General features: G+C 43.4%; 3 protein-coding genes across 4 annotated transcripts in view; 2 read left to right on the top strand and 1 right to left on the bottom strand.

Moving 5' to 3' along the window:
- LOC124671985 overlaps nt 1-59 on the top strand; it is a 1983-nt gene extending 1924 nt beyond the window's left edge. The window contains exon 6 of the mRNA XM_047208294.1: nt 28-59. Coding sequence (XP_047064250.1) covers nt 28-59 — 32 coding nt within the window. The remainder of the gene's footprint in view (nt 1-27) is intronic.
- Nucleotides 60-32937: 32878 nt separating this feature from the next.
- Nucleotides 32938-34999, bottom strand: LOC124676954 (glutathione S-transferase TCHQD-like). The gene is made up of 3 exons (XM_047212963.1): nt 34776-34999; nt 33864-34074; nt 32938-33763 (listed from the first exon to the last, which is right to left on the bottom strand). Exons 2-3 carry the CDS (start codon nt 34070-34072, stop codon nt 33175-33177), a joined length of 798 nt encoding a protein of 265 aa, XP_047068919.1. The 5' UTR covers nt 34073-34074; nt 34776-34999; the 3' UTR covers nt 32938-33174.
- A 5610-nt stretch (nt 35000-40609) lies between these two features.
- On the top strand, nt 40610-42883 carry LOC124675278 (disease resistance protein RGA2-like). Of its 2 annotated transcripts, XM_047211345.1 has the most exons (3): nt 40610-40960; nt 41042-41062; nt 41181-42883. In XM_047211345.1, the coding sequence occupies exons 1-3, from the start codon at nt 40861-40863 to the stop codon at nt 42617-42619; spliced, it is 1560 nt and encodes a 519-aa protein (XP_047067301.1). In that variant the 5' UTR covers nt 40610-40860; the 3' UTR covers nt 42620-42883. The 2 variants fall into 2 exon arrangements, with proteins under 2 accessions (XP_047067301.1, XP_047067299.1); XM_047211343.1 differs by having other exon boundaries at nt 40858-40960; nt 41042-42883.
- Nucleotides 42884-72089: the final 29206 nt, after the last annotated feature.

The following is a 72089-nucleotide window of genomic DNA, read 5'->3' as shown; positions in this document are numbered from 1 at the left end:
TCTGAACATGATTTTCCACCTGATTAGTGTATGATCGAGGTACTGGCAAGGAATTGTAGAATTTATTCTACCACAAATAGGTTAGAAATAGGTGCTCTGATGCTCGTGTATATGGGTTAGGATTTCTTCTACTATTGGTAACCTTGACAAGGCAATAGGGAGGGAATATTCACTCTTATGGTGGAAAATTTTGAATAAAAAATTAATCCATGTCAATTAAATGGGGCCAGAGGGCATCATATATTCAGGTAAGAAACTAGGGTGGTTCTCAGTTTTGGCTCAGTTAAAGTTCATGGCAATTTTCTTATTTTGCAATTTTCCTGAAGAAACTGGTTTAGAAATCGTTTACATTTGGATATTCCAAGAATCGCTTTATATAATCGTTTATCAACAACTTATAGATGGTACTTGGAAGGTGAACTAGGAAGGAATGGTTACTACAACTGTCTCATAGATTACATGCTTTAGCACCAGGGTCTGGCCTCATAATTTAATTAATTTTCTAATGGTGAATTAGGCATCTCTCTATGTGAAAATCTCTATCACCATGACCTCTGATGCATTTCATCAGCAGCACCTAAGCTGCGTTATTTAGGACTAAAGATTTTGTAAAGGCGTTTAGAAATTGTAACCTTTTTAAAAATCATGACAATGATGATATTATTTTAGAAGCACTATACATTAGATGTTGTATTGTATTTAGATGACAATGTTTTTATTTGGTTCATAGCAATGTCATCTGCTCGATTCTAACATAGTAGTGAGAGAGTGGAGATGAGCATGACACACACAAGCGATGTTCTCCCCCTCCGTTCTTTTTGGTAATCCACTTTAATCTCTTCTGTCATTTGGTTCGATGACTTTGTTTGTGGATTCAGTTCATGATGTCAGCAAATATTTTTCTGCCCACCAAGTGCATGTGCAAAGTGACAAGGACAAGGAGAACACAAAAGTTGGTATTGGGTGAGCTAAAATGTTCATATCATATTTGTAGCATTTCATAATACGAGAACTTATCATTCATGATTTTATAAATGTTATTCCAAGCTACCAAATTCTTAGCGAGGGTGCTCATTCATATTATTGTGCGACTGAGCTTTACAAAAGCAATATTCCTCTAACAATACCAATAAAACGACATTTTTTTTAGATATATAGACTTCAGCTGGTGTTGGGTAACTACGAACTACAATAAGAGATTGAAAAAAAACTTGAGAACCCGTAGCAACGCACGGGCATTCAACTAGTTAGTAGTAGCATGCCAATATATGGCACACTACTAATAAGTGATTAGTAGTAGAATCCCAAAATAGGGCACACTATCAATATTTTGGCTCACCCGCGCCCGTCAGCTAAATATATTGGAAGCGTCCAAGCAAATTTACACGTGACCGGTATGTGCATAGCAGTCGCATGCCTCCATTGGAGCTCGCTACTAGTCGCGTGCGCTACTCTCCGGTGCGCTACCAGTACATGCACACCAGTCGCGTGCGCATTTTCGGCTCACGACTACTAATAGCAATCGCGTGCTTTTAGACTGTTGCGCTGCCAATGAGAGTCCTCCTACAGTGTTTCCTACTAGTGCAATTTTTACATGTTTTGTCCTATCATATTGTACTGGATTGTTTGCAATACTTATGGTTGACTGATTGTCACACCACACTCTCAAGGGTTCCTTTTGTAGAAGTTTCAACTTGCTCAGAAGATACTTTACCTAGAGCATTTTACTCACCCCTTGAGATAAAGCTCTATATTCAACTTCATTGATCTAAACACAACTGTTTATTTCTTGTCTCTTCATGACACCAAATTTTCTCCCACAGACACACAATATCCCAAGGTCGATCTTCTATCATCTTGGCAACCAGCTCGATTAGAATCACTCTAGCCATCCATCTCAATGTGTCCACTCTTTGCAAACCACAACCTCTCTCCCAGTGTTCCCTTCAAGTATCTTAGGATTCTATGCACTATATCGAGATGCCCACTCTTCGGTTCATGCATATATCTGCTCCACACTCACGACATATGTAATGTCAGCCTGGTATGAAACAAGTTATTCACTAGCTCACCCGATTGTGATGTCACTTGATGATTTTGTTCAATCGGGGTAGGGGCTGCACGACATCCCATCATGCCCACGTCACTCAGGAGATCAAAGGTGTATTTTCGTTAACATAAAGATATTTCCTTCTTTGTCTGGGCCGCTTCTATGCCAAGTATAAATGCGGTTATTTCGACCTCGCCCCCGTAGTTTAGCGTTGTCTTTTGAAGTTGCTCTAAGTGACCGTCAACTAAAATCCCTTGGAGGAAAATACATGTATGCATGTATACTTGTCATATATTCACTCTTAAATTCATTATACATGTATACATATCAGTTCATCATGGAACAACTAAAGCAAGCCGCTGAACAACCTAGTACTTCGGAGCAAGGTCTCGGAAACACAGTACAACCCCATCCCAAATTCAACCAAACCCAACCGACCTTGTGGCTTCATGTCCAAACCTAAATCTAAAATCCGGTATGTCTATATACTTAGGCATACTGTACTACTCAACCTCTGTTTCACACGAGTAGTACACCTCTGATCCATCTCACGTACGTGCCGAAGGCGGTCGTGGAGCAGTACAACTCCGATCCATCTCACGTACGTGTTGGTGCCAATCACGGCGGCCGCCGGCTAACTGCGCGATGACGGACTATCTCCGCAAGACACGCTGGCGTTGGTACCAAACAGTTCGGCGCCGCAAGGCAGTCCGACACACACACCCCAAGATAGTACGGCTAATCTTGTTCTAAACGTGTCTCCGTCTAGCCTGCATGCCACCCACAAAACTGCTGGCACGCACCTATGAGAAGACACCACAAGATGCTACGGCTAATCTCGTTCCAAACGCGTCGTCGTCTAGCCTGCACGCCACCCACAAAACTGCCGGCACGCACCTACGAGAAATTGACGAGGCTCGTGTCAGCCAACACCGCCCCGAAGTGCCTCATGGTCGACCGGCGCCGCCTTGTAGTCCCTCCCACCTGCCGTCCACAAACCACCACCGCATGGAAGAGTCGCCGCCGATAAGCCGCTTACATACATAATCGTATTCATATGTATGCAACATATTCATACAATTTAGCTGGGCCATTAGGGTTATTATACGATTACGTATACATGTTTTATATTAATAACAAAAGGTATCAAACGATCTTAGTCGTCCTTGTGTTCATATTTATTGCAAGTTTGGGAAAGGTGTACTGGAGCGCCTCGAGAACAAAGGAATACCAAGGTCTTAAAGAAAGTTTAGTACTTCTTCCATGGTCAAAGTACTTCCAGAGTCACAAATTTAGAACCTTTTAGCTTGGCCACCGTGACACGAGATCACACCCACTGAAGTTCAAGAGCGAGGAATACAATCCTGCACGTCTTAAAAATATACTACCTCCGTCTAAAATTAAGTGTCTTAGTTTTATCTAAATACAAATATATCTAAATATGTTTTAGTTATATAGCCTCTTTTCCAGTGTTAGACGAGGACCCGAGAGCTTTAACGTTCCATCATGCTCCCATGCTGAAAGCTATTTTTATCAGGGGAAAAATCCCCACCTCTATTCGGACCTCTTTTCCGCCTCTTCCAGTCTCACAAAGAATGTGTTGTATAATTCAAATATCTGCAATATATGTTTGGTTTTATGATAAAGTGATGTAGCAAACAAGAAGGATGAGGAAGGAGCACTTAAGAACGATAGGAATGAGAGGCATTGGGAAATACCAAACCATGATTCCACCTCAAAACAAGAGGTGAAGGACAAATAGTTAGGATTTCCTCTATGTTCTCATTCCCACTGCTCTTAGGCCCTCTCTTTCTTCCTCTTCCTAGCTCGCTTTTTAGATCTTGCATCGAATAAAACACATACATTTGGTTTCCATGCTAAAGCAACTTCGCAAGTCAAAAAGGAAGAGGAAGGATTGCTTAAAAACAATAGGAATGGGAGGCATCGGGAAACACCTAACAAAGTTCTCACCTCAATTAATAGGTGAAAACTTAGCAAGTTAGGCTACCTCCATGTTCCCACTCCAACTGCTCTTCTGCCCTCTCTTCTTCCTCTTCTGGACTCGCCATCGATGTCACATGTTTATCTGAATATCTGAACATGTGTCTATGGTTTCTCCATGAAAGCTTGCACATAAGCAAAAAAAAAAAGGAATAGGAAGGAATGCGCAAGAACGGTAGGAATGGGAGGCATCGGGAAAGCACCAAAAACTAATGTTTGCACCTCCAATACTAGAGGTAAACAAACAAGTTGGGTGTTCCTCCATGTTCCCATTCCTAGTGCTCTTGAGTATCTATTTTTTTTTTTTTGAAACGGAGGCAAAAGCTTTGCCTCATCCATTCATTTAAGCAGAAGGTGCCCGATTTTTAGGAGAAAATCGGACGAAAACCAATAACAACACAACAGTGCCAAGGCACACCCACAACCACCCACACTCCCGCGAGGGACACACCTAGCCATCCTGGCTACCAACAAAAGCTACACAAGAAGCTCAAGTTAGCCTATGCCAAACAGATAGCCCTTCGAGGAGAGACCGGCAGCTCCGATTCTGAAGACGAGCCCCGGAGAGGAGATGAGCAAGACAAGCGCCGAATAGGACCTTCACCGGACCGCCCCTCGAAGGTCTCATCGTACACCGCCCAAGGGCAGCTTCGACTTCACAGCAAGAGGAGACCAGCACGAAGACATTCGGACACGCCGGGACGGAGCCGACTAACATGACCTTGCCGCAACCAGACCTTGGCCACCACCATCGTCGTTGCCTCACAAGCCTCCACCCGGAACACCCGCATCTCTGATTGACCTCCAGCCAACCCAGATGTTGTGTGTGTCCAGCCCGTCGGGGCACGCGAAGAGGATCACCGGCTTCAAGACGACGCCCTCAAGAGGGGAAACGTTGATGGAACAGCGTCGTCATCCGATCCCGCAAAGCGGGATCTAGGCTTTCACCCGGAGCCGTGAACCCGAGGCGAGCGAATGTCGGAGAGCTCCACAACCGCCCCCAAGGAGGACGGCGACATCCGCGGACGCCGCGGGGCCAGGCTTTCGCCCGGAGCAATCGACCATCCACTTCCCCACGCGGCCGGACAGCAAGACGGAGACCGAAGCGCCGCCAGCCCGCACCCCACGGACACACCTCCTGTGCGGCAACAGCGCCACCGTCGCACAGGAGCCACCGCCAACCTCAAAACCAGACCGAGGAGCTCAGTGCGCTCCACCAATACCGCCCGCACCACGCGGAGGTGAAGAGCTGAGCTGCAACACAGCTGCCGGCCGAGCTCACCGAGGCAGAGCACCGCGGGTGCCGCCAACCGCCACAGAGAGGGGCTTCGACGAACGCCGACACGAGGATCCAAAACGAAGAGTCGGCGGGGCGGATGCGCGAGCTTCCCGGACCAGCCACCATGCTGCCTCGCATCGCAGCCACGGCGGCCACCACCATCACCATGCCTCCCCTCCGAGGCCACCACCACCTCGGAACTGCAGACGCCGGCCGGAATCGCCGCGCTCCGACCAGCCTGCAACGCGCGGCGGCCCCCTACGAAGCGGCCGTCCCCGACGGATCTTGGCTCGATCCGCGGCCTCCGCGCGACCACCGCGCCGAGGAGCCAACAGCCCGCCTCATCTCCACGCCCACCTCGACACCGGGGCCGCCGCCCCGGCTTGCCTGCGCCGGCGAGCCGCCATCGCCTTCCCCAGCCGAGCCCGGCGGCCGCCGTCACCTAGAGCCAGCAGAAACCGCCCCCGGCACCCTTTGGCAGCGGGGGGGCCGCCACCACCGTGGCCCGAAGCCGGCGGCAGCGGCGGCGGGCGAGCGCCGGAGAGGAGGGTCGGGAGGAGGCGGCGGCGGGCGCCCCCGGTGTCGCCTGGGGAGAGCGACACGGGGGGTAGGGTTCCAACGTAGGTGTGGAAGTGATCTTGAGTATCTATTAAGTGGATATGGTCGGGTGCAAAATCTGTAGGCATGAGTTATCCCATTTAGATATTTCTGCAAGCTGCATGCTAATTTGTGCTAAATATAATCTGCAATGCATGTATTGTCACGTGTTATATGTACTAATTACCATCTTTCTCTCCCTGATTTCTGATCCTACAGTGGTCAGTTGTAATGTGTCATTGATCTGGTTTATGCTTTGAGCATGGGTTCAACATAGGTGTACTAGTGAAGAATTTGTACCAATTTGTGTGGCAAAGTTGTGTCTCTTATCTTCTTAAGTTTTAAAATATGCTTGTGTATGTCTGTATGAGTACGTGCCCTTTTCAGATAGTGATGCATACCGGGCAATATCTCCGAACGGATTAGGGTCCTGGGAGCTCGATTTAAAAAAAAACTTCATTTTACCTTTTGAAAAAATCTAGGAAAAAATATATATATAGATGTCTAGTATGTACTTATAAATTTTAATCGTATTATGTTTTCATCTGTGATACACAGAAAATATAAACGGGAAGACCAAAATTGAGTTTTTTAATGCCTATTTACAACCATATTTTTGCAACTATTGTGTAGCCCAAAATAGAACATAATTTTAACAAAATTTGTAGGTTCCAAAGAAATCATCATGTATCTGTACACAAAATTCACAAATTTTAGAAACTTACAAATACAATTTTCTGTTTTTTAAATACTGAGCTCACTAGAGCTCGGATTCCAAAATGCCATACTTGATGTATACGATCCCACGGATGGATGAGAGTGTGTAGCTATACCCGTGGGTAGCTGGCTATTTTCCTTGTGTATGAACTGGAACCAAATCTCCATGCAATCCAAAAGGAAGAAGGAGCACCAAACAACGATGGCATGGAAGGCATCAGGGAAACTAAGACCAAAGCCTCCTTCCATGTCAGACGAGGAACTGCCTGCTTATTCCATCCTATGTTTCCATGCCCACTGCTCTTAGGCCCTCTTTCCTTCCTCTTCCTGTCTCGCAATAGATATCTTGTATCATCTAAACTAGATTTAGATGTGCGCCTTGGCGCACGACCCCGTAAAATGCACGCCAAATTATGTTTTGTATAACAACAATAAAAATAAGGTGAAATTAGGTTTTAGTTTCAATGGTAATTTTTTTTAGGATTTGCAGAAGTGATGATGAAATTAGGATAACACACAAAATCACGAACTGAGTAGCAAATACATCACAGAAATAGAAGAATATAATACATTAACTACCACTATGGTTCTATTAAAAGCAACAAATGTAAGAAAGGAATCAAAAGCCACATAGTAAGATGCCTATGGGCATTGCCGCAGCATGGTCTGTTCAGGTTAGCACACATGAAACGTTTGTACTTGCAACACCAAAAGTTAGCACCGATGCCAAATGAAAATATGAATTAACACCATTTAAATGTGAAGAAAATCAAAGAAATGCTAAGAAGTGGAGCTTGTCTTTTCGCATTGATGAAAGTTTTGTATAACATATATAATAAGCTGAGAAAACAAAGAGAAGATCAGACGAAATTACAAACATATTAACACATCGCGTGTCAAAAGCAACACAATGGCTGCACTAAATAGGCTATTATCAACCTTAGACTACATGAGTGTACACCATTTTTTATAGATACAACCTTGGTAATAGGATCTCATCCTCATTTTATCTAGCCGTTTTTCCAAACACTCAGATGCAAGAGATTAAAGTTGATCAATTCAGCAAGAGATTCCTTGCATAGTCACCTGCTTGGTGCCGCAGCGCAATATTGATAACCAATGAATGATGAGTTCAGATTCGTTGACCACACTGAAGTAAGCAGAAAGATTGGTGAGCAGACACAATGTCGTTCAGAAGTCACAGCTGGCACATTGAGATAATATATTTCACCCAAAGAGGGAAATCATCGAGATTGCCATATTAACGTTTAATTACCCTTGATGCACCAATAATTATAGTAAACCCTGCTGCAACCGGTCTAAGAATTGACCTTGGTAGCACCAGTAGGAATTCACTAATCTCATACGCTTCACCTTCATGCAAGATATCAATGAAGTTTTTAACAGGTACAAATATAGCACTATTGGTCTAAGAAAAAAGGAGATGGTAAAAAAACACCAGTTAAGAACATGTATAATACAGAGAAATATGATACGCAGTATTATTTTTCTGTCTTAATTACGATCATTTAACACCATACCTGAAGAAACAATAAAGCTTTCTAGCTAATTGTACAATGGTGGCACAAATAAAGACATGGGCGTGCATCCAAACTGAAATGAGAAGTGGTGCAAATTGTGTTCCTAATTATATTTAAATATTTACAGCATACAACATGTCAATTACGCCCTGATGATAGCTTTTTTCCCAAACTGTACAACACTGACATATAGCGGCATATTATTGAAAGGAAAAGTAGTCACATTCAGTCCCTAATTATATTTTGGAATCAAAATTCATATAAAAAGCATAAAACTTGTTCCTCTATGCACTGATGACTACATTCTGATGCCGACAGTGGTTTTAACTTCTGGTAAAGCTAAATAAATTATGAAAATAGCAACATAATTGGTTACTCGGAGACAACTTGTCCACACATGCTCCAGGTGTCCTCGCCCTTCAAACATGATCATAACTGTTGGACGACATCCCACAGAGTATCATAACATCCAGAGAAACACCAACACATATAGTAGCCCAAGCATATCTGGTGAAACCAATACATTATAAGGATATGTCGATTAGTTTTATGTTAACTTCATTGTGAATCACCGACTGTTTTTTATTAATCGTCTTTCTTGGGTGGATAACTAAGCATCTTTAGCAGTAGAAGTAGCAGTAGTATCAACAACAACAAAAAGGAATCCACAAGATATTTTTTTACTTCGGGCTAAAACGCGGCATCTAATGAGGCAGCGAAAGATAAGGTTAAAATGGAAAGATTCATCATCCAGTAAGAACTCACCTTTAATTATTTTGGCACAAATTACAGATGACACAAATGGAATTCTTTGAGCAGGAAGAATACATCTAGGGAGTTGACCAACCATTATACCTTGTTTAAATCAACCTGCATATACAAGAAACAAGATGAAATTCTCTTTAGAGATAAAGATTAGAATCTGATGCAAATAAATAATAGCACGCAAAATTAGCAACACCCACACACAAAGTCACCTTGAGGTAAATTGCACGGACAAGTCGACATGAAGAATAAAATTATTAATAGGACTATACAGTTCAGTTGTTAGGAATTCAATACAAATAATAACATGTAAATGTGCAATAGCGAGAGCATTTTAATAAGTAGGCAGTAGCGCAGACCAAAACACTGATTGTCTACTTGGTGCCATACTTGGTGACAAATGGGACATAGGTTATGTTCAGGGCAGAGATAATTGTTCTTGTCAGAAGATTAGTTCCTTTTCAACGTCAAATAGTTTCTCATATCGGAATACTGAAATTTAGTAAAACCAATACAGGTCTTGTTTCAGAGAAACTATTTCGCCTAGAGATGGAAGGAGCAGCCCATGAAAGGTTAAAATAATACCACCTCAGGAAATGCTCTGGACTATACTGTTTACTCTAAAGATCGCTAGGTGCTAAAGTGTCATTCTCGATAAAAGATTGAAAGAAGAGACCTATAGACTGACTTCACTTTCTTCCGACAGGTATAATGTTATTGGTATGTATCCAGTCTCTGCTCAAACCAAAAGACCACGCCTGCTTATGTATGTAGACATGAAATTTACAAATTGATAGAAAGCCCTATACTGAACATTTTTTTGCTATGCCTTTTCAAATTTTCAAAGTGACCATTCTTGCTAGTCTAGCACAAGACGAACCTTTAGTTCTTTCGAGCTACCTAAATTATCATAGAACCACACATGCTACTCTCGCTTTTGATACAACATGTTTAATGTGGGTAAACTTGAATTACTCAAAAAATTTGGAAACAATATGACCAACTTGTGGTTGATAGTTGATTTAGTGCTCCGTCTAATAATGTACAACTTCCGGAGGGTGCAATCACTGTTCGCTGCATGGAATCATACATAGTTGCACCTGAAAATCTGAAATGACAGCAATTCAGACAACAAGGTCGATACATTTGAGTTGTGGAGCAAGATACAAACAGAACTTCATCCGTGCTATGCAATATGCTGGCAGAGAAACAAGTATATACTACAATAAATTGGGGAAAACTTATGTAGCTGGTGCTTCCATGAAACAATACGGCTCAGATATTTGTCCACTAAGGAAACAATAAATATGTATGGTGGTAATATTTTACCACAAGTTTATTTGTAGTATAAGTAACCAGAAACCATCTATATTGTTTAAGTAAAAAATTATGAAGATTGAGATAGTTGGGACATATGAAAAAAACATATATGAGGTTGTATATGACTAACCAAAGTACCATGAAGGAAATCTTGGATCCATCTCAACCTGTATGAGGCTTCAACCTGTTGACTCAGCTTGACAAAAAATGAACAAGTGATTATCGAATTAACAAAGGAGCAGAGAAGGAGCATGATTCAACTCAACTAACATTCATGAAGAAGGACATCAAACAATCTCTTGATATTAAAATGCAAGCAGCATAAATATCCTACATAGATCCAACTATATCTTCCATTTTTCTTCTCAATCATGGCAAGTGAACAAAGAAATGGGGCATGGGAATGCCTAGCTAAAGTCATAATTTGCTTTACTGGACAATAAAATCGCTACTCAAAAAGACCGTAACTTAAGGGAGACACTAAATATAAACAAATTGTGTATCCTGGTTATATGTGTTCTTACGGTATAGGCCGTGGTGTGGAAAAATAGAGCTGATGAATTATGCTTTTGAAACAGAGAAAAATTTGTTGTTTTGCAAACTAAGCAGGACACTACAGGTTAAAATTAATTTTTTCATAAATAAGAGTGGTTTTTGCTCTTATTCACTGGTAGCACAGAAATACTAACTATCAAGCAGGTGTTCCAATTATATATGCCAAAGTACGATCAAACATTGGCGAAAACAAACTCATCACAATCCGGTTATACCTGAAGCAAAATAATTCGAAGCCATTGAGCATTGCAAGCCCAATGACATGTAAGCTGCAGCACGAACCACCTATCCAAATACGAATAGAAATGTATCTGCATTAAAGATAATAACATTGTAAAAGAAGGAAACCATAGGATTTGTGAAGAAAAGAAAACAACCAAAGTAACAGACCATTTAAACTTAAGATTGGCCAAAAAAAGAGCATCTTCTCCTGAAAAATCAATCAGGCTGAAGAGGGCGACATTCTAAAATGTGTTATCTAAAATAAATGAAGCATTCCTTTCCCTGAACAAAGAAACCAAAATGGAAGCTGCAGGTGGCTTTTCTACTTCCGGAAGTTATGGAGTAAAGGAAGAGAATAAACAAAAAGGGACAACATGATATCATCCACAGTCCCAAACAACAACAATTTGAAGTTCCCGAAGAAACATGCGGCTTAGTTCCCGAAGAACCAATGGCAAAACGAGTAGTGCGTTCATATGTTTTCTGTAGTATTTATGCACATGTTTTGAACTTGAAGTAATAGCTGGTCTCCTGGTTGCCTGTCAAAATGCTTTAAACTAAAGTGCAAAGGGAGAATTAAGCCTCTAGTGTTGCATTGCTTTATTACAGTAGCAAAACACCATTATGCAAAATAGAAACCATTATCTAAGATAATAAAGTGGGAAATACTCCATCTTATATGTGAAAGCCAATAGAAATATCAGTGAATTAATGACTTGCAAGAACTATGTCTTACCCCCTTTTTATTGAATTCATGTGGATTAGTCACTCATCATCCGGTGCAATGTAATCTAGTTGTTATAGTTAATGATATATCTGTAGAATATCCATAAAACTTGATCATAAACTAAATTATTTGTAGCATATAACGATATATCTGTAGCATCTGAAAACTACTCCAGTTTAATGGTGATAATGTTGAGCTAGAAATCTAGAAACGGTGCAGCCTGGATGTAAGCTGCACTTCGGTCTGTTTCGCCATCCTTTTACACACTATACGGCACACATACATACTATTAACAGTATGCATCGTGCACTTATTGTTCTAGCGAATGTGTATGTATTATATGACCAAGAATGACCAAGAAAACTGTAAGCAGAACCTATGAGATGTTAGAAAGGCGATGTGTAGTAGAAAAAGCAGAAGCTGCACTTTTATAAGCATTTTTTCATTTATCTGTCCCTTTGTTTATTGATAACAATAAGGAGACCAGGTATACAAGTAAAACCAATTTAGTGGAGATGAAAGGAAAGGACAGAAACTAAAAGGATCACTCACTTTGTAATGCACATATGGAAATACATGGCAATGAGGATCTACTTGACATGAAGGAAAATAAAAAGGAAATACCAAATTAAAAAGAAGCATTGGACTGCTCGGAGCTGCGTAATCTCTTCTCATCTCAAAGCAGCAGAAGAATACCTAAAATCACGAAATAAAAAGGAAAGCATACATTATATTTTTCGATAAGCAAGAGAAGGAAGAGGTAAAGCTCAGGGTCAATGGAGAAGAATACCTAAAATCACGAAATGACTAAATTAGCATCACCTTATGTGTCTATTTAACGAGCACCCACCCATCAACAACGATCAGTATATGAGTTAAATTATCTACACTATGGGAAACTGGGGGAAATGAAAACATGGCAAAAACAAAACGTTGCTAAATGAAGAAAAACCAAGAGACATAGCAGTATACTCTACCGTACAAACAATGTATTGGATGCTTGCATTTCAGCAAAAAACAAGGCCAACTCTTGCTTTTCCTCCTACTTTTCTTATTAGCTCTACTGGAAGAAAGACCTACCAAAAAAAGGAAAATTTAATTACTTCACCTCACATAACCTATGAAGGTAATTAATTTACCAAGCACATAAAGAGGTTTCAAGATTGAGTTAACTTTTGTAAGATGATATTTGTGTCTTTTTACCCACTGTGAGCAAATGTCAGGCAAGACAAATCGAAGTCCGTGAAGGAGATGTTCCTATCTCTATGAAGCAATACATTCTCTCTCTTTAAGCCTTAGTACAATATAGCTGAAGATAAATAATATCCAGTAAGAGGAAACACACGACGCTAATTTCAGTTGTATTCTAAGCAATAGAATGCGATAAATTATCAGAAAGTATCATATGTTTTATCTTGGTAAGGAAACACAACCATTATTAAGGCCCTACTGACAAGCTACAAGGACCAAATTAGCATTGGTACTATTTTCAACACAACAAAGAATCGTTCTTTACATGGTTTTTAAGGCTTGCATTGAAAAGGTGGACATAATTAGCATCTAATAATGCTCACATGCAGCATAATCAAAGACACTTTTTATACTTTTTCATGTACACACAATCAGATGGAAGCATTTTATGAAAAGTGAAGCTCACCATATGCATTTCCTATCTGGATTTTTCTTAGATCGATCAGTCACAGCAATACAAAGAATCATATGTAGCCATTTGATGTCAGGGATTTAAATCTGCCCAAGGATTTTTTTGGATGTACATCATATAGAAAAGCACAAATGTATTTTACATGTGCAAGCAAATATAAGGAGCGTGAGTACTGTTCAGGCTGTTGTTAATAAAAAATCGAACAGAAATATTGCAAGATCTAAATGATGTAGGTCTGACTTAATTTCAGGACAAGTAGTTGAGATCTAGCCCCGGAACCTTGGCTCATGACATTGGGGAAAAGCCAGCAACAATAATTTAGCTATTCCCTGCAAAATAAGAACATAATCCAAAAATTGATTGTCTAGACAGTACTAAGAGACAAATCCGAAATTAGACAGTACCAACCTTCAGTAGCAGCACATACGGCCACTACTCCTTCTGAGGTCCTAAAGTTGTGCCACAAATCCGAAATTAGATTCAATGATAAAACAAAACAGAACAAAATACCAACAACTTGATTTACTACAGACTTGGGCTAAATTTCAGGAAAAATAAAATTCTAAACAACAAAGCAAAATCAGACTTACAGGTTTTTTCCCAAGCACCTTGTAGGCATAGATAAACTGAAACCTGCACAAACAAAAGTGAGAATATGTGGGGACCGGACAAAAAAGGGTAGGGATCTATGGAGATTAGAGAGTGGGGGGAGGGAGGGACGAACCTGCTTACAGATTTTTTGTCAAGCACCTTGTAGGCACAGATATACTGAAACCTGAGGCACAAACAAAAATGAGGATATGTGTGGATTGGAGAGATAGAAACATGAAAAAGATAAGGTTCTATGGGGATTAGAGAGAGGGGGAGGGAGGGACGAACCTGCAGGTGGATTTGTGCTCGCCGTTGAGGACGGTTGCGGAGGTGCCTCGGCCGGTTACGACAGCGCATAAGACAACCGCCACTTCTACTTCTCTGCTCCTCCTCTCCCTCTCAACCTTCACTGGCTGTAGCACGTCGTTGTGCCGGTGCTCGGGAGTGGAGGTGCAGCGCGAAGAGAGGAGAGCAAGAGCGAGGCGGAGATGAGCACGGAAGGAGACGAGGGCGGCGGCGGCGCCGGTACAGAGGAGGAGGACCGTGCCATATATTCGTGCGGCGCCTCCCCGCGCGCTCACACCGTTCTTCGCCAGCGCCGTCGCTTCCACGGAGGAGCAAGGAGAGAATGAGATTGAGGGGAGGGAGTGGGAGGCGGCGCGACCGCGCGGGCGGCTGTGGCGGCGGTTGAGAAGGAGGCGTATGGGGAGAAGACGACGGGGAGGGGATTGGAGGAGTAGGGCGGACGGTGGTGGTGCTTTGACCAATCTACCCCGCGCGGAGAAGATCTTTTCGTCGGCGGCGCTACGCGAGCCCAACCCGAAAACGAGCCACACCAACTGACGCGTGGACCCGACCGAACATGGGGTCCAGACACACCCAGACGCGGGTAGATCACGGCCAATGCATGGCTTTTTCTAGCGCCAAGGGCAGCCGGTAATAAACGCCCGTGCGAGGCAGCCAACCAGCATGTGCGCTGTTGCCACAAACGGACGGCCAAGATCCAGCCACTGTAAAGATCGAACGGCTCACATTCTTTAACCGCTGTGAGACCCCCTATGGGGGGCATCGTTTATACCTTTAGATTATGCACATATATGTTTAGGCTGCGTTTGGTAGCCAAGTATTTAAAAGTTTTGTCCAAATACTATGGTTTATAAAAATACTACAGTTCACATATTTTGATGTGGCTGGCTCTAATAAACTCTCAAAGCTCGGTGGCACGGCGGGCTAACACAACCCATCCTTCCGGTACTTTGGGTAAATATTGCGGCTTTGAAAACCATGGTATTCTCAAACCTTTTTTTAAGTATTGGAAAATTTGGCCCAACCCTCTTTTATTCCAAAGCTGAGAAAAGGAGAAAAACTGAAGTATTTATGGTTGGCTAGGCATTGAAATACTATGGCGTTGATATACTTTGTAATTTAAAAAACTAAAGTCCCAAACAGAGCCTTAGTTATTCTCGCCAAAATGATTTAGCAAACAAAAAGGATGGGGAAGGAGCGCGTAAGAACAATAGGAATGAGAGGCATCGGGAAATACCAAACTCTGCTTCCACCTCAACACAAGAGGCGAGGAACAAATAATTCAGGCTTTCCTCTATGTTCTCATTCCCACTGCTCTTAGGCTCTCTCTTGCTTCCTCTTCCTAGTCTACCTTTGAAATTGTATATCATCGATGTGATACATACTTATTTATTTTGTAGGCTAAAGCTATTGAGCAAGGCAAATGGAAGGGGAATGAGTGCTTAAGAACAATAGGAATGGGAGGCATCGGAAAATACCAAACCAACTTTTCACCTCTAGCTAACACTAGAGGTTAAAACAAGTTAGGATTTCCTCCATGTTCCCACTCCTACTTGCTCTTATGCCCTTTTCTCTTCCTCTTCTCGTCTCCCCTTCGAGATCTCACGTTTATCTAAGGTGTGCACTCATGTCAATGATTTCTCCATCAAAGTTATTGCGCAAGCCAAAAGGAAGAGGGAGGAGTGCACAAGAACGGTAGAAATGGGAGGCATCGGGAAAGCACCAAAACAAATATTTGCACCTAGAGGTGGAAACAAACAAGTTGGGCGTTCCTCCATGTTCCCATTCCTAGTGCTCTTAAGAACTCTCTTTCTTCCTCTTCTCGGCCTACTATAATGTGCCTATTGGACGGTGTTCCGGCTTTGTGGTATAATTATAAATAGACGTGGGCTAACACTTTGTAGAGAACCTTAGGGAAGCAATGAAGACACGCAATGCATGTGGAACCATTGTGCATCGATGGCGAGTGGGCCACGTAATCACCGAATCCGACATATTGTGTTGTACGCCAATGAAGAGCATGTGCATTGGTGCTTGTATAGCTTACGCTTGATTATCCATATCCGAAGCTGGTGTATAGTAAAAGCCTCACCGAGTGCATTCGTTACAAAATAAAGAAAGAACATTGCGGTGACAACTGGTACACAAAGTACTTCGGACATGAGCTGCACTATAAGTCTAGAACAGGATGATAGAATTTGACTAGCCATGATTCAAGATACACCATATCGGCCTCTATATATATAGGCCGCTTGCACCAGGAAAGAATGTATAAAGGCCTATTGTTCCGTATGCAATCCCATATCCAAATTTAGTTGTCTTTACACGAGCACGGCTAGCCAAGGAAACTATCGGGCGAGAATACCTTGGAGGAAAATACGGGAACGTATACCGATCATGCAATCGGTCTAAACTCACTATTCACATCGGTTCAGCAAGGGTCGACTATGCAACACTGAAACAAGGCTCGAACCACCTAGCATTACGGAACAAGTACGGACACAAAGGAAGGAGGGCATAGAAAGAGTACGAGAGAGGATCAACTATGCAACACCTCAACGAGGCTGAACCGCCTAGCATTTCCGGAACAAGTACGGACACAAAAGAAGAAACATGGTCTGAAAAGAGTTCAGTACTTCTTCCACCCCTCGGACTATTTCCCCATTACAATTTCACAACATTGTAGCTCGGTGACATAGGCATCCCAAATGGGCCTGCCAAAGATAGTACCCGGGGTTTAATGAAGGCCCACTACCCGAAGAATAAGAAGGTTCGAGAGCCCAAGATATATTAAGGAAAGTAGAGTTGTAATAGGAAGTGTTGTTTGTAATCTGGCGGGATGAGTTAGAAACCGTCCCGGACTCTGTAACTTGTACAAAACGAAACCCTCGGCTCCACCTCTTATATAAAGGGGGAGTCGAGGGACGAGGAGATCATCGAATCATTGTTCACAAACCCTAGTTTCCATAATCGTCGAGTACTTTTCGGCTGAAACCTTCGAGATCTACTTGCCCTCTACTTCCAACTAAACCCTAGCCTATAACCCGTAGGCATTGACAAGTTGATACCTTGTCAATTGGCGCCGTCCGTGGGAATTAGAGGCGTAAGGATCTGATCTCGATGGCACGTTCAAGATCTTCGACATCGTCAACCGGAAGCAACACAATGGATCGAGGTAAACGGATCGCTGCTGGTCTTGTCGATTTTGTTCCTCACCCACCCTCCCGTTTGGATGCATATGCGTATCTGGCGGAGCCCATGGAGATGACGTTCGGAAGGTTTCACTTTCGCGTCGAGAAGGAAGGATCGTATCGTGTCGAAATTCCGATTTCGTCGGGATCGTCGGCGGTCGATTCCGATTTTTCAAGCTATGCATCGTCAACCGAGTCGGAGAAGAAGAAACTTTGGCAACACGTTACGTCGGCACCGGAGCAAGAGAGAAACTCGCCAAGATCTTCGACGACATGTCGTTTGAGTCATCTCGCGGACTCATATATAAGCGATGGCTCAAGCGATATCGACAGATTACGACTTCATCGACAAATCTATCACGAGTGGGCAAGGTTTTCATCAATCTCAACAATGATGTCACCAAACCCAACATAGATCCGAGCACAAAACATCATCGGATTTATGCCATTGAAAATCAAGAGGAAACATCAGAGGCTTTCGACGATTTGGGTAATCCCTATGTCGATCCCTCAGATCTAAGGAGAGGTATGGGCACTAAATATGTCGGGCCCACACCACGCGTCAGAGTTCAACTTCCACAAACGGCATGGGATAGGGCTGCAAAAGCTGTCGATGGTTCAGAGCCAATGACGACAACTGCCACAGTCCAAGAATTGCAGGCTTATCAATATAGACTCGCACGAGCTGCCAGAGAATTGGAAAAACAGACAGATGAATTGAACAGAAGAAAGGAGGCAGCTTCCGCATCCAGCAGGAGAAGGGCAGATCTAAGTCGACAATCTAGAACCTCGGGAGATAGTCATAGAGAAGCTCGGAACAGAGCAAGGTCCAGGTTGCAACACATACCTGAAGGAGAAAGAGAGTACCTGGTTCAAAATCTCGACATGTCTTTTATGTCGATAGACACAAGAGGGAATATTATCCCTAAAACACCAGAAGCTGGGTATATGGCGACACAAGCTTTTATCCTTGCATCCAGGCCACCTCCAGGAGATCCAAGGGAGGCTTTGTACAACATGGCGATAGCAGGACAAGAAGTCATGGGAACGGCGTTTGTATCAACACCACCAGAAGGAGCTGCAAGGCAAAATAGTCCACGACCTACGGCAGCAGCAGCAGCAAACGTCGAAGGACCAAGTGGAGCAAGAGATACGACAGCACAAGCAAGGGTAGACAGAGCACGGCAAGGCAGAAGGGAACATCGACAATCCCCAGAACTAAACGATGAGGATATGTGCGGCTTGCCGTGCTTCACAAGGAGAGTACGAAAAACTCGAGTCCCTTCGGGATTTAAGTTGCCTGACCACTTCAAAAAATTCGACGGCCTGCAGGATCCAGAGGATTGGCTAGTTGATTACCTCGAGACGGTGAAGTTAACTGGAGGGACTAGGGCAACAGCCATGCAAAGTATTCAGGTGCACTTAAGTGGAGCTGCACGATCTTGGATCAAAAAGCTTCCTCCAGGATCTATCGACAGCTGGGAAAGTTTCGAGGACGTATTCGTCAAGAACTTCAGATCTACGTGCAAAAAACCTGCGTCGTTAGAAGAGCTGAGAGCATGTCGACAAAAGCCAGATGAGTCAATGAGAAAATACATCCAAAGATGGAACATCATTAAAAACTCGGCAGAAAATATATCTGACGAGAGAGCAATAGATGCGTTTGTCGCAGGAATCAGACGTGAAGATTTCGTCGAGGACTTGGGAAGGACCAATCCAAAGACAGTATCCGCGTTAATGGAGATAGCAAATAGATGGGCGGATGGAGAAGATGCTGTCCACAACAAACGGCACAGGTCGCCAGAGGAGGACCGTGGTCGAAATTATCAATCGAGGCGACGATTTCCTCGGCAGTACCCGAACTATGACGCCCCAGGGCAAATTTCGGCAGGATTTCGGGCAAACACAGGAGAAAACAATAGAGATGATTATCAGAGAAGCAATGAGCAGCAAAGCGATAATAGGGACGACTCCCGCAACAGACAAAGTAGCGGGCCAAGGTTTCCAAGACCTTTCGTGTCCCCCGAAGAAATGCTGAACGGACCGTGCCGGATGCATTTTTTCCTCGACAGCAACGGGAAAAGACAGTCGGGGCACCTGCGCAGAAGACTGTCGAAATTTTCGAGCAATGTTCGGATATGCGTAAAACGCTCACGCTCGAGCAGCACGAGAGAAATCCTCGGGAGCCCAGGAGCGAGGTTCACCTACCACCACCTCCCGCTATTACGAGACGACAATCGGCATCAGCTCAGAATAGCGGCAGCACCTCCACCACCACCTTATGTCGATCCTAACTCAAACGGAGCGGTGTCAATGATTCAGAAGGGAAGGCCGTCCAACAGAACTCAAAAAGTAATCTCGAGACAGGTGTTCATGGCAGAGAAAATGCCTCCACCAACAGTTGAGTACCTCAATTGGTCAGGGCAAGACATCGGCTTCACCATAGCAGATCATCCGCAGCAAGTTCCTCGACCAGGGCAGTCAGCACTTATTCTACCAGCAGTTATTGCGGGATTTGATGTTTCTCGAGTATTTATAGATGGCGGCAGCAGCTTAAACCTTATGTATGCAGATACATTGAGGAAGATGAACATATCCTTAGCAAACTTGAAGCCAACAGACACAAGGTTCCACGGCATCACACCGGAGAAACCAAGTTACCCATTGGGGAAGATCAACCTCGACGTTCAGTTTGGAACCCGAGACAATTATAGAATCGAGAAACTGGAGTTTGAAGTCGTGGATTTTCCATCGCAGTACCACGCTTTGTTGGGACGACCAGCATATGCTAGATTTATGGCAGTACCACACTATACATATCTGTTGTGGAGATTACCCGGACCAAAGGGACCAATCACAGTCAAAGGAAGCTTTGCCTTAGCTGATAAGTGCGACAAGGATTTTCATCGGTTATCAGAAACTTTCGGGATGCAAGCTGAGTATTTGGCGTCAAAAAGTATGACTGATTACGACGTACTACCAGACGTTGGAAGGCCAAATAAAGAATCAACTTTCAATACAGAGAAAAATTCTAAGGAGGTGCGGATTCACCCGACGGACCCGAAAAAGACGACATCTATCGCAAACAACATGGATATCGCATAGGAAAGCGCGCTCGTCAAGTTCCTCCGTGAGAACCGGAAAATCTTCGCATGGTGTCCAGCTGACATGCCGGGAGTACCCGGGGAACTTGCCGAGCACCACCTAAATTTGGATCCATCAGCGAGACCAATCAAACAACCTTTGCGGCGTTTTTCGGAACCAAACCGCAAAGCTATCGTCTGTCGAAATCAATCGACTACAAGAAGCTGGTTTTATCAAAGAGATATTCACGAAGCCACATGGGTAGCAAATCCTGTGATGGTGCCAAAGAAAAACACTAAGGTCCTTCGCATGTGCGTCGACTTTACGTGTCTCAATAAACATTGTCCAAAGGATCACTTTCCCCTCCCGAGGATCGATCAAATTATCGACTCCACGGCTGGATGCGAACGTCTTTCCTTCCTGGACGCGTATTCTGGTTATAACCAGATCAGATTGAAAGAAGAAGATGAAGTAAAGACCGCGTTCATTACACCTTACGGCGTGTTTTGCTACAGAACAATGCCCTTTGGTCTAAAAATGCGGGAGCAACATACCAGAGGATGATGCAGAAGTGTTTGGCGACACAGATTGGAAAAAACGTGCAAGTATATATCGACGATGTCGTCATAACATCAAAAAAGGGGACAACACCGATCGAGGATCTCAAGGAAACTTTCGACAACCTCAACAAATTCTGCCTCGAAGTTGAACCCAACGAAGTGTTCCTTTGGTGTTCCGAGCGAGGAGAACTCTTGGGGTTTCTAGTCTCAGCAAGAGGGATTGAAGCAAATCCCGATAAAATACAAGCTATTGTAACAATGAGAAAGCCAACAAAGTTGAAAGAGATACAACAGCTAACCGGGCGAGTCGCAGCTTTGAGCAGATTCGTCGCCAGGCTGGGAGAAAAAGCGTTACCATTTTACGCTCTGATAAAGCAAGGAGACAAATTCCAGTGGAACGATGAGGCCGACAGGGCCTTCGAAGATTTGAAGCGCAAAATCTCGACACCACCAATTTTGGTGGCGCCAAAGGACAAGGAACCCCTCCTGCTATATATCGCAGCCACACCCCAAGTGGTGAGCACGGTGCTAGTTGTCGAAAGAGAAGAAGAAGGAAAACTCCACGGAGTACAGAGGCCAGTATACTTCGTCAGCGAAGTTTTATCGCCGTCAAAACAAAGGTACCCTCGGTACCAAAAGCTAGCATACGGAGTGTTCACAACGAGCACGAAAATTGCGCCACTATTTTTCGGCACACCCGATCATAGTGGTCAATGAGGCTCCTTTGTCAAATATACTGAACAATCCAGAAGCTACGGGTCGTGTCTCCCTTTGGGGAATAGAACTTTCCCCTCGGGACATCACGTATGAAAAAAGAAAAGCAATCAAGTCGCAAGTTTTACCGGACTTCATCGCAGAGTGGATGGAGCTGCAAAACACAGGACCCCCAGACTTGTCGAGAACCTGGACCATGAATTTCGACGGGTCCAAGAGAGTAGAAGGAGCTGGCGCAGGAGTAGTACTTATATCACCCGAAGGCGACAAATTGAAGTATATCCTTCGGATGACGTTCCCTAACGCATCTAACAATGAAGCAGAATACGAAGCCCTCATACACGGGATGAAGATGGCGAAAGCTTGCGGTGCAACTCGATTAAAAATCTTTGGCGACTCACAATTGGTAGCCCGGCAAGTTATGAACCAATGTGATGCGATCCAACGATAGCATGGTAGCATACAAGGAGGTATACAATGAACTCGAGAAGCTATTTGATGGATGCGAGGTAAACCACATCAGTAGATTGAGCAACGATGAAGCTGACATCCTCGCAAACATCGGGTCGCAGTGTCTCCTAGTCCCGCCAGGAGTATTTTGGGAAGAAATAGCAGAGAGATCTACAAAGCCAAAAAGGGTGCAGAAAAAAGCAAAGGAAGAGAAAACTTCGACACCCCTCACAGAAACCACGGAGGATGAAGAGGAACAAGAGCTGGTGATGATGGTACAAGTTCCTTGGATGCAAGCATATATATCATACATCCTCAGCAAAGAAACACCCGATGATCCAGTTGAGGCAAGGCGAGTAATTCGACGCTCCAAAGCTTTCACGGTGATCAAAGGAGAATTGTACAAGCGGAGTATTTCAGGCGTCCTGCAAAGGTGTGTCACACCCGAAGAAGGAAGAATAATTCTAAAGGATGTACACGAAGGAATATGCGGCCACCACACGAGTAGTCGAGCCATCGCAGCCAAGGTTTTTCGGGCAGGATTCTACTGGTTGACAGCAATCGAGGACGCCAAAGAAATAGTAAGGACTTGCGATGCGTGTCAAAGGTTCGCCGCAAAACCTAACTCTCCGACAGCGAGAACTAACACCAATACCATTGTCGTGGCCCTTTGCACAATGGGGACTCGATATGGTGGGCAAGTTACACAAATCATGGCCAGGAGGAAAGGAATACATGCTAGTAGCTGTCGACAAATTTACAAAGTGGATAGAAGCGAAGCCGATAAATTCGCCAGACGGAGCATCCGCAGTAAAATTCATAAAAGGCCTCGTCTTCAGATTGGAGTGCCTCACAGCATCGTCACGGACAAAGGCAGTAACTTTACATCCCACGAATTCAAAGATTACTGCAAAGAAGTGGGTATCAAGTTACACTTTGCGTCAGTTGCACATCCTCAAACCAACGGGCAAGTCGAGAAAGCCAATGGCATCATCTGCAATGGCATCAAGAAACGCTCGTTGGGACCATTAGAAAAAGCTCGACATACCCGGCCTGAAGAATTACCAAGTGTGTTGTGGAGCATCCGAACAACACCAAATACAGCGACACAAGAGACCCCGTTTTTCCTGGTCCATGGAGCGGAGGCAGTACTACCAATAGAAATAGAGCACGACTCCCCTAGAGTCACAGAGTATAATGAAGAAGCTTCAAGGACAGCATTGGAAGACGACGTAGACGCACTCGACGAAGCTCGAGACGAAGTATTATCAAGGGTAACCAAATACCAACAGGACTTGAAGAATTACCACAGTCGACGTTTACGGCCAAGATCCTTTCAAGTGGGAGACTTAGTTCTTCGGCTCACGCAAAAAAGTCATGAAAAACTCGAGTCACCATGGCTTGGTCCCTACATTGTCACGGAAGTAATCGGAGGAGGAGCATACAGGATAAAGGACAAGAAGACAGGGGTGGAAGAGCAAAACCCCTGGAACGTGGCGCAACTCAGGCGGTTCTACGCCTAGAGCTAAAATACAGTCCTTGTAAAACTTCAATGTATTGAAACGCCCACGAGTTTTCAGACGCACTCTTTTCCTTTCTCGGGGCACCGAGTGGGGCCGGGAAAGGTTTTTAATGAGGCGGGCTCGTGGTGCTGCAATATAATAAAGATAGTATCAATATAACTTTTCTTTCTCGACATGCTCAAATCTCCAACCCGACGAATTTCAATATAGTTTCTCGCATAAAGAATAGCCTCGCCTTGGTATTAAAATACCTCGTGAGTCAATAAAAATACAAAATAGTACTAAATAAAGAAGCTCGGGGGCTGATATTCGCCAAAATTACATATCATTGCCTTGGTTCAAAACCTCGCACTATACAAATACAGCGAATAGTCACCGAAAACACTCGGGGGCTAGACAAATATAGAAATATGATGTTCGCTTCACAATATAACCACAATCACGATTTACAAGGAAGAATTAGCTACCAAAGGAAAAAATTAGTCCTGGTTCAATATATTGTCAAGGGTAATCCTGTCTTCTTCGGGAGCAGCACCAAGAAAATCAGCATAATGTCCATCTGCAAAAAAGTCGGCATCCATCCGAAGAAGGTCTTCAATCATTTCCTCGGCTATGGGTGAAACCTTCGTGTTAATACGGTCGACACCAACTCTTCGGCGCCGTACCTTCTCATGGACTCTCGCAACAACTTGGGTCAGATCAAGCTTTGAGTGGCGGATCCGAAGCATGATAAGAGCAAATCGGCACCGGCTACCAGTTGAGCTTTGACAAAGTCATGGATCCTGTGGGCATCCTTAAACTTTTCCATTAGCTCGAGAAGAGTCTTTGGTTGAACGTTTCGAGGAAACATGGAATTATAAACCATAGACAAGGTCTTGGTACAGAAGTCAAGAAAGTCGCGAGTTTGGGAGGCGCGATCTTGAAATCTGACAATTTGGCGGGTCCTCTCTGGGGTAGCCCAAAACAGAGAGCCATGATCAAGGGAAAGGTTAACAAGGAGGTTTGTCCTAGTATTTACCCTTTCCTCTTCAAAGCAACGATATCGATAAAGGAGCCTATGAAAACAAAGAAACAGAAAACTTCAAGAGACGTAGCATGAAGACGGAAGATAGTGAGAACGAAACAAACATACCCGACATATTTGCACTGGCTTCATTCAGTAATTCGAGCATGAAATTTTCTCGAGTAGTTGCCTTTTCAGCCTCGGAAGCAGCAACCTCCCTGGCAGCCATGGCCTCGTGAGCTTGTTGAAGTGCAACTTTTTCGGCTTCAGATGACTTGCGAGACTTCTCCATCATCACAAGTGTTTGCTTCTTCGCATATTGAAGTTGTTGCCGAAGTTCATCCAATTCTTGCGGTAAAGAATCTTCGGCAGGTGTAGTACCAGCAAAAGCTCTCTTCGAGTGAGAAGAAGGCGAGATATTGGAAGGACCAGGAGCTGGAGCTGGCGTATAATTGTCAAAAATCAACTGGAAAAAAGAAAATATTTCGACATCAATCACTGAGTAAAGATAGGTTTCCATTCATTCCCATAATATATACATGTCTATTACAAAAGAAGGACCTTCTACAGACCTACGGAAGCAGTTATTGCCAAAGAACACTACGGCGACAACGCCAAAAGGAAGAGGTACGCTAAAAACAAAAAGCAAAGAGGCATTCAACTAGACCTCCGGCCTTGATGAGCTAGGAGTTGAAGACGGCTTGATCCCGAGATAAGCCAGGATTTTCTTCGTATTGGGCTTAGCTGCCTTGATCAGCGACTTCCATTTTGATTGCTCTATCTGCTCAGTGTCGCCAACTTTCGCCCAGTCGATAGTTTGCTGGCTATCGGCAACCAAGGCAACAGTGTTTTCAACGGCGACCTTCATATTCTCATGACGCAACTTCAGCCCAAGATCTTCGGGTGGATTAAAGCACTTGGCCAAGTTAAGGAAAGTCGCGGGTTCCTCTTTCTTTGGGAAGAAATAGGGAAAGAGCCGCGACAGCCCTGCTTTGGCATTATCAATGCCTTCGCGTGCTTCTGACCTATGAAACTCGAGGAATGAAAGGGCGTCAAGAAGGGCATCATCGTCGGGATCTTCAAGTTCAAACTCTTGAGCTGTTCTATCTGTCAAGAAAGAAATTTATTGAGCTACAGATGAATGCAAAGAAGAAAATACAAAGGATATGAAGTGGTTCGGATACTTACGAGGAAGCGGCGACTTTGCGTCCTTATACGCTTAAGGATCGCTTCCTCGCGAGCAGCATTGTGCAGCTATGTGCTCGCTCAACGAATTCTCGGCAGCGTGAAGTCTCTTTCTAAGATCCTCGACACCAGCAGCTTCGGTCTTGGCCTTGTCGGCCTCGCTTTAGCTTGAACAGGCGTCTAATTCGGCTTTCTTACGAGCCTCTTCACTTTGCTCTAATTTTTGAGCCAGTGCATTGGCACGATCGTTGATAGCCGCCAATTTTTCTGTCAAGAAAGTTAAAATTTCGATAAAATATCGGCAACAAAGGAGTAACAGAGTAATGGTAAAAAAGAAAAGTAGCAAGGCATCACCTTCAGTTTGGTGAGCATATTCACGATACCCAATGAATTGAGCACCGATGCGAATAAGCTCTTTGATCATGGGCTGTTAAGGAAACAAAAGGACAAAGCAAGAAAATTTCGGTATGAGAGAAATATAATGGCATTCAGAAGCAAACAGAGGAAGTATAGACAGTGACAAACGTATGGAGAACTTACATCATCCAAAAGAGGGTTAGAAGAGCTACTCAATTGGAGACTCGGCTCCGGAATTGCTTCAGTCCTTGCCCTTTTTGGCGAAGGGACAAGGGGGCTCGAAGGAGGAGTAGACACGCCGACGTTTTGTTGAGGAGGCGAGGATTCCTCTCCTTCAACTCGCGGCTCCGAAATAACTAGAGTATGTGACGTACTCGTTCGAGCAGCCACATCCAAAGTTGGTGTTTCTTCGTCATCATCACTGTAGAAAAAGAGGTGGCAGCATAAAAAGCAAGGCAAAGAAATTTCTTCGAATAGAAAAATAAATAAAAAACAGGGAACTCACGAACTGATGAGACTCTCGAGATATGGGTCATATGCTGCCTTTCGCGGTGAAGGAGCAACTTCTTCGGGTTGGGAGGTCCCGGAATCTTCGACATTACTCCTTTTCCTTTTGTTCTTTGGAGAAACAGCAGGAGGAGGAGATTGTGCTGATGTCGTACCTTCAGAAGCAGCATCCTTTTCAATAGATCCCGCAGATTTTCGAGAATCTGCGGGTTCATTCACAAACGAGGGGGCCTCCTGGTTGTCATCGGCGACAACGGCCCTTTCCTCGACATCTCCACCTTCAGGAAGAGGAGGAAGAGAATCCATAGTAGGATGGTTCTGCAGAAAAATAACGACAAAAGAAAAACTAGAGAGATATCAAAACAATGAGATGCAGGAAAAGTTCGGAACAAGATAAAAATTCGAGAGGACAAAATACCTTGGGGAGAGGATTGGTGGAGCTGTATGGTTCCACGCGGCAAGAGGAAGGAATAGGATCCCTCTTGCTCAGCGAGGAAATTCTTCGAATAAGCTTTTCCAAGTCCTTCACGTAAAGATCATTGGAGAGCCTATTGGCGTCATTGTCGCCAGACATATGTCCAAAGGGGATTTTTGCGAGCTCGAAGAGGCCGCACTCTAATCCTAAGAAAATAGGCAGTAATTTGGACACCGGACAGTTCTTTGCCTCGAGTATTTTGAAGCCGATGAATACGAGACATAAGTGCTTCGTCGCCTTTTTCTCTTCTTCGGAAGCTTCAGCATCCCAAGAGCGGCGGCGTTGAATTTTGGCACTTCCGTCAAAAGGGACTATGTTGTGCTCTACAGAGTTGGCACTTTCTTCGTGTATGTAGAGCCACCTTTTGCGCCATCCTTGGACAGAATCAGGAAATTTGACGTCAAAGTAATCAACGTCAGTTCGGACACAGATAACAACACCACCTATGTCATAAGTGGCGTTGTGGGAGCCATTGCGGCGGAGGCAGAAAATGCGTTTCCAAAGAACCCAATTTGGAGTGATTCCAAGGAAGCATTCGCAGAGTGTGATGAAAATAGAAATATGAAGGATGGAATTGGGGGTCAGCTGGTGCAGCTGAATCCCATAGACAAAGAGAAGGCCGCGGAGGAAATCGTGAATTGGGGTAGAAAGGCCGCGGATGAGATGATCAACGAAACTAACCCGGTACTCCATTGGAGGGTTGGGGTAGCTTTCTTCGCTGGGAAAGCGGATGGCGTCTTCTTTCTTCATCAAGCCAAGCCTCTTCAACATGTTGACATCTTGGTTGGAGATTTTAGATCTCTCCCACTCAAGATCTTCAGCGGCCATCTTGGATTCTGGAGTACTGTGGCGAGTGAGTCGCGTGCGCGGTGGCATCAACGGCACTGGAAAAAGCAATGCTTGTGCGTGCGGAAGATCACAGAGTTGGGCGCAAGGGAAGTTTTTTGCAGAGGGGAACAGATGTGCGGCGCAAGCGAAGGAGAGGACCGAGGTTGAAGAAAGGTTTATATAGGCTTCGGGAGAAGTAATGAACCGTTGGATGAAGAAATCATGTGGTGAAAAAAGATCTAGTAGATAAGAGGGTAAAAAGGTATTTTTACTGAAGTGGAACAGCACATGCGTTACCGTACGTGCGCCAGGAAAAGCGGAGGACGTGTGTCCCCCACTTGCACGACGTGTCAACGTGGTGGGAACAATGGACCCACAAGGCAGAAAAATCCCGACTATTAATAGAGCTGAAGTGAATTTGACAAAGGAAAGTATGTCGACAAGAAAAATAAAAGGAGAATGGCGATAGGAGAAGTTATTTGAATACTTGGGAGCCTTTGGTCAAATACAAGTTTTTGCCCAAATGCTCGGGGGCTACTTCGATAAAAGTAAAATTTCGACTATGGCAATATAGAAATTATGGGAGCCTACAACCAAGCACAAGTTCTTGGTCTGTAGCCTCGGGGCTACTCCCATCGGGAGCGCTGTTCGCGCACCCGAGAGATAAAAAAAAGAGAGAGAATATCGGGAAATAATGGCAATATAGCGACAAGGTGGACTAAAATGTTGAGCCTACAACCAAGCACAAGTTCTTGGCTGTAGCCTCGGGGGCTACTCCCATCGGGAACGCTGTTCGCGTGCCCGATGAAATTAAAAAAGGAAAAGGAAGAAAGATAGAAAAGCAAGAGAGTATATTTCGAGTTATAATTAACTCTACATATACTCCCATCGGGAGATTAATATAAGTCATATTTGATTCGATAAAATGTGCCATTCCAACATCCGGAAAAGCACTCGACAATATATTCTCAGAACGCCAAAGTTGCGATCAATTTCTGAATGCCGCAAATTTGCGAAGGTAAGACCCCAGATCCGTTCTGCTGGGCGTGGCATCGCCAAAGACTGCGCTCTGCTACTTTTATCCGTATCAACAGATACGAAGAAAAATCCTAACGGACGCGTTAGGTATTCGATAAATTTGACTGGGACTCGACAGAATGGTAAGACCTTAAGCGGCACCTGTCGAAGTTTGCACCGATATCCCGAGATCATGTCCAGGGACGTGATCTTGAAGTAGGTTTTTGCGGATTGCCACTAGAGCAGCTTAACTAGTACCCGATCCGTCGGATGAACTAGCCCCAACTACCAATATCCCCGTACAATATAGAAATTTATATAAAGAAATATAGAAAAGTTTAAATTGTCGAATAAAAATAAACAGTGGAGATTTTCCCCGATTCTACGATTCAAGCAAAATCTCGGGGACTATCGACATAGGCATCCCAAATGGGCCTGCCAAAGATAGTACCCGGGGTTTAATGAAGGCCCACTACCCGAAGAATAAGAAGGTTCGAGAGCCCAAGATATATTAAGGAAAGTAGAGTTGTAATAGGAAGTGTTGTTTGTAATCAGGCGGGATGAGTTAGAAACCGTCCCGGACTCTGTAACTTGTACAAAACGAAACCCTCGGCTCCACCTCTTATATAAAGGGGGAGTCGAGGGACGAGGAGATCATCGAATCATTGTTCACAAACCCTAGTTTCCATAATCGTTGAGTACTTTTCGGCTGAAACCTTCGAGATCTACTTGCCCTCTACTTCCAACTAAACCCTAGCCTATAACCCGTAGGCATTGACAAGTTGATACCTTGTCACTCAGCCACCTACCCCCAAAGGATCAAATCCCACAGGTTGTGAGCGGAAAACCAGCAAGGTTCAAGGGTGTGGGACATAACTTTCTGTTCCCAGATGTTCTAAAATATATGTATAAAAAAAACGCCATTGGTTTATGGTCAAATGTACATATTCCGTTCGAGTTGATGTTTTCGACCTGCAGACATATCTTGTCAGTCATGGTTGTTTCTTGTTAATCTGTGTATATATATCCATTAGTTTGTTCTATGCCGACGTGTGAACTTTGTAGGAACAGTTCATCCAATCCAGATCATTTTACAAGGTGTATGTGCTAATTGATGCTAAATGTAATTTGTAACTCATGTAATATTACATGTTATGTGTGCTAATTACCATCTACGTACCTGTGATTTCTGCTCCTATTCATAGCTATAATGATCAGCAGAGTTGTGTTGATCTGATTTATGTCTCCAGCATGAGTTTACATCGGGAACTAGTGAAGAATATGTACCATTCTATCTGTGTTAAAGTTGTGTGTCTTATCTTGGTAAGTTATGTGTTTGTTTATGTCTTCATGACTACCTGCCCTTTTTCAGATAGAGAGATGTATAGTTCATATACATACTACCTGACAGGTAATAAAACATCTTAGCATGATTTGGATCTCATGCACAGAATAATCTGGGGCTAAGCACCTGTTTTGTTGTGCTAGTAGAATCTGAAAAAGAAACTAATACAGTACAAGGTTATAAGCATAGACCAGTTATCCAATTAATCCACCATCTTGACTTATGTGTGGATTAAGGCATGTCAAAGAAACAAACAAACACAGAAAATACCAGTCCAACTATTCAGTGCGTATGAACTTGAGGCAAATCATGTTCTACCATGAATCTTTTTATGTTGTGCGATCCAAAAGAAAGAGGAAGGACCACCAAAGAACAATAGCCATGGGAGGCATCAGGAAAATTCAAATCGAAGCCTCATCTAGTGTTAAACGAGGAACTGAGGGCTTTAGCCTTCCTTCATGTTCCCATGCCCACAGCTCTTAGGCCCTCTTTTCTTCCTCTTCCTGTCTTGCAATGGACATCTAGTATTATATGAGTATATGCAAAAAAAAATTGCTTTAGAGATGTAGCAAACAAAAGGATGAGGGAGGATTCCTCGAAAACGATAGGAATGGGAGGCATGAGGAAATACGAAACCATGTTTCCACCTCAATGCAAGAGGTGAAGGACAAATAAGTTAGGTTGTCCTATATGTTCTCATTCCCACTGCTCTTAGGTCCTCTCTTTCTTCCTCTTCCTGGCTTACTTTTGAGTTTTCAGATCGAATAAACACATACATTTGGTTTCTAAGCAAAAGAAACCAGGCAAGCCAAAAAAAAAAGGAAGAGGAAGGATTGCTTAAGAATTAATAGGAATGGAAGGCATCCGGAAACACCAAACTGAGTTCTTGCCTCAATTAATAGGTGGAAACAAAGCAAGTTGGCTTCCTCCATGTTCCCACTCCAGCTGCTTTTATGCGCTCTTTTCTTTCTCTTCCTAACTCTCCTTTGAGATGTCTCGTTTATCTAAATATATGTGCACACATTTCAATGGTTTCCATCAAAGCTTTTGCATAAGCAAAAAAGGGAAGAGGAAGGAGCACCAAAGAACAATACGCATGGGAGGCATCAGGAAAACTCAAACCAAAGGCTCCTCCAGTGTTAGGTGAGGGACAGAGGACTTTAGCCTTCCATCATGTTCCCATGCCCACCGCTCTTAGGCCATTTTTTCTTCCTCTTCATGTCTCGCAACGGACATCTCATATCATCTGACTATGCAGCACACGTTTTGTTTTTCTGCTAAATCGATTTAGCAAACAAAAAGGAAGAGGAAGGAGCGCTTAAGAACAATAGGAATGAGAGGCATCGAGAAAACCAGACCATGTTTCCACCTCAACACAAGAGGTGAGGAACAAATAAGTTAGGCTTTCCTCTATGCTCTCATTCGCATAGCTTTTAGGCTCTCTCTTTCTTCCTCTTCCTAACTCGTTTTTGAGATCTTACATCAAATATGTCCAGACATATATCTGGTTTCTACGCAAAAGCAAGTGAGCAAGCCAAAAAGAAGAGGAAGGAGAGCTTGAGAATAATAGGAATGGGAGGCATTGGGAAACGCCCCACTGAATTCTCGCCTCCAACACTAGAGGCGAAAACAAAGTGAGTTAGGCTTTCCTCCATGTTCCCATTCCCACTGCTCCCAGGCTCTCTTTTCTTCCTCTTCTCAACTAGCCTTCAGCATCTCACATTATCTAAGTATGTGCACACATATCTACAGTTTCTTCTGTAAGCTATTTGTGCAAGCCAAAAGGAAGAGGAAGGAGGGCTCAAGAACCATAGGAATGGGAGACATCAGGAAAGCACCAAAATAAATATTGACACCTCCAACAGTAGAGGTGAAAAAAATGCTAAGCTTTCCTGCATATTCCCATTCCTAGTGCTCTTAGACTCTCTTTCTTCCTCTTCCCTGCTTACTGAAGTTGAATCGCTGGACAAAGAGTTTCAGCTCTGATCTATAAGTAGCCGTAATGTGCACTCTGTGGAGAACCTTAGGGGGGTGATGTTATGAAGAAACCCAGTACATCCAGAATCACTATGCAATCAATGACAATGGGGCCAATTGCCCTGTACTGTTAATGTATGGCACGTGCATGAAGATCTTCAGGTCACACACATCAGGAAAGTTGTGCATTTATTAAGTAGGAAAAAAGTGTACTGCAATCTGAGAGCAATCAGAAGTTAAGAGTTAAAGACAATATGAATTTGGAAAATTTAAGCCCTCTAACAAACTTGGAAAACTTACAAATAGGCCAAGAAGAATTTGATACACAAGGTATTTCAGATATGGAGTACTAGTAAACGGGATTTGCCCAACAATAGAGACATCGTATTAGAAAACCCAAACTTTATATATAAGCCTATTATTCTGTAAGAAATCATCTAGATTCTGTAGATTGTACACGGCGACATTGGAGCAGAGAAATGTAAGGAAAACAAAACATCTGGGAACTATCAGCCAGGCCTTTGGAGAAAAAAATAACACATGAAGGTATACTGGTCATATATTCATCCTAAACTCACTGTACACACTGATTCAGCATTGACTGGCTACGAAACACTGAATAACCTAGTATTTCCCGAACAAGGTTCGAACACAAAGGAAGAAGGAGGTCTTGAGGAGAGTGCGGTACTTCTTCCACCCGTTGAAGTACTTCCCAATCACAACCTTGTAGCTGTGCCGCTGCTTCACCAACGTGTGGTACTCCAGGACCCTGGGCCTGCAGCTGATGTATTCCTCGTGTAGATCGAGAAGGGTTATGCGTGCAAGGATGGGAATGAACATTGAATCAGCCGGCGAGAAATCATCGCCAGCAAGATATTTGGTCTCGTTGAGCTGCGCCTCAACATCATCCAGGAGTTTGCTCAGCTCTTCCTCACATTGCAAAACAGTGTCAGGGTCCTTGAGCCTGTCTTCGGTCTCGTAAGCGTCGCGGAGCTTGACGTGGTACATGCTAGCTAGATCTGGGGCCTCCGTCATCCGAGCGATCAGCACGCGACGAATGAACTTGGAGACAAACGCGCGGTACTTTACTGGGGTGTGAGTGAGTGTGAACATCTTAGGGTTCCAGCCATCAACTTTCCGCATCCAGTGGTGAACCTCGGTATTCTCAGGTTGGATTTCACCGCTTAAGTGCACTGCAAGTCTGTCTATGTACCTAAGAAAATATTGAGCAGATAAATGAACGTTGTCGCTTGATCGACAGTATTGGATGAGTTTAAGTTTCAGCCATTCCGAGAGTTGAATGAAGAACGTACTGGATGATATCGATGGCGCGGAAAATGACATGAGCACCATTTTGGAAGACGGGAAGCTTGGCTGAAGGGTTCATGCGGAAGAAGGCGACATTCATGTTTTTCCCAGTTAGCGGATTGACATGATACGAGGTGTAGTCAATACCCTTCTCCTCCAGTGCTATCCGTACTTTCTGACTGTCCAGCGAATACGGGTGGTGATACAGCTGCATTGCTACATTAGCAGCAAAGAAGCATGTGATTAGTATCCAGATAAGTTTTTCTGTGTGAATGGAATGTGATGGAAAATGGAGAGCTGATTCAAACTAAATAGCCTCTGGGAACCAACATACAAACAGAGTGCCACTAAAATGACAAGAGGAAAGGAGGGTGGTTGATCTCCTTGGAAACTGAGCAGTAGACTACTTTCAGATAATTGCATAACGAAAACATAGACAAGCACTTGATTAATTCAAGGTGCACGGCATTCACAGTGAGAAAGCAATGGATTAACAGTTTCATATGTTGGCACATTTTACTGTTCTTTCATTCATTCATTAGACGATACTACACATACTGATCAGAGTTCTAGCACAGGGAGAATCGCCAACTTCGTTTGCCTCAACCAAATACTCCGTATTAGCGGTTAATCAATTGCCTCCAGTTTATAATATAACGACTTTTTGCTTTGCGGGATCATGAATTCAGGAACAAGAAACCTTTCCAAGCGATTTTACATGGGGGAAAAGACGAGAATTTTCAGAATCTCGCCTTTCAGCCAAAAGAATCTACGGAACCACACAAACAGACGACCAAATCTAATTCCCCAATCCAGTCGGTTCCACCGGAAATCAGTAACCGCACGCACGGACGCGCCCACGGCTGATCAACCAAAAGGAGCAGAAGAGAACAAACTGAGAAACTGAGTAACAGTACCTGACGAACGACGCGGACGAGGGGTCGCGGGCGGAGGCGGATGCGGCGGCGGGGAGTGGTGGGGGAAAGAGGCTGGAAGAGGCTTCGCGAAAGATTCCTCGGCGCGCAACCGTGCGAGGAGACGCGCGCGGGTTCCCCTGGTTGGAGAAGTGGGGCGGTGTTGTTGTTGATTCGTCGTCGCCGTCGCCGGATGCTTGAAGTGAACTGTATCAAATCAAAAGCTATTTTTGGCTGTCCTCGGAACTTTCTTGTGCTTCGGTCGACGCGGTCTCGCCCCCGCGCGTGTTCTGGTCGGTCGCCTACATCGGGGTTTGATTATCCAAACAGCCCTGGTGCGTGCACCCGGATGGGATCCCCAACATGTCCACACGCATGCACATCAGCACATGCCATACTTGTTTAGTTTGTTTTTCTTTAGAAGAACCCTAACGAGAAATTTATGTCTTTTGAGAACCAACCCGTGGTTGGATGGTTAGGAGGGTAGTGGCACCCCAGCACACCAGAGTTCAAATCCCAGATTTGACACTTTGGTGTCTCATAAAAGCGGAATATTCTTCAGTAGGAGGCGACATTCCCGTCGACAGCGAGACGCGTGTGGTGACTTCGTCAATCTCAAGACCCGCTGGATCAGTTCTTCAACGCAGTCTCTTAAAGGTGCTCATAGGGATAGGGTGTGCGTGCGTGCGTTCATAGGGGTGAGTGTGTGCGCGTATGTATGAGCGTCTTTGATTGTACTGTGTTTCACAAAAAAGAAATTTAGGCCTTTCTTCCATAGGAGGCGTTTAGTTATGAGAGAAATAAAATGACAGCTACTACCTCTGTACTTTTTTAATCGACGCGGTGCGCACCACGCGATAGATCTTTATGCGTAAATTAAATAGGAACGGGGGGGGAGTACATAAGAGTACCCATCATCGGCGTACCTCTCGGTTTTTCTATTTCGAGTTAAATATGTTACGTTGCTGGATTTTGCATAGGATGTATGCATCTCTCTAGGTCAGGCTCCGTTCCCCTTTTATTAAAAAAAAGTCGCCACCTCCAATGCAAGCAACTAGTTAAGAGCTGCTTGCATCTAGTTCTAGTGCTGCATCGCCTGCACCATGCGTTAGTTCACCAAAGCAGCGATGCCAAGGAAACGAATCTATAGTGGCAATTCGGCCAGGGTTTTATTCCTGGCACCCATCCTAAGCGTTTAAAGCGGACATTACATTATCATCTAACAGGGTCGGAAAAAAGTCCAGACCTTTCATGTTGGGTTTATTACAAGTATATTGTCGATCGGATATAACGAAACTTCTTTTTGCAGGTAGGATACAAAAGTATTCTAGAACAACATCAAAATTGCGCCAAAGAGAATCCTCATCTTTGTTGATGGAAACTCCTTTCGTGTTTCCTAAATATTTAGGATGATTATTGGAATTCTAATTTCCCTTTGGTGATCGGGGTGTGTAGCTCTATTGCACCTAAAAGCATAGTTTCAAATAGTTTGTTATAGCCCTACTATAGCTCCCCTCTAGTTGTTTCATCGTGTTGCCGCTAAAGAAATCATATACAATTGTTCGCTATAGACTCATTTAGCTCAGCCGCTATAGACTCATTTAGTTGTTTTTTTAGGCTGTCGCTATTTGCCAGAAAGCCGCCATTGTTGGGTAGGTGCTACGGAGCGTTGGTGTAGGCCGAATGTATAACACGCTCAAATCTTGGGTCATCGAAGTGGTCAAAACTTGTGTGAACTTTTATGTATCGAAGTTAAATGCATTGTTTTCTCAAATTAATTAGTATAAAAGTTACTATCCTAGGGTTTAGATTCTAAAGTTTTTGACAAACTTGACTATCAGTTGTAAGTCTCTTAGAAATTTTCTTTCAGTAATCCTAGATCCAATCGCATTATCGTGCTTGCTTAATTTGCTACCAAATGAATGTCCATCCAAAATTGGTCATGCATAGTCATTTGGTTTGGTAATAGTTAATATGTGATAATGATCGCATGAGTGGCATTGTTTGCTATTTTGGCTCTAAATTTGGCAACAGGGAACAATAACTCTTCCTAAAAAAATTCTGTGGTGTCTTACACAAACATAACAACCAGTTTAACGAATGTTTGGTTTTGGGTCAATATTTACATTTGCAAGCATGCATATGTGCTGACAAGCGTCAGGCCCTGCCTCCATGATGTGATTCAGGTTGATTAAAACTCCCCTCTTACAGTAACAAAATAAAACAAGCATGTGTCTTGCAGCTAGTGTCATGTAATTATATTCATTCTTAGTGCGCATAGATATGTGTGAGCCTAGTGTTTTTGCTTGGCGGGGCTCTGTGGGTGTGGTGACGTTGGAGGTTCAGCGTCAACAACAACGTGACGGTTACCACACGCTGTATTGGCATCGCATCCAACTCGGTTTTCCCTGCCGACCAGCTGAGATGGACACCGCGACAACTCAACTCCCACTTTCAAAATATTTAAAAACGGCTTAGAGCCGTTGACGCTAAGCTGGCCGGCCGGCGGCGGGGCGGCCGTTTTACTGATTCCAAGTTAGAGCATTTACCGGCGTCTCCTATACTACTCCATTTAAATTATATAATGCAAAAATTATATCATTAGAAAATAGAACATCTAAAATTTCTAATAATTTAATTTTTATAACATATAACTAATGCTAGCTTGATCAAATTTGCGAATACGTGCACGCCTAATAAACTATGAGAAAGGGAGTACAACTAATAACTTTGTAAGTCAGGTGTTGTCGCCACACGTTTCCTCTCTATATTAGAAAAGGTTGTCCACACCAACGATCTTAATAAGTATCTCCTAAATAAAATAAAACCGTCAATTTTCGAGAACCAACCTGAGGTTGGGTGGTTAGGAGGGTGGTTGTACCCCCAACCCACTAGAGTTGAAATCTCAGGTTTGACATCAGTGTGTCTCATTAAGGTGGAATATTTTCAGTGGGAGGCGACGTTCCCGTCGACAGCGAGGCGCTAGTGGTGACTTCGTCAATTTCAAAATCCCCGCTGGCTCAGTCTTTCGGAGGTGCTCATAGGGGTAGGGTGTGCGTGTGTGCGTTCATGGGGTGAGTATGTGACCGTCTGCGTTGTACCGTGTTTCTAAAAAAACCGTCAATTTTCATTGAAAATTAAAAACTTTTGCAAATTTAACGATAATTTAAACTCGCATTCTTCCTCGTTAGAGTCAGGTTGACGATGTCGGCCTAGCCAACCGAATGGAGGGATTCGAGCCACCACTTGTGCTTCCACTCCAGCGGAAGATATCGTCCCCGAAGTCCTTCCCGATGGGCACTAGCGGCACGGGCATGCTGCCCAAGCTGATGACGAAGCCCCTCGGCATCGTTGCTTTAGGCGGCGTGAGGATGTCGTACCTAGCGAGCTCGGTGGCCTCATGCTAGTTCACCAAAGGCCTATCAATGACGACGGTGGGAGAGAGAGGGAGAGAGGCGACGACAGGGCTGAGTCAAAAGTTGTACGAGTGGAGGGGATAAACAGATGTGTATTTGGGGCGACGTTTGCGCCATTACTCCAGCGTCTCAAATTTTGATCCAGCAGGCGTCTCGAAAGTCGATCCGGCTGTTGTTCATGCGTATTTGACCTTCCTTTGGAACGATCACAACGGCTTCCAAGCGGGGCCGAGGGAAGCCATACGACATGGCATGGGGTACCGATTGACGCCTTAGAGAGATCTTTCCAAATAATCCATGGCCACCTAAGCCTCAAAACTCTCGCAAATTTATCCAAGTCCATGATGCCATGCACACCCCTCTCCTTCGGCCTACAAATACAAATGACTTTCCAATTTTCTTTGCATTGCTCGCCTGACACTTTGTTCGTCCCTGCAAAAAAGAAAGACCTCTCAAGCTTGTTGATGGTTTGCAAGGCACCTGGCCATCAGGTGGCGTGGTGTGAAAGATGGCTTGGAAAATGAGCATCGAATTAACATGTGTGCCTCTACCGACGGTGGCCATAGTCTTGCCTTGCCAAAGGGACGAGCTTGGAAGCAACTTTGTCAACAAGAGGCTGCACAGCAATGCCCCTGAGGCATCTAGTCTAATAGACATGGCTTGCATAATGATATATCTTCGCTTAGCTGAACTAATCGTTACCGATGGATACGACCCGCAGGCAGGCATGACGTGGCGGAATTCAAGAAAACAGTAATCGCTTTTATCATTTCCCTCAGTTTCTTTTTTAATCCTTCTATATCTTAGGGCATGTTCAATGCGCGACGCTTACATAGACGCTTGAGCGAAAATTGACAGATCGATTAATCCCGCCATCTGCGCAAGAGTCCAACGCTCCAATGCTTGTCCCAGATATGAGGCGCCTATTTCCCCAACTAACATGATCCGCTTTTGTGGCGCAAGGCAAAATCCTAGGAAGCGCCACGCGCAACATTTTGCGTCACCGTCCCTCGATAAGCGCCCAGCGCCAGGATCATAGTTAGCAACTACCGATTGGTTGGAACGAAAATCATGGCACCCCTAATTTAGCATCCGTGTTACTCGCTCCGTTTCTAGATATAAGTCATATAGTTTTTTAAGAAAAAATTAAGAATATAAAGTGTATTGCATTGCACCACTTGGATGGACAATATGTTTAGAAATTTGATTATGTTTCCTTACCTTATGCAAAGTTGTCTATTAGCTCGTTTTAATTGCCTAGTGTTAATCCCACCTAAACATGACGTAAATTTTCTGAATTTTGCATTCTTTCGTGCCAGAAACTATATGGTTTATATATAGGAAAGGAGGGAATATAAGGTATATAGTTTTTGGCACTGAAATTAAGAAACAATAAAAACTTACACAAGATTTTGGTGGAACTAATCATGGACAATTGACATGAAGAAAATAGAGGAGTTTTCAAAAGATAGAGAAACACAATCAAATCCTTAAAAAATATCAACACAGGTTACCCAAAGCAACATACTCCGTACCTTATATTTTAGAAATTTTTCTTAAATATCTATTTATATCTAGGAACGGAGGGAGATCATGCTCTTATATTCCCCACCGCACTGACCAATCTTGCCGGAGGCCGAGCCTGAGAGCACACCGGTGGCCAGTGGCCATTTGCATCTCCGGCGACAGGCGCACCTTGGGCGAGGTGTCCCTGGAACTCACGGCGGACTGGTGCCATGGGGAGCTCGTCTACGACAGGCTGTGCGGGGAGCGCTCGCCACGATCTTCGGCGAGGGTGGAGGGTACGGCCGCCGGAGCGCGCTGGCGTGGTGACCTTCCGGCTGCTCGAGCTCGCCGACGTCGACGCCATGCCATTGTGGGCGTTTGCCCCCCGTCATACTGGCCAAGACGGTGAGCATGTAGAGGCGCCCGTGGACGCCGAACCACGGGGTGGCTGTCGCCGGAGATGCAGATGGCACGGAACCAGCATCGATACCACCACCGTGCGGGCGCTACGGAGTCGCCGACCTCGCCATTGACCGAAGCTGGCCGCCGCATAAATCGACGCCGGCGACCATTTCGTCGACGCCATTGAGCTCCGTCGCCCACGTCCGCTCCGTTATGGGCACCGTCATGTCGAGGGAGGGATCCAGAGCGGAGGACGAGCTCCTCCATGGCGGCCACGGCCAGCTCAATCACCAGCGGAGGACGTGCACATGAGGTGCTCGACAGAATGCCCCCGAGGTAAATTTTGTGTGAAGGTAATGAAAGGTAGGCCAAATTTAATGAAAACCGGTGGCAAATTGTGGAAAAAATGAAAACCCGTGGGTTTTTGCGACGAAGCCTTGAATTGTCGTGGTATCTTTTTTTTTTTTTTGCAATTTTCTCATGTTTTCTTGACTCACGCATCGCGTACACCTGCCAAATTTAGAAATTTCACCGTTGGAGACTTGCTGAGCAATAGAAGACTTGAATCTTCAGGCTACATTTTTAACTTTGGCCGGTTACTCAGCGCTGAGCCGCTGACAGGGTGGCCAATTTTTCTGCACCTTATTTCTGGTATCTGATCTATCATCTGAAGCAAACTGCTACTGCAATAGGCTCACAAGGTCGGCTGTAGTACACATGCAACCGTCTCTGGCTCAAATAGCTCTAATAAGTTGAGGTTAAGAATGAAGGAAGATACAGAGGAGTTTATTCAGAAACATCTTGCCACGGTGAAGTACAAGGTGAGGAGCAACGTGGGTAACCAGTCCAAATCACCGTGGAATGGTAAGCATAAGGTGGAGTAGTTTGCACCACAACTGGCAATGTTAATTTCTTGGCGTGTGACTTTCACTGTTATCAATGCAGTCAATCTCAGAGCAACATCAGGTATATTGGCAATCCCTGGGCAACACCCGTCTCTTCCCCACTCCTGGACACCGTAATTTTACCACTACTCTTTCCATTGGAGAAATTAAATTCAAGATGGAGCTTGCCATGTCTGCAGTAGCAGGTGAACTCTTGAGCCGATTCATCTCCTTCCTCAGCAACAAGTACCACTCGAGCCAGGCATACTCGGAAGATAAGCAGCTTGAGAAGCTGCAACTGCTGCTCCTGAGAGCTCGCACTGTCGTCGAGGAGGCGGACGGGCGGTACATCACCAACTCGGGCATGCTCGCGCAGCTCAAGATACTGGCGAGCGCCATGTACCGAGGCTACTGGGCGCTAGGGGCCGCCAGTTACAGGTCCCTCGAGGAGGATAGTCCCCTGGAGGTGGAGGTTAGCAACTCATCTGTCTGTCCAAAACGTTCCCGCGCAGTCCATGCCAGTGCTCGAAAGAACCAGGCCAGGTACCTTCTCGAGCTTCAGGGTGCACTGGAAAGCTTGGAAAGTATTGTTGGTAATCTGAGGGAGTTTGTTTTGATTCTGGGCGGGTGCGATCGCATGGTTCGTAGACCATACGATGCCTATCTTTACATGGAGAACTTCATGTTCGGCCGCCATACCGAGAAGCAATTGTTGTCCAAGTTCCTGCTGCAGCACGACCATCGCTCTCCACCGGCTGTTCTCCCCATCATCGGTGCTCTTGGAGTTGGGAAGAAGACGCTAGTCGCACATGTGTGCAACGACGAGAGGGTTAGATCGCGCTTCCCTGTGATCTTGCATCTGCGTGAATCTGATCTGTTGACCATGACAGACCACTCAACTCTTGTTGCAGAGAAGACGACACTGCTAATCATCGAGTTTGTTTCGGATGTGGGTGAGAAGGATTGGTCCAGGTTTTACTCGGCTCTGGCAAGCTTGGATAGTAGAAGCAAAGTGGTTATCCTAAGCCGGTATAAAAATTCAGAGAAGTTTGGAACTGTGAAGCCAATATTTCTGAATCCTCTGACATACGAGGAGTTCAGCTACCTCTTCAAGACGCTCACATTTGGGAGCGCGAACCAGCTGGAATACCCGCGGCTAGTACGGATCGCGGACGAGTTTGCGAGGGAGCTGCAGTCAGATTGGTCGCTGGTCACTGCAAATCTGCTTGCGGACGTGATGAGAAGAGATCTGAATGTTTGTTTCTGGCTCTGCATACTGACCAGGCTTAGAAGGGTAGTGGAGAGAAACTTGTCCATGTTTGGTGAACACCCCAAGTTACTTCTCGAGAGAGGTCATGAAATAGCTGTCACGGACCTTGTTTTGCACCCCTCCTGTCCGCTTCGCCTCGTCTGGGGCATCACAGATGATGTTCCAATGAAGAAGAAACCATCAAAGGTTACATTTCATGAACTGATGATAGGTCCTGGGGCTGGGAGAAAAGTGGAGTCCGGTCAGTTGACATGGGAATCAAGGTTACCGCCTTATACTTCATTTCATCACTTTGTTTCAACTTGTGCTCAAGATATGCTTGGAGATACTACCCTGTCACGACGGAAGCGTCGAGGGGTGTCTTTCTAGCCTCATAACAATACTCACACCCTAATATAATGGGGAATTGCTCAACGGGTTTGCCTAGGATCAGCTACGTATAAATGATGCTTGTAATCCTGTTTTTCGGAGATGGAGTATGGGTGTTTATTGTTTTACCTTTTCTTTAGGTGAACCCATAAAAAAATTAGTACAATAACATGGTTGTGTGCATCAATCGATGCAGCTATAGGAGTCTTTGCCTCTTTTTTCAAAGAAAAGTGTAATGGAAAAATGTATACTAATATTTCTACAGATGCACACTTATTTCCAGATACAATTGCACTGTCATACTTTCTGGCAAGCACATCAACTGTCATAGATTCTTGCATGTAAGAGGAGAGGAGGCAAACGAAAGACTAGAGCTCGTTTGGATGCTTTTTTTTTAAGATGAACAAGTGGGTTTTCCCAGTCCGAGTGTGACCAATTAGGACTGTGTTCATCTAAAAAAAAAAGACCGTGTATGCAGTGATGCGCACGACAGGTTTTATACATCTGTGTAGCCGACATGGTCGGCCCTAAGCCCTCTCGAGGGTTTGCTTAAGAATAAGAAAGAATAATCTTATGAAAATAGGATGGAATAAGGTTTGATCCTATTCATAGGATTTCTCAAAATATTCCATTCCAAAAATCGAAACAATCGGTAATTTTCGTGCTGGGGCGCCGCACACCCAGGGACGAGGTCAGGTTAGCTGGGTCGTGGCCCATCACGTAAGGTATGATTCTTTTACATTTTTCTTTTGTTTTCTGCCAATATTTTTTTATAAAATATAACAATTTAAAAAACATATTCCATATTTGAATATTTTAAATTTGAATAATTTTTGATATTGAACATTTTCGAAATTGAACAATTGTTTGAAAATTTCGAATATTGTAAAAATTAATTGCTTTGAACATTTTTTCCAATTTTTTTTAAAAAAGTTTGAACATTTTTTGAATTCAAATTTTTTCGAATTTAAACATTTTTTAAATGTTGAGAAATGTTGTTGTTCAACACTTGCTTGCTTGATAATCACGACACACGAAGGAGCACAATCATAAGAACACAAGGACAGATGATAGGAGAGAAATCTAAGACTCTTTATTATATTGTGTTGTCCTACAATCTGAAATTTTTTGTGTGTACTCAACTCTCCTCTCATGCCATCTATTTGTAGATTTTTTTTTAAAATAATACAATTTTTTTATTAATTCTAGAAATAATATTCGTTTTTCACATTTTACAGGAATAATACACTGTCGGGGTTCGCCAACCCGAAATTGAAAAATCGGGGTTCAGAAACCCGAGTCGGATAGAATCTCGTGCAGGAGGCCAAAGTCGGGCTAGCTGACCCCGAGTGGGCCGTGTCGGCCACGCGCGGGCCGTGTCGGCCTGTCGGCTGGCCAAGAGCAGCGTCTGTCGGACAGAGGAATCCCAAGGAGAGGGAATCGGGTTCGTTGACCCCGAGTTCGGTTCGCTGACCCCGAAGCGCGCCTGTATTAAATTTGACCGAGCCGAGCGGGCAGCGACGCTCTCTTCTTCCTACTGCTCTCAGTTCATCTGCTCTCTCTATCGTTTGTGAGCGATTTGTCCAGCCATTTGTTGTACTTTGACCACCAAATGTTGTAGAATCACCTGATCTATAGATGGGTTAGTTTTTGAGGCGTTTTGGTGGAGGTGCTGTTGGAGTAGGTGGTGGTGGTAGTTGTGCTGCTGCTGCGTGGCGTGGTGGATGAGCCGAGCTGCTAACGGAGGTGTTTGGCACGCTTCAAGGATAAACCCTAATTCTTGATATTAGATGGTATAATCATGCATGTTGCGTTCATTAGCTTCGCAGATTAGTTACTCATATAGGTACCGGTAGAAAATATTTATTTAGAACTGTAGGTGCTAGATTTTTATTTATTTATGAGTATAGGTGCTAGATTTTTTTGACGAGTCTGTAATTTGTAAAGGTGAGCAGATACGTCAGATAGAATAAAATTCGTTGTTTACTTGGGTAACGGCACGGTCCGAACAACTCCGATGGGAGCTGATCTGAGTGAGTTTCAGTACGAGGAGTTGCATTTATCAAACCCAAAAATATGACGAGTTAGTCAGTTGAAGGAGTGGTTGACCGTGAATTTCGGACTTAATCCAGAAGCATACACTGTTGGTGTGCATACTTTGTGGAGCAGCTCAAGTACCCAAATTTTCTGGCGGTTGAAGCCGATTGAGCGGACCTCTCAGTGGGTGCACTGGTTAGAAGCGTGCGAGCGCAGGGGAACTCGATCACCCCATCGCCTTAATGCTTACCTCATAATATGTCAGTACTAACATTGAAATATATCTTGACAGATCGAGCAGTTCGGATACCCAGCCGTACCGATGACTGCGGTCCAGATCACTCGCAGCTTGGAGGCGTACCTCATGTGGCTACTTGGGAAGACGATGTTCACGGACAATCACGGGAACACGATCAGTGCGCGCTACATCCCTATAGCTCAAGAGATAGCAGAGGCCACATAAGCTGAGCACATCACACAGAGGAGCTGGGGTTATGCGGTCTTAGCCTCTACGTACCGAGGTAAGTGTAAGGGTTGCCAGCTCACCTCGCAGGGTTCTGGAATCGTTGGATGCCCACTCCTGTTGCAGCTCTGGTCCTGGGCGAGGTTTCACATCGGTCGTCCTGACATTGGTGGTGGGTCTTGGCCGGCAGACGAGATGTACGACGCGGAGCGCATCGACATGCCGACGTTTGGTTCTCTTTGGACATCGCGGAAGGTATAGGCAATATTTACTCCGTGTTTATATTGTTATATAAAATGTAACACTAACATAGTTAAGTTATGTTAGGCAGAGACGATTTGGGCATAATCAGCTAAGGAATTGCTACCCAGCATTCACAGAGCAGTTTGACCTACTACTAGAGAGCGATGTCAACTCGGAGCCATACAGTGAGGACCACCGCGACGGGGCATACCCAGGCGGTATATCGAACATGTGTACCAGAGATTGGGCCTACTGGATGACAAAGGCAAAGATCATCTTTGATATCTTCGTGGAGGAGATGTCGCAGCAGAGGATCATGAGATAGTTTGGAAAGGGTCAGTTGATCGAGCCACCATCTCCCACCGTTCCTCTACCACCACGCATCCACATGTGAGTACAATTTAATTTTATCCTAAGTTATTACATCAATTGGACAATCATTGACGGCATGCATTTTCAGGTTGAACAGAAAAGGATCGAACAAGATTGTTGCTGGATGGGTACAGACCCTGGCTCCATACATCACGGGTTGGGCCAATGCGCCGACAGTATCATGGGACGCTAGGGAGCAGTTTGATCTTCAGGAATTTCAGCAGTACTTGCGGGCATACATGCCTAGGACACGAGTTCGGCTGAGCCAGGCGTGTGACCCAGTTCAGAGGGCTCCCTCGACACAGTGGGACACCTACCCTCGTCACTCCACTTCAGACACTCGGCATCACGCTGTAAGTCAAATATATTTTTTGTACCTTTTGCCAACACATTGCTAATTTGTGCTCACAATTGTAGGCCCAGTTGACGGCGGAGCTCCAAGATGACGCCGCCCAGTATACACGCTCGCTCTCCTCCGGCCCACTTCTTGGATGTATGAGCACCACGCCTCCTTCGCACGGTGTTTTGAGGACAAACTACGTCGCATCTACGCGGCTATCACATGCACCCGATCTTCGGATGTTGTCGAGTACCGAGCAGCACAGCGGCCACCTCGTCCCTCTTTGCAGCTACAGCAGCCGAGGCACGGCCACATATGGAGGCACCGCCGATCCCGAGGCCACCATCTCCTAACATGGCAGGAGTTTCTGGTTGGCAAAACCAGCAGCAGCAGGAGCCTACTTACGAGTACTGGCAGGGTGGAGGTTTCGGCATGGAGCAGAAAACTCCCATACCTAACTTGGGGTGGCGTCCCGTATGGACTCGCCACAGGGTATGCAATTCCTCACTATCCACATTAATTGTGCACCATGTATGAATTTCCTCGTGAATAACGATTTTTATATCTAATCATAGGTGAGGCACATATGTCGTCTATGTCCGGATCACGATCCTTCTAGTCCAGTGCTCATGATCAGGATGAAACACAGCAGATGTACCAAGACTGGATGGCTAGTCAACATCACACTCCACCTCCAGATCCCACACAGTCCACGCATGACAGTCAGCACGAGCAGGGGTACATGCTTCCTCCCCGACAGCGGCAGCCACCTGTCCGTATGTACTCGCCATCACTTTTTCAGGCTGGACCGCCACCGAGGTGTCGAGGGAGGGGCCGTGGTCAGTGAGATGACACTCAGTGAGTCATTTGTATGCACCTTGTATGACTAGTATTTGTATGGACCATGTATGACTACTATTTGTATGCACCATGTATGACTAGTATTTGTATGGACCATGTATGACTACTATTCCTGCGACTCATTACTATGTGCGAGAGACATGCTATTATTATTTTTGTTCAACAAACATTTCAAATTCAACTTCAAGCGATAATTAAGATACAACTTACTACTGCAACATACCTCTCTGCTAACAAATTAAATGATACACCACCGCTACAACATACTGCAAGATCCATGACTACTGATAACTACAACACTAAGAACGCAGCACACCCTTTCTCCTACCCTTCGACAATGCAGCTTTCATGACCTTGGTGCTAGCCTCGAAGTCGTTGTCCGAGTCGACGACCGGTGGTGCAGCACTCTTTCCCTTCGAGGACTTGGCACTCTTTCCCTTTGATGATGCATCTTTCTTCGCCTTCGTGCTAGGCTTGATGTCGTCGTCTGAGTCGACGACCGGCGGTGCATCACTCTTGTCCTTCGACGAGTTGGCACTCTTGCCCTTCGACGATGCAACTCTCTTCGCCTTGCTGCTAGGCTCAAAGATATCATCGTCGTCCTCACTCTCAGTCGCCCACAGTGTTGGACATCTCAAATCTCTTTCCCTATCTTCTTCATTCTTCCATGCTAGTGACTTCCACTTCTCATTCAACCTGATAAGCTCACACCTTATTTCCCGTGGGCTGCGAGCAGGCATCTTCTTGACTGGATATATCCATAAGACCAAGTCTCAAATTCCCTACCCACCTTACGGAGCAAGGCATCGCTACTGATGAAATCCTCGAATGTCTCTACCTTACTCTCCCTCATCACATAGCGGGCACTGTGTAGAAGAGGTTTGGCCATGAATTTGGTGAAAAGATGGGGGGATTCTTATATGGGGGAACCATCTTGTTGTTGAGAGAATACACTAAAACACAAGGAAACGGTGTGGGGTTTTTATAGGCTAGAAGGGATGACTTTCGGCGGGAAGATCTGAGCGGGAAAATTAGGCGGGAAAAAGTGGCGGGAGATTTGGGCGGGAATAAATGGCGGGAAAATTGGGCGGGAAAAAATGGCGGCGAATTTGGGCGGGAAACAATTGAGCCAAAATTTCGGACACAAAATATTTGCGGCAAATTCATTTCACATTAATACTACAACTGAAATTAAGATACATTGCAGCTGAAATTAAAATACGGCTTATCACTACAATGGAATTTAAGATACAACGATAAACTAAAACTGAAATTAAGATACATAGCCAGTACGACACATCACACTACTTTCCCTACGTTCACCGTGGTCATTTTCCGGACTTGTCGCCGCGTTCTTCTACCGCTTGCGCCTTAGCAGCTCTTTTCCTTAGTCTCTTCCTTTCCGCTTCACGAGCCTCCCTGCGCACTGACGCACGCTTCTATTCCTGTAGATAGTGTTGGGCCTCCAAGAGCAGAGGTTCGTAGAACAGCAGCAAGTTTCCCTTAAGTGAATCACCCAAGGTTTATCGAACTCAGGGAGGTAGAGGTCAAAGATATCCCTCTCAAGCAACCCTCGCAATTAAGATACAAGAAGTCTCTTGTATCCCCAACACACCTAATACACTTATCAGATGTATAGGTGCACTAGTTCGGCGAAGAGATAGTGAAATACAAGTAATATGGATGATTATAAGTAGTAATTGCAATCTGAAATAAAAATGGCAGCAAGCGAACATGTAGCAGAACTTGTTGGAAACAATGTTTCAATGCTTAGAAACAAGGCCTAGGGATCATACTTTCACTAGTGGACACTCTCAACAATGATCACATAATTGAATAAATAAATGCTACTCTCAAACACTCTCTTGTTGGATAACAAACACCATTCATTGTGTAGGGCTGCAAAAGCACACCTCAAGCCGGAGTAAACAAGCTCCACAACGTCATAAAGGAATCACACACGATGTGCACACTGTCACCATCACACCGTGGAGAGTGACTCCGGAGTTCATATTAAAGTAACCTCTAGAGTGCATAATAGACAAGAGTAACATCTACATATTCAACTAGATTACAAAGCGCATGATCACATAAAGATCACACCATGGGAGAGAAAGATGAACCACATAGCTACCGGTAGAGCCCTCAGCCTCGGGGGAGAACTACTCCCTCCTCATCATGGGAAACAGCAACATCGATGAAGATGGCGATGGAGTCGATGGAGATGGCTCCGGGGGCAATTCACCGTCCCGGCAGGGTGCCGAAACAGAGACTTATGTCCCCCGAATTAGGGTTTTTGGTGGCGGCGGAGCTACGAAACTCTTCTGGAGAAATCGTCGATCTGCTTAGGGTTTTCAGGGCAGGAGCTTAATATAGGCGAAAGGGCGGCGCGAGGGGGAACCCGAGGGGCCCACCCATAGGGCGGCGCTTCCCCCCTCCTTGCCGCGCCAGTGGATGGGGAGGAGGCCGTGGGCCTCCTCTGGCCTGACCCTTCTGGCTCCGTGGGTCTTCTGGCGAAATAGAATTTCTGTAATTTTTCTGGATTTTTCCGAGCACTTTGATTTTTGGGCCTTTTCTGCAATAAACATACATAATAAACAGAAACTAGCACTCTGGCATCTTGTTAATAGGTTAGTCCAATAAACGCCATAATATGATATAAAGTGCATATAAAACATGTAGCTATTGGCATAAAACTAGCATGGAACATAAGAAATTATAGATGCGTTGGAGACGTATCAAGCATCCCCAAGCTTAGTTCTACTCGTCCTCGAGTAGGTAAACGATAACAAGAATAATTTCTGAAGTGACATGCTACCAACATAATCTTGATCAATACTATTGTAAAGCATATGAGATGAATGAAGTGACTCAAAGCAATGGTCTATAGTTTGCTAACAAATAGGTAATGACTAAACAACTGAATCATATAGACAAGCATCAAAAAGTCTTGCATAAGAGTTAACTCATAAAGCAATAGATTCTTAATAAAAGGTTTTGAAGCAACACAAAGGAAGATTTAAGTTTCAGCAATTGCTTTCAACTTTTAACATGTATATCTCATGGATAATTGTCAACACAAAGTAATATGATGAGTGCAATAAGCAAGCACATAAGAAATGATGCACACAAAGTTGACACAAGTGTTTGCTTCTAAGATAGAAATAAGTAGGTAAACTGACTCAACATAAAGTAAAAGAAAGGCCCTTCGCAGAGGGAAGCAGGGATTAAATCATGTGCTAGAGCTTTTTAAGTTTTGAAATCATAAAGAGAGCATAAAAATAAAAGTTTTGAGAGGTGTTTGTTGTTGTCAACGAATGGTAGTGGTCACTCTAACCCCCTTGTCAAACAGACTTTCAAAAAGCGGCTCCCATGAAGGACGTTATCTCTACCAGCAAGGTAGATCATCTCTCTTCTCTTTTGTTTACACATGTATTTTAGTTTTATTTATAGATGACACTCCTCCCAACCTTTTGCTTTCACAAGCCATGGCTAACCGAATCCTCGGGTGCCTTCCAACATTTCACATACCATGGAGGAGTGTCTATTGCAAAATTAAGTTGCTTACCGATAAATCGGAGCAAAACATGTGAAGAGAATTATTAATGAAAGTTAATTAATTCGAGTCTAGGCACCCCGTTGCCAGCTCTTTTTGCAAAATTATTGGATAAGCGGATGTATATGCCACTAGTCCATATGGTGAAAGTCTGCCCAACAAGATTGAAATATAAAACACCACATACTTCCTCATGAGCTATAAAACATTGACACAAATAAGAAGTAATAAAGTTTTGAATTGTTTAAAGATTGCACATGAAGTATTTACTTGGAATGGCATAAAAATACCACATAGTAGGTAGTTATGGTGGACACAAATGGCATAGGTTTTGGATCAAGGTTTTGGATGCACGAGAAGCATTCCCTCTCAGTACAAGGCTTTGGCTAGCAAGGTTGTTTGGAGCAAACACAAGTATAAACCGGTACAGCAAAACTTACATAAGAACATATTGCAAGCATTATAAGACTCTACACTTGTCTTCCTTGTTGCTCAAACACTTTTACCAGTAAAATATCTAGACCTTAGAGAGACCAATCATGCAAACCAAATTTCAACAAGCTCTACGGTAGTTCTCCACTAATAGGTTTAAACTACATGATGCAAGACCTTAAACATGATCTACTTGAGAGCTCAAAAGAATTGCCAAGTATCAAATTATTCAAGACAATATACCAACTACCACATGAAGCATTTTCTGTTTCCAACCAAATAGCAATAAGTGCTGCGGCTTTCAGCTTTTGCCATGAACATTAAAAGTAAAACGAAGAACACCAGTGTTCAAATGAAAAAGCGGAGCGTGTCTCTCTCCCACACAAGCATGTTAGGATCCGATTTATTCAGATAACTAAGATAACAAAACGAAAATAAAAGCACACAGACGCTCCAAATAAAGCGCATAAGATGTGACGGAATTAAAATATAGTTTCACTAGAGGTGACCTGACAAGTTGTTGATGAAGAAGGGGATGCCTTGGGCATCCCCAAGCTTAGACGCTTGAGTCTTCTCGAAATATGCAGGGATGAACCACGGGGGCATCCCCAAGCTTAGACTTTTCACTCTTCTTGATCATATTATATCATCCTCCTCTCTTGATCCTTGAAAACTTCCTTCACACCAAACTCAAAGCAATCTCATTAGAGGGTTAGTGCATAATCAAAAATTCACATGTTCAGCAAGGACACAATCATTCCCAACACTTCTGGACATTACCCAAGGTTACTGAAATTTAATGGAGCAAAGAAACCCACTCAAACACAGTAAAAGAGGCAATGCGAAATAAAAGGCAGAATCTGTCAAAACAGAATAGTCCGTAAAGACGAATTTTTTCGAGGCACTTAACATGCTCAGATGGAAAAGCTCCAGTTGAATGAAAGTTGCGTACATATCTGAGGATTACTCATGAAGTTTTTCAAGATTTTACGATTTTTCTACAGAGAGAACAACTCAAATTCGTGACAGCTAAAAATCTGTTCCTGCGCAGAAATCCAAATCTAGTATCAACTTTCTATCAAAGACTTTACTTGGCACAACAATGCAAAGGTATTGCTACAATAGTAACAAGCACCTTGACTCAAATATAAAACAAAAATTGCAGAAATAAAATAATGGATTGTCTCCCATAAGCGCTTTTCTTTAACGCCTTTCAGCTAGGCGCAGAAAGTGAAAATCAAGTAACATCAAGAGAAGAAGCATCAATATCGGAGTTGGGAGTATTCTCAGCGATGCATTGTATCTTATCTATGTAAGTTTCAGAAGCTCCTCTTTCATTACTTTTAGGATTACTCATGATTTTTTTCAGGATTTTTAGATTTTTCTACAGAGAGAAAAGCTCAAATTCGTGAGAGCTAAAAATCTGTTTCTGTGCGGAAATCCAAATCTAATATCAACTTTCTATCAAAGACTTTACTTGGCACAACAATGCAAGAAAATAAAGATACAAAAGTATTGCTACAGTAGTAACAAGCACCTTGACTCAAATATAAAACAAAAATTGCAGAAATAAAACAATGGATTGTCTCCCAAGAGCGCTTTTCTTTAAAGCCTTTTAGCTAGACATGATAATTTTCATGATGCTCTTATAAAGATGAGAGTTCAATATAAGAGAGCATCAAAAAGCAAATACCAAACACATTTAAGTCTAACCCACTTTCTATGCAAACGAATCTTGTAAGAAAACAAATTATTGAAGCATGAAGCTACTATCATAGAAAGACAAAGCAAGTGCAATTTCAAAATTTTCAACAAAAAGAGAGGTGACTTAATATTATTGATATATATAAAACCATGTCTCCCTCTCTCATAATAATTTTCAGTGGTATCATTGATAAACTCAACAATATAGCTATCGCATAAAGCATTCTTATCATGATCCACATGCATAAAAGTATCATTACTCTCCACACAAGCATAATCAATTTTATTAGTAATAGTGGGAGTAAAACTATCACATCCATCATTATAATCATCATAAATTGGAGGCATAGAATAATCATAATGAATTTTATCCTCAATAGTAGATGGACTGCAAATATCACAAGCATCATTCAAATTACCACATATTGGAGACAAAGCATTATCAAGGCAAAATACTTCATCCAAAGCTGAGGAGCAAAAAAGATTATTTTTATATAAACTAGCTTCCCCAAGCTAGGGTTTTTCATAGCATTAAAAATAATGGTGTCCAAAAAATTTATACTAATAACATTACTACCACTATTATGCAGACAAACTTCCATAGGTTTTTTAATTTTCTCTTCAAAAGTATCATGTCCTAATTCAATATAAATTTCATAAAGATCTCTAATTTTTTTGTTGTTTTCCATTAAGCCTAACTAGTGAAATAAAAACAAGAAACAAAAAGATATAATTGCAGAATCTAAAGGAAATAGCTTCGAGCACTCACACACCGGCAACAGTGCTAGGAAATAGCTTAGTAGTCGGAGGATGTGAATACCTTTTACCTTACCTCCCCGGCAACGGCGCCAGAAAATAGCTTGATATCTACGCACGCTTCTATTCATGTAGACAATGTTGGGCCTCCAAGAGCAGAGGTTCGTATAACAGCAGCAAGTTTCCCTTAAGTGAATCACCCAAGGTTTATCGAACTCAGGGAGGTAGAGGTCAAAGATATCCCTCTCAAGCAACCCTGCAATTAAGATACAAGAAGTCTCTTGTGTCCCCAACACACCTAATACACTTGTCGGATGTATAGGTGCACTAGTTCGACGAAGAGATAGTGAAATACAAGTAATATGGATGATTATAAGTAGTAATTGCAATCTGAAATAAAAATGGCAGCAAGCGAACATGTAGCAGAACTTGTTGGAAACGGTGTTTCAATGCTTAGAGACAAGGCCTAGGGATCATACTTTCACTAGTGGATACTCTCAACAATGATCACATAATTGAATAAATAAATGCTACTCTCAAACACTCTCTTGTTGGATAACAAACACCATTCATTATGTAGGGCTGCAAAAGCACACCTCAAGCCGGAGTAAACAAGCTCCACAACGTCATAAAGGAATCACACATGATGCGCACACTGTCACCATCACACCGTGGAGAGTGACTCCGGAGTTCATATTAAAGTAACCTCTAGAGTGCATAATAGAAAAGAGTAACATCTACATATTCAACTAGATTACAAAGCTCATGATCACATAAAGATCACACCATGGGAGAGAGAGATGAACCACATAGCTACCGGTAGAGCCCTCAGCCTCGGGGGAGAACTACTCCCTCCTCATCATGGGAGACAACAACGGCGATGAAGATGGCGATGGAGTCGATGGAGATGGCTCCGGGGTCAATTCCCCGTCCCGGCAGGGTGCCGAAACAGAGACTTCTGTCCCCCGAATTAGGGTTTTTGGTGGCGGCGGAGCTACGGAACTCTTCTAGAGAAATCGTCGATCTGCTTAGGGTTTTCAGGGCAGGAGCTTAATATAGGCGAAAGGGCGGCGCGAGGGAGTGCCCGAGGGGCCCACCCCATAGGGCGGCGCCGCCCCCCTCCTGGCCGTGCCAGTGGATGGGGAGGAGGCCATGGGCCTCCTCTGGCCTGGCCCTTCTGGCTTCGTGGGTCTTCAGGAGAAATAGAATTTCTGTAATTTTTCTGGATTTTTCCGAGCACTTTGGTTTTTGGGCCTTTTCTGCAATAAACAGACATAATAAACAGAAACTGGCAGTGTGGTATCTTGTTAATAGGTTAGTCCAATAAATGCCATAATATGATATAAAGTGCATATAAAACATGTAGCTATTGGCATAAAACTAGCATGGAACATAAGAAATTATAGATACGTTGGAGACGTATCACGCACCTCTTCCTCTGCAAACCTACGTGCAGCCTCATCATCCATCCTCTTCTGATTCACCTCGTGATTCCGAGCTTGTTCCACCCTTAGTTTCTGGATCTGTCTCTCTCGCTCTACTTTAGCATTAGCACGAGCCTTTTCCTAACGCTCCTCCTCAAAGAACGTTGCCCACGCACGCCTGTGTTTATCCTCAACCTCCTCGTGCGCCCAATCCGGCTGCTCCGTGTCTATCCAGTGAAACCATTTGCATATGGCCAGGGGATACTGCAACACAAACAGTAACATTAAATCACATTCATATATAAATTTATGCCTACATAAAATTATATCAAAACATACCGGCGGCCTGGTGGACGACGAAGCTAAACTTCGGGGTGGATCATGCTCATAGCTCGCACACATGAAAAATTTCATGCCGAACAAATCAGAGAAATCATCCACCTGCTTAACCTTAGCAAGACGACCGCACCAAAACCGCTCCGCAGTCACACCCGGAGGTAAACTTGCGGCCTTCGCCTTCACCGGCCTAAACTCCTGGTCAGAGCACGACACACTCATGAGACAACAGAAAAAAGGGAGAGATAGAAGCACTTGTGCAACGAAGAGTGTCGATGCCTACTTTTATAGGAAAAAATCCGAGAGCGTGGCGGGAAAATATGGCGGGAGATGTTGGCGGGATAAAATTGGCGGGATATGATGGCGAGAAGGAGTGGCGCGAAGGAGTGGCGGGAAGGGTGGCGGGAAGGGCGGGAGGGAAACACAGCGGTGCGAACGGCTCGAGGGAAAAGTCGGGAAACATTTCAGCTCCAAACAGCTCGGGTTCACCTAACCCGAGTTATTTGAATCGGGCTCGCCTAAGCCGATTTATTAAAATCGGGTTCAATGACCCCGATTTCTTATTTCCCTTTTATTTCTTTTTCCCTCCGCATGGTACAACATTTAATTGGGTTGGCCAACCCCGATTTTTAAAAGTCGGGCTATTCTGCCCCGATTTTTCAATTTCGGGTTCCGTGAACACGATGGTGTATTATTCCTGTAAAAAGTTAAAAATGAGTATTATTTCTGGAATTAATAAAAAAAGTGTATTATTTAAAAAAATCGCATATTTATAGCATTTACTTCAATGCCATTTTAGGTATACATCCCAGACAAACCTAGTTGACAAGCCTAGTCGACTAGGCCAGCCCATACCGCACGCGGGATGCGTGCGAGGATGCATGCAGTAATGGCCGAGATGGTCAGCATATAAGGTTCACCGTGTACAACCAGGCGGAGCTAGTGGGGGTAGGCTAGGGCCATGCCCCCCATGATTAGTTTTTTTCCTGAAACATCTTTAAAATTTGTAGGTTTGGCCCCTAAATTTTGCAAATTTTAGCTATATGCCCCCTCCAACCTATGTGATGTACATTTGGCCTTCCTTGTCTTGTATTCCTGGCACCATCCCTGCATAAGACGAAAGTTTCGAACCATCCATAGTCGTGAGAAGAAGTAAATCAACCACTAGAATGTTGGTCGTAACCCCTTGATGGCGTGTATTTCACACGTTCGTTGGGCAACCCCAAGAGGAAGGTATGATGAGCACAGCAGCAAGTTTTCCCTCAGAAAGAAACCAAGGTTTATCGAACCAGGAGGAGCCAAGAAGCACGTTGAAGGTTGATGGCGGCGGGATGTAGTGCGGCGCAACACCGGAGATTCCGGCGCCAACGTGGAACCCGCACAACACAACCAAGCTACTTTGCCCCAACGAAACAGATGAGGTTGTCAATCTCACCGGCTTGCTGTAACAAAGGATTAACCGTATTGTGTGGAAGATGATTGTTTGCGGAGAAAACAGTAGAACAAGTATTGCAAGTAGATTGTATTTCAAGTAAAGAGAATTGGACCGGGGTCCACAGTTCACTAGAGGTGTCTCTCCCATAAGACGAACAAGCATGTTGGGTGAACAAATTACGGTTGGGCAATTGAAAAATAAAGAGAGCATGACAATGCACATACATATCATGATGAGTATAGTGAGATTTAATTGGGCATTACGACAAAGTACATAGACCGCCATCCAACCGCATCTATGCCTAAAAAGTCCACCTTCAGAGTTATCATCCGAACCCCTCCAGTATTAAGTTGTAAACAACGAGACAATTGCATTAAGTATGGTGCGTAATGTAATCAACAACTACATCCTTAGACATAGCATCAATGTTTTATCCCTAGTGGCAACAAGCACAACACAACCTTAGAACTTTCTCGTCATCTGTCCTGGTGTCAATGCGGGCATGAACCCACTATCGAGCATAAGTACTCCCTCTTGGAGTTAAAAGCATCTACTTGGCCAGAGCATCTACTAATAACGGAGAGCATGCAAGATCATAAACAACACATAAGCATAACTTTGATAATCAACATAACAAGTATTCTCTATTCATCGGATCCCAACAAACGCAACATATAGAATTACATATAGATGATCTTGATCATGATAGGCAGCTCACAAGATCCGACAATGATAGCACAATGGGGAGAAGACAACCATCTAGCTACTGCTATGGACCCATAGTCCAGGGGTAGACTACTCACACATCACACCGGAGGCGACCATGGCGGCATAGAGTCCTCCGGGAGATGAATCCCCTCTCCGGCGAGGGTGCCGGAGGCGATCTCCGGGATCCCCCGAGATGGGATCGGCGGCGACGGCGTCTCGGCAATGTTTTCCGTATCGTGGCTCTCGCATCGGGGGTTTCGTCACGGAGGCTATTTGTAGGCGGAAGGGCAAGTCAAGAGGCGGCACGGGGGCCCACACCACGGGGCCGCGCGGCCAGGGGGGCCGCGCCGCCCTAGGGTTTGGCTCCCCCGTGGCCCCTCTTCGTCTCGTCTTCGGTCTTCCGGAAGCTTCGTGAGAAAATAGGCCTCCGGGCTTTTATTTCGTCCAATTCCGAGAATATTTCTTTACTAGGATTTCGAAACCAAAAACAGCGTAAAACAAAGAATCGGCACTTCGGCATCTTGTTAATAGGTTAGTTCCAGAAAATGCACGAATATGATATAAAGTGTGCATAAAACATGTAGATAACATCAATAATGTGGCATGGAACACAAGAAATTATCGATACGTTGGAGACGTATCAGCATCCCCAAGCTTAGTTCTCGCTCGTCCCGAGCAGGTAAAACGATAACAAAGATAATTTCCGGAGTGACATGCCATCATAAACTTGATCATACTATTTGTAAAGCATATGTAGAGAATGCAGCGATCAAAACAATGGTGATGACATGAGTAAACAAGTGAATCATAAAGCAAAGACTTTTCATGAATAGCACTTCAAGACAAGCATCAATAAGTCTTGCATAAGAGTTAACTCATAAAGCAATAATTCAAAGTAAAGGTATTGAAGCAACACAAAAGAAGATTAAGTTTCAGCGGTTGCTTTCAACTTGTAACATGTATATCTCATGGATATTGTCAACATAGAGTAATATAATAAGTGCAATAAGCAAGTATGTAGGAATCAATGCACAGTTCATACAAGTGTTTGCTTCTTGAGGTGGAGAGAAATAGGTGAACTGACTCAACATTGAAAGTAAAAGAATGGTCCTCATAGAGGAAAAGCATCGATTGCTATATTTGTGCTAGAGCTTTGATTTTGAAAACATGAAACAATTTTGTCAACGGTAGTAATAAAGCATATGCATCATGTAAATTATATCTTATAAGTTGCAAGCCTCATGCATAGTGTACTAATAGTGCTCGCACCTTGTCCTAATTAGCTTGGACTACCTGGATTATCACCGCAATACATATGCTTTAACCAAGTTTCACAAAGGGGTACCTCTATGCCGCCTGTACAAAGGTCTAAGGAGAAAGCTCGCATTTGGATTTCTCGCTTTTGATTATTCTCAACTTAGACATCCATACCGGGACAACATAGACAACGAGATAATGGACTCCTCTTTTAATGCTTTAAGCATTCAACAACAATTAATTCTTTTCTCATTAGAGATTTGAGGATGTTTGTCCAAAACTGAAACTTCCACCATGGAACATGGCTTTAGTTAGCGGCCCAATGTTCTTCTCTCACAATATGCATGCTCAAACCATTCAACTCAGTGTAGATCGCCCTTACTTCAGACAAGACGAACATGCATAGCAACTCACATGAAATTCAACAACGAGTTGATGGCGTTCCCAGTAAACATGGTTATCGCACAACAAGCAACTTAATAAGAGATAAAGTGCATAATTGCATATTCAATACCACAATAGTTTTTAAGCTATTTGTCCCATGAGCTATATATTGCAAAGGTGAATGATGGAATTTTAAAGGTAGCACTCAAGCAATTTACTTTGGAATGGCTGGAAAATACCATGTAGTAGGTAGGTATGGTGGACACAAATGGCATAGTGGTTGGCTCAAGTATTTTGGATGCATGAGAAGTATTCCCTCTCGATACAATGGTTTAGGCTAGCAAGGCTTATTTGAAACAAACACAAGGATGAACCGGTGCAGCAAAACTCACATAAAAGACATATTGAAAGCATTATAAGACTCTACACCGTCTTCCTTGTTGTTCAAACTCAATACTAGAAATTATCTAGACCTTAGAGAAACCAAATATGCAAACCAAATTTTAGCATGCTCTATGTATTTCTTCATTAATGGGTGCAAAGCATATGATGCAAGAGCTTAAACATGAGCACAACAATTGCCAAGTATCACATTACCCAAGACATTTATAGCAATTACTACATGTATCATTTTCCAATTCCAACCATATAACAATTTAACGAAGGAGAAACTTCGCCATGAATACTATGAGTAGAAACCAAGGACATATTTGTCCATATGCTACAGCGGAGTGTGTATCTCTCCCATGAAGTGAATGCTAGGATCCATTTTATTCAAACAAAACAAAAACAAAAACAAACCGACGCTCCAAGAAAAAGCACATAAGATGTGGCCGAATAAAAATGTAGTTTCAGGGGAGGAACCTGATAATTTGTTGATGAAGAAGGGGATGCCTTGGGCATCCCCAAGCTTAGACGCTTGAGTCTTCTTGATATATGCAGGGGTGAACCACCGGGTGCATCCCCAAGCTTAGAGCTTTCACTCTCCTTGATCATGTTGTATCACACTCCTCTCTTGATCCTTGAAAACTTCCTCCACACCAAACTCGAAACAACTCATTAGAGGGTTAGTGCACAATATAAATTGACATATTCAGAGGTGACACAATCATTCTTAACACTTCTGGACATTGCATAATGCTACTGGACATTAGTGGATCAAAGAAATTCATCCAACATAGCGAAAGAGGCAATGCGAAATAAAAGGCAGAATCTGTCAAAACAGAACAGTTCGTATTGACGAATTTTAAAATGGCACCAGACTTGCTCAAATGAAAATGCTCAAATTGAATGAAAGTTGCGTACATATCTGAGGATCATGCACGTAAATTGGCATAATTTTCTGAGCTTCCTGCAGGGCAGTGGGCTCAGATTCGTGACAGCAAAGAAATCTGGAACTGCGCAGTAATCCAAATCTAGTACTTACTTTTCTATCAACGGCTTAACTTGGCACAACAAAACTCAAAACTAAGATAAGGAGAGGTTGCTACAGTAGTAAACAACTTCCAAGACACAAAATAAAAATAAAGTACTGTAGGTAAAAACATGGGTTGTCTCCCATAAGCGCTTTTCTTTAACGCCTTTCAGCTAGGCGCAGAAAGTGTGTATCAAGTGACATCGAGAGATGAAGCATCAACATCATAATTTGTTCTAATGATAGAATCATAAGGTACCTTCATTCTCTTTCTAGGGAAGTGTTCCATACCTTTCTTGAGAGGAAATTGATATTTTATATTTCCTTCCCTCATATCAATAATAGCACCAACAATTCGAAGAAAAGGTCTTCCCAATATAATTGGACAAGATGCATTGCATTCAATATCCAAGACAACAAAATCAACGGGAACAAGGTTATTGTTAACGGTAATGCGAACATTATCAACTTTACCCAAAGGTTTCTTTGTAGAATGATCAGCAAGATTAACATCCAAATAACAATTTTTCAGTGGTGGCAAGTCAAGCATATTATAAATTTTCTTCGGCATAACAGAAATACTTGCACCAAGATCACATAAAGCATTACAATCAAAATCTTTAACCTTCATCTTAATGATGGGCTCCCAACCATCTTCTAGCTTTTTAGGAATAGAGGCTTCGCGCTCTAGTTTCTCTTCTCTAGCTTTTATGAGAGCATTTGTAATATGATGCGTGAAAGCCAAATTTATAGCACTAGCATTAGGACTTTTAGCAAGTTTTTGCAAGAACTTTATAACTTCAGAGATGTGGCAATCATCAAAATTCAAACCATTATAATCTAAAGCAATGGGATCATCATCCCCAATGTTGGAAAAAATTTCAGCAGCTTTATCACAGGCAATTTCAGCAGTTTTAGCGAGTTTCAGTGCAGTTTTTCGCACTTTGCATTAGAAGTGGGAACATTGCTAACACCAATTCTTTTATTAGTATGAGTAGGAGGTGCAGCAACATGTGTAGCATTAGCATTACTAGTGGTGGTAATAGTCCAAACTTTAGCTATATTCTTCTCTTTAGCTAGTTTTTCATTTTCTTCTCCATCCCACCTAGCACGCAGTTCAGCCATTAATCTTATATTCTCATTAATTCTAACTTGAATGGCATTTGCTGTAGTAGCAATTTTATCATCTAAATCCTCAGGTTTAGCAGCCATTTTATTAATTAAAGAAGATTGTGATGCAGACATGTATGAAATTCGGTTCTCAGCATTAGCAAGTTTAGTTTGCAACCCCGAGATCTCCCTATTCAGATTTTCAAGTTGATTCCCTATATTCTTCAACAAGATAGATTGCTCATTCAATGTTTTAGTAAACAACTTATTTTGCTCATATTGTGATTGCATAAAGCTCTTAGTGGATCTTTCAATTTCTAATATCTTCTCTTCATTAGGTGAAACATATCTACCGAGAGAATTACCATTGGCAGGATATGGCCTAGAATCATTGTAATTGTTATTTTTAATGAAATTCACATCAACATATTCTTTTTGAGCAGCCAATGATGCTAACGGAACATTATTAGGATCAATATTAGTCCTATCATTCACAAGCATAGACATAATAACATCAATCTTATCACTCAAGGAAGAGGTTTCTTCGACAGAATTTACCTTCTTACCTTGTGGAGCTCTTTCCGTGTGCCATTCGAGTAGTTGATCATCATATTATCAAGAAGCCTTGTTGCTTCACCAAGAGTGATGGACATAAAGGTACCTCCAGCAGCTGAATCCAATAAATTCCGTGAAGAAAAATTTAGTCCCGCATAGAAGGTTTGGATGATCATCCAAGTAGTCGATCCATGGGTTGGGCAATTTTTAACCAGAGATTTCATTCTTTCCCAAGCTTGAGCAACATGTTCAGTATCTAATTGTTTAAAATTCATTATGCTACTCCTCAAAGATATAATTTTAGCAGGGGGATAATATCTACCAATAAAAGCATCCTTGCATTTAGTCCATGAATCAATACTATTCTTAGGCGAGAGATAGCAACCAATCTTTAGCTCTTCCTCTTAATGAGAAAGGGAACAATTTTAGTTTAATAATATCACCATCTACATCTTTATATTTTTGCATTTCGCATAGTTCAACAAAATTATTAAGATGGGCAGCAGCATCATCGAACTAATTCCGTGAAAATTGATTGTTCATGACAAGATTCAGTAAAGCAGGTTTAATTTCAAAGAATTCTGCTGTAGTAGCAGGTGGAGCAATAGGTGTGCATAAGAAATCATTATTATTTGTGGTAGTGAAGTCACACAACTTAGTATTTTCAGCGTTGGCCATTTTAGCAACAGTAAATAAAGCAAACTAGATAAAGTAAATGCAAGTAAACTATTTTTTTTGTGTTTTTGATATAGCAAACAAGATAGCAAATAAAGTAAAACTAGCAACTAATTTTTTTGTGTTTTGATTTAGTGCAGCAAACAAAGTAGTAAATAAAATAAAGCAAGACAAAAACAAAGTAAAGAGATTGAGAAGTGGAGACTCCCCTTGCAGCGTGTCTTGATCTCCCCGGCAACGGCGCCGTAAAATATGCTTGATGGCGTGTATTTCACACGTTCGTTGGGCAACCCCAAGAGGAAGGTATGATGAGCACAAGCAGCAAGTTTTCCCTCGTAAAGAAACCAAGGTTTATCGAACCAGGAGGAGCCAAGAAGCACGTTGAAGGTTGATGGCGGCGGGATGTAGTGCGGCGCAACACCGGAGATTCCGGCGCCAACGTGGAACCTGCACAACACAACCAAGCTACTTTGCCCCAACGAAACAAGTGAGGTTGTCAATCTCACCGGCTTGCCGTAACAAAGGATTAACCGTATTGTGTGGAAGATGATTGTTTGCAGAGAAAACAGTAGAACAAGTATTGCAGTAGATTGTATTTCAAGTAAAGAGAATTGGACCGGGGTCCACAGCTCACTAGAGGTGTCTCTCCCATAAGACGAACAGCATGTTGGGTGAACAAATTACAGCTTGGGCAATTGACAAATAAAGAGAGCATGACAATGCACATACATATCATGATGAGTATAGTGAGATTTAATTGGGCATTACGACAAAGTACATAGACCGCCATCCAACCGCATCTATGCCTAAAAAGTCCACCTTCGAAGTTATCATCCGAACCCCTCCAAGCATTAAGTTGTAAACAACGTACAATTGCATTAAGTATGGTGCGTAATGTAATCAACAACTACATCCTTAGACATAGCATCAATGTTTTATCCCTAGTGGCAACAAGACAACACAACCTTAGAACTTTCTCGTCACTCGTCCCGGTGTCAATGCGGCATGAACCCACTATCGAGCATAAGTACTCCCTCTTGGAGTTAAAAGCATCTACTTGGCCGGAGCATCTACTAATAACGGAGAGCATGCAAGATCATAAACAACACATAAGCATAACTTTGATAATCAACATAACAAGTATTCTCTATTCATCGGATCCCAACAAACGCAACATATAGAATTACATATAGATGATCTTGATCATGATAGGCAGCTCACAAGATCCGACAATGATAGCACAATGGGGAGAAGACAACCATCTAGTTACTGCTATGGACCCATAGTCCAGGGGTAGACTACTCACACATCACACCGGAGGCGACCATGGCGGCGTAGAGTCCTCCGGGAGATGAATCCCCTCTCCGGCGAGGTGCCGGAGGCGATCTCCGTGATCCCCCGAGATGGGATCGGCGGCGACGGCGTCTCGCAATGTTTTCCGTATCGTGGCTCTCGGACCGGGGGTTTCGTCACGGAGGCTATTTGTAGGCGGAAGGGCAAGTCAAGAGGCGGCACGGGGGCCCACACCACAGGGCCGCGCGGCCAAGGGGGGGCCGCGCCGCCCTAGGGTTTGGCTCCCCCGTGGCCCCTCTTCGTCTCGTCTTCGGTCTTCCGGAAGCTTCGTGAGAAAATAGGCCTCCGGGCTTTTATTTCGTCCAATTCCGAGAATATTTCTTTACTAGGATTTCTGAAACCAAAAACAGCGTAAAACAAAGAATCGGCACTTCGGCATCTTGTTAATAGGTTAGTTCCAGAAAATGCACGAATATGATATAAAGTGTGCATAAAACATGTAGATAACATCAATAATGTGGCATGGAACACAAGAAATTATCGATACGTTGGAGACGTATCACCCCTCCTCTCTCTCTCCACCTCCCTCTCGCCTGAGCGCTTCCTCGGTCGCCCCGGCTCTCCTCTCCCTCTCCTCTAGCGGCTCTGTCGACCGGAGTGGGAAGGGGAGGAGAGGCCGGCCTTCTCTCATGTATAGTTGTAGGTTTAGTTTGTCTACTCATGTGGAACCGGCGCTATGCCATTAGAGTGGAGCGGAGTGCTTGATCTTTTCAGCCAGATCTGGTACAGTATAGGGTTCCTCCTCGTCGCTTGGTTGCTTTAGTGGCCGGAGCTACTTACGAGGATGAGGAGCACCGTCTCCTTCAATAAAGCCGGTGCTTTTGGTGGGGTGGTCTGAGAAGGGGGAGCTGCGCTATGTTTCTGTCTCTGTCATGTCGTGGTGGCGAGGAGAGACGAGATGATGGAGATCTACTCTTCTTCAGACGGTGCCTACCTCGGTGGAGGTGGCTCTACATCCACGTGCGCAACCAAGCTAGAGGCATCTTCGCCTCGCCATCCATGGCCGGCATGGTGGCCCATCATCGACAATCTTCAGATCGGAGGCTCCTCTCCGTCTTGGCTGCTGGAGCTCGGCGTTTCGTTGCCACCAAGTGGTGCGTCCCGTGTGACTTCAAGTGACCAGCGGCAACGGTTCTTCGTCGGAAGGGGGCGTTCGAGTGCTCTCGCCCTCTTCCTCGGTGGCGACGCCTTGAGGACGCCGACGTCTGGTGGCAAAGGCACCCAGGGACTTGATTGCTTTTTTATCTTTTGTTCTGGGGTGTTTTTGTAAATAGGCAGGCCTTATCCTTTGTGAAAAAAGAAGAATATTGGTTGTACTCGTACACCTATCGGAGTCAAAGTTATCGTGCGCATAAGGGTTTTGATTTGTATGACTACTAGTAACATGTGCCGATGGGCGCAAACCAATGAGGCTTTTGATCGGCCCTTTACAGGTGCACGGGAGAGTAGAACAAATGATCACGCCCATCGCATGGGCCTGGACCATGGAGTCGGTATCATAGTTAACTCGTACATCCCATCAAAAAACAACTTAACTCACACAATTCTCTCAAAAAAAAGTTAACTCGCACCATTTGCCAAAAAAAAGCACCTCCTTTTCCGTTGCGAATTCGAAGTTCACAAACCCCTCTGCCTGTCAGTGATAGACAGATAGAGAAAGCTGATCATTGCAGCATGTTCCAGTAATACGTGGATCCAAATTAAAAACGCAATAAATAAATAAGTGGATCAAAGCAAGACACCACGGCCATTGAACTAAAAATATCTCGAAAGGTAATCGACAAGAAATATAATGATCGGAATAGCAAAAAATATATATTATGCATAACTGCAACATGATTCGTGCTATCATGAGTTGTAACTTGGGTTGCAATCAAGATTTATCTGATTACATTCTCAATCGGAGATCCAAGTATTCACACCCCTAAAATATTGTAAATATCCCTCACTTTCTCTCTCTTGATGATTGATTCAACACGCGGGGTTGAAGTATGGATTATATTGCTTTCGCCCTACATCAATACGCACGATCATCATGGACCATACCAGGGGTGTATGCAGAAGGGTGGCCGGATGGGCCGTGGCCCACCCTGAATTTTAGAAAATATTTATATTTAGTCATTTGAGCAAATTTTTATCACACCTGAGCAGAAAACAGAAATTAGAGGTGTGTGCCATAGGGTATTTTTGTGCTTTCGCCTACATCAATATATACGATCATCATGGACCATATATACTAGTACATCTTTGCAGCGACGGACAGCTACGCTTGCTCGGGCCCATGACCCTCCTGCGACTGCTACTTATCTACCCCTAGACTCCTAGTATTCATTGCAGTTGCACAAGATGATTCAACGACTTCGGCATGGTGCAGGGCAGTGCCCACCCACACTACTGTCTCCGTTCCATCATGTAAGACGTTTTGGCGAACTATTTTATTCCACCAAAATATTTTAGATTGTGGAGCAGAGCAATACTTCTCTAGATCTGGTGCACGACACACATGCGGGAAGTTGGTGAGATAGGATGACGGGAACTCGATCATCGCACGATCGTTCAGTGTCATGTCCGGCACATGCGCCTCCCTCTGTTCCAAATTATATGTTTTGATCGAGATCGAAATGATCGAACTTACTAACACATTAAAATACGCGTGGTTCATAAAAGACTGAAACATCTTATAATTCGGAACCTTTCCATGTATCACACAAGAGATTAGAGATGAGTGTAAAATAAGTTGCACGGTTTTTTTTCTCTCTCAAGAATGTAACGCTACTAGAGCATAGACTAGACTCGGCGCGTGTGAGCTAGCACCGTGAGAGCAATTCCAATAACAGAATCACCATTTCAGCTATATGCCTGCCGCTACGTCATCTATACCAACTTGAACCAACATATACAATAAATGAGCTATAAAAATGTACTTAATCAATGTGTGATCCACCTTTCACTCTCATAAAGTCGCCTAGAAAGACGCTGCTGTAGAACTTGCCTTCGTGATGTTGTTCTCACTCTCCTTCTCTCTCCTCCTCTCTCTTCTCCAACTAAGCAATAATATACTATTTTAATTCTTATAGCCAGCTGATTAGGACTTATTATACTTGCTCTGATCATTCCACGGGCACAAACCGAGAGTAGCACTCCACGGCCACCATAGCCAGAGTAGGAGGGATCGACCGAGATTGGCCGATCCGATGGGACCAGAGCTGAGCAACCCCCAACTACCTACCACACCAAACACGCCAACGTCGTGCTCGTGCAGTGTGTGAGCACGCAGCGAGAGCGGTGGCTTAAACGGTCTTGATGGCTGATGCACCCTTCCTAGGCTTGACACGTTCCAGTGTTTAGCTAGTTTGGCCATCCAGGAAAGGGACTTGCATAGTTGCATTGGTCGGGTTGTGGCAGCTGGGTTGGTGGTGTTTCTACGGGTGGTTGCTGCGTCAACCATCGATCAATAGGAGTACCAGCGTCTTTCTAGTTTTTTTTTTTTTAAACGGGGAGCTGAGCCTAACATCTCCATCAATTGATGTGTACAAACGTTTTAATACACATCACATGAATCACATAGGGCGTAATAAAGATTAACCAGCGTAAAAAAAAGAAAGATATAGCGCATAGCATCTTGTATCCTCTTTAGAAAAGTTGCCAGTCACACTGGTAGGACCGAGCAATCGTCTTCGATCGGCTGCATCCAGAATGCATTCACAACGCCTCAGGTAGCAAAGATAGGGCCACTCGTGGATCTTGTCATAGTTTTGTTAAATATACATTTTCTAGTTTTGTTAAAGATGATATGATTACGACAATTTTATATAGCCCACATCAAAGCATAAATACTCGTTCGGATATGTTCTTTAGATGCTTTCGTAGTTTCGTTAGGGTTGCTTTCGTAGTTTCGTCAGTATTGTAATACCCGTTCGGATATGTTCTATGGTTCCTTTCATAAGAAGGTCATCCTCACAAAGGACAATCTTAAAATACGAAATTGGCAGGGGTGTTCTAAATGTTGTATTTGTGATCAATATGAGACAATACAACATCTCTTTTTCTCTTCTCCTTTTGTTAAGATTCTTTGGCTTATAATGTTTATGATTTTCAATATTCCACCACTTGTTTGGTAACTGGTCAAATGGAGTAGCAAAGGAAGATAAGGGACACATTAGAATTAGTGTGTGCGTTTTATTATGGGCAATATGGCATGTCAGCAATGATTTCATTTTTAACAAACAAAATTACCATCATTTCTGCAGTTTATTTCCTTGGTTACCCGCTGGATCCATCTTTGGTCATATCTCTAGCCGAAGGATGTGCGCTAGGACATGAATATTGGGTGTAACTGCTTGTCGACGGTAGCATGGGATTTATACAACCGGTGCGGCTGACATTCTGAGAAGCGGCTAGCATGAAGATCTTCTGGCGCCTAGTTTCTTTTGTAGTTTTTAGATGCCTTATCCATGTTGAGACTTTGAGTGGTCCGTGATTTATAATAATTTTGTAAATCTACTTGATAATAAAATAATAGAAAGCCGTATGCATCGATTGCTGCAGAGGCTGGAGCTCTCCCCATATCGAAAAAGATGCTTTCTCAGTCCATTAAGCCAATTTTAAAGATATTTATAACAATAGTGGTTCAGGAATACTAAAAGTATATTGAGTACTTCTCCAAACAAGATGAGCGAAGGGCCAATCAAATAATAAATGGTTTACAAAACTCATCTGCTTCATAGAACGAGAAACACCTTTCTGTAAAGGAACCACACGAAGATCTTAATCTTTAGTGGTACCTTAATTTTTCTAAATGTATTTTCTCAGAAAATTTGTATGGCCATTCATTATATCCACATGCATGAATTTATCAGAGATTATATGAAACTTAGAATTTCCGAAGAAAAACATCCAGATACTCCCTTAAGTTAACTGCAATGAGACGCTCGGCCAACATACACATTTGGCTTGCTGAAGGTTCTTCTAAGTTCAATATTTAGATGAGCCCCAGTAAAAACATAAGCTACCAAAATATTTTTTTTCAATGTACGCTGTTATGCAAGGATGGATATTGTTGAGCTAATGACGGCTCGCCTAACCCCATATCCTCCCAAAAGTGCGTTCTCTAACCATTGCCAACCTTAAAAGAACACCGTGAGGAAAAAAAAAAACGTTTTTCACTCTAAATAGTCCTTTTCAAAATGGGGAATCAGTGGACGTAACAGTCACTTATGACAGTGTTGCATTTCAAAGGTATTTATTTCGCGAAAATTCTTGCTATACCCCCTCTTCATTCAAGAGATTAAACAACAATTTACTAAGTAAACATCTATTTTTGATCTATAACCCTTTCACTCCCAACCCTCCTTTATCTTTAGAACGACAAAATTGTGTTCCATTTTATCAAGTTGATCATTTTGCCAAAAAAAATCTAGGCGTGTTAGCTGTTAGAGTCATAGACATACAGTGAGGGTTTTAGCTCACTGCCCGCTCTAGCTAAGCAAACACACCTGTACATATAACACCGACGTCTTATCGGCAGGTACTATTCAGCGCGTTTCGTTAGTGTTTATCGGGTCGTCGATCCTTGTCATACTATTATTTTCACGTACACTAGTCTATCTACCTCACCTACTACGTTGTACCAAACCAAGATCCTTTGTCCGACCTGTTCAAGTCGCATGCCTTGCTCTGCGCCATTACGAAAAGAAGATTAATTTCGTTCGTCCGTTGCAAAGTGAAGGACGGTCAGGACGGTTGAAGACGATGGTAGCGGTACTAGCAAACCTAGCTAGTACTCCATCGCGCGCGATGTACGTATGATCGATGCGAAGACTGCGTGTACTAGCATAGTACATCTCCGTTTTTTTTTTTAGAACCATCTCCGTATTTAGTCCTCCTAAAACCTCCACTTTATCTTCTTACAATTAAGTAATGGTTTAAAAAGTAATAGATTGAATACTACAATACTCAACAAGTTCTATGGTGGTTGTCTGATCCACAATCTACAGTCAAGGATTAGGAAACCTGAGCTTTATGCAGGGTTTTTTTTCGAAAATGGTTTCTTCGAAAAAGTGAGTTATAGATTTGTGAAAACTATGTGTTCGTCAGCCTTCACGGATTGACAAAACTTCATAGAGTTTGTTTTCCTGCCGTGATCATAGGTCTTTCACAGAATATGGAGTATCTTGTCGATGAGCTAGTAGCTCAGTGGCAAGAGCGCGGTGGCGTTTTCTGGCCGGTCATAGTTTGAATCCCACGGACACAACATTTCGTGTGTGTTTGGGTTGATCCTCACACCCTTCCTACCTTAATTAAGATGCCTTGTGATTTCTTATCATGATGCATTTTACATGCTCTCGAGAGGTGCGTTACTTTTCTGGCAAACGAGCTTGGCCTTGTTGCCAGTTGCACACTTATAAAGTATGAGGCCCGCACCAAGTTTACCGAGTCATGCCGAGTCCCTTTCCGCAACCTCGCACGCCACCTGTTGTAACAAGTTTCAGTTGAGAAACCGAGGCTCGGTTACCCTCCCTTCTACGATACAATAGTTATCATTTCACAACATGGAATGAGGATGTTTCGGGATCCACCCGCTGAATTCCTCAACTGAACCAGCCCCACTATATATCAGAGGAGATACACGAAAGGAAGAATGTACTTCTGATTCTCCTGTCCGACTCTAGGATTTGTGGTCAGCGCTTACTGTGCGGTGCTTAGAACGACTGACTAAAGTTGTTGTTTAAGTCCTATGGTGTTGTTAGTACAATGGAACCACAACCATTAGAGTTTCACTCTGTATTCAACCAGAGTTCCACGGCCCTTCCCAACAGATTACTCGACTCGTGGGCCGATAACCCTCACTTTATATTAAGAAAGTAATTTTTCGAATGCAATGGAAGCTTTTGAAATGTCTTTATATACTTTGTCAAAGTCATGCAAGATGAAGTTGCCTGGTAACTGCTACATAGTTCAGTTCGAAGATTCTACTGCATCCTTGACCTCGGGTCCTGAAGATAGCATCATTATCTGATAATGACAATGTTTGAAGAATCAAATAATGCTCTAACACAATTACGTGTAACGCATTGTTGGTGTATTATGAATTCCCCCTTTATGTGTGATTTTTGATGAAATTACCATTTTGACCTTTTTAGGGGTTTTATGTGAGTTTTAATGGTTTAAAATTCCTATTAATAGGTTTCTTGCACCTTTAAATGATTATAATATTTTATAGTTGTAAATAATTATTCATTTTTTGGAATTTATTATAAACTTTTGTATTTTGAAGGTATTTTAAATACCCAAAAATGCTTTTCTTTTAACTTTAATTCAATTGGTATTTTTATCTTTTAATTTAGATTTTTAAAACTTTACAAAACATAAGATTTGGATTCCTTGTAGTTTTCTCTACAAGAATATATGTTTCTTCTATTTTTCTAAAATAGTTGACTTTTGGCCTATTTTACCTCATTAAATACAAAAATGTCGGTGCGTTGCCATGAGCCTTAAAAATTATACGGGCAGGCATGTCGAACGTCCAAACATAAAATCACACAAATATTAAGCCACCTCCATATGAAATGCGGTGTTCCACCGTCCTGGAGAGCCACCCCCTAGACGTTGAGCACCACGCGTTGGCTAATGGTGGGCATGGTGTGCAGTCGAAACCATGGCAAATTTGATTGTTTCTCGTGTTAGACTACTCATACAAGAGTCACATCTCAAGATATTTTGGTGACATGGCATGATAATAAATGATGAAAGAGGGTGATGTGGTATTAGCTATGTTACAATAACATCACACTTTTCAAAGCAGCATGAGTCTATAATAAAATAAATATTAGTCCCCACTATGACTAGTCTTATCAATCTATCAGTCTTATGGGAGGCCAAACCCACATATTTAACCTTTTGACCAAACTTTAGCTAAAAATAAAATATTTTTGAATTTTAGCCGGTTCTAAGAGCATCTCCAGTCGCGTCCCCCAAACCGTCCCCCAAAGCGATTTGGGGCGCGCCGGACAAAAAAAGCGTTCCAGCCGCGTCCCCCAAAGCCCTTTTTGTCCG

The sequence above is a fragment of the Lolium rigidum genome, chromosome 7 (genome assembly GCF_022539505.1).
Source record: "Lolium rigidum isolate FL_2022 chromosome 7, APGP_CSIRO_Lrig_0.1, whole genome shotgun sequence".
NCBI lineage: Eukaryota > Viridiplantae > Streptophyta > Magnoliopsida > Poales > Poaceae > Lolium > Lolium rigidum.
The sequence above is the reverse complement of the archived record's forward strand: the minus strand, read 5'-3'. Positions and strand labels throughout refer to the sequence as shown.

What these genes read in the sequence shown, in the direction of transcription:
- LOC124676954 (XM_047212963.1), bottom strand. Translation starts at nt 34,072, where the DNA reads ATGCAGCTGTATCACCACCCGTATTCGCTGGACAGTCAGAAAGTACGG. An exon ending in CGCGCCATCGATATCATCCA is followed by an intron (nt 33,764 to 33,863) that starts GTACGTTCTTCA and finishes ATATTTTCTTAG; the next exon opens with GTACATAGACAGACTTGCAG.